The 70,471-nt window shown below is 32.1% G+C and overlaps 10 protein-coding genes across 13 annotated transcripts; 2 read left to right on the top strand and 8 right to left on the bottom strand.

Moving 5' to 3' along the window:
• Positions 1-5,221: 5,221 nt before the first annotated feature.
• LOC125421841 (pentatricopeptide repeat-containing protein At4g16390, chloroplastic) lies at positions 5,222-7,095 on the bottom strand. Its single transcript, XM_060816265.1, has 3 exons — positions 6,963-7,095; positions 6,597-6,687; positions 5,222-6,473 (listed from the first exon to the last, which is right to left on the bottom strand). Exon 3 carries the CDS (start codon positions 6,192-6,194, stop codon positions 5,550-5,552), a length of 645 nt encoding a protein of 214 aa, XP_060672248.1. The 5' UTR covers positions 6,195-6,473; positions 6,597-6,687; positions 6,963-7,095; the 3' UTR covers positions 5,222-5,549.
• A 2,709-nt stretch (positions 7,096-9,804) lies between these two features.
• Positions 9,805-15,268, top strand: LOC107406006 (uncharacterized). Of its 3 annotated transcripts, none has more exons than XM_016013089.4 (11): positions 9,805-9,959; positions 10,354-10,533; positions 10,634-10,689; positions 11,510-11,575; positions 11,696-11,803; positions 11,938-12,004; positions 12,421-12,505; positions 12,878-13,038; positions 13,512-13,613; positions 14,063-14,282; positions 14,813-15,268. In XM_016013089.4, exons 1-11 carry the CDS (start codon positions 9,921-9,923, stop codon positions 14,944-14,946), a joined length of 1,218 nt encoding a protein of 405 aa, XP_015868575.3. In that variant the 5' UTR covers positions 9,805-9,920; the 3' UTR covers positions 14,947-15,268. The 3 variants fall into 3 exon arrangements, with proteins under 3 accessions (XP_015868575.3, XP_015868576.3, XP_048323321.2); XM_016013090.4 differs by having other exon boundaries at positions 9,808-9,959; positions 10,381-10,533; XM_048467364.2 differs by lacking the exon at positions 9,805-9,959 and having other exon boundaries at positions 10,393-10,533; positions 10,634-10,709; positions 11,514-11,575.
• A 443-nt stretch (positions 15,269-15,711) lies between these two features.
• On the bottom strand, positions 15,712-17,739 carry LOC107406008 (uncharacterized). The gene is made up of 5 exons (XM_048467648.2): positions 17,454-17,739; positions 16,721-16,861; positions 16,243-16,482; positions 16,081-16,140; positions 15,712-15,953 (listed from the first exon to the last, which is right to left on the bottom strand). Exons 1-5 carry the CDS (start codon positions 17,562-17,564, stop codon positions 15,849-15,851), a joined length of 657 nt encoding a protein of 218 aa, XP_048323605.1. The 5' UTR covers positions 17,565-17,739; the 3' UTR covers positions 15,712-15,848.
• LOC107406005 (uncharacterized) lies at positions 17,617-19,481 on the bottom strand. The gene is made up of 4 exons (XM_048467649.2): positions 19,309-19,481; positions 18,894-19,081; positions 18,654-18,816; positions 17,617-18,570 (listed from the first exon to the last, which is right to left on the bottom strand). The coding sequence occupies exons 1-4, from the start codon at positions 19,384-19,386 to the stop codon at positions 18,364-18,366; spliced, it is 636 nt and encodes a 211-aa protein (XP_048323606.1). The 5' UTR covers positions 19,387-19,481; the 3' UTR covers positions 17,617-18,363.
• Positions 19,482-25,810: 6,329 nt separating this feature from the next.
• LOC107406007 (glucan endo-1,3-beta-glucosidase 11) lies at positions 25,811-28,587 on the bottom strand. The gene is given in 4 exon segments (XM_016013091.4): positions 25,811-26,604; positions 26,910-27,430; positions 27,433-27,969; positions 28,065-28,587. Coding segments are annotated over 4 exon segments (1,212 nt in total). The 5' UTR covers positions 28,132-28,587; the 3' UTR covers positions 25,811-26,517.
• A 7,803-nt stretch (positions 28,588-36,390) lies between these two features.
• LOC107406009 (VQ motif-containing protein 10) lies at positions 36,391-37,122 on the bottom strand. Its single transcript, XM_016013093.4, has one exon. It carries the CDS (start codon positions 36,870-36,872, stop codon positions 36,516-36,518), a length of 357 nt encoding a protein of 118 aa, XP_015868579.1. The 5' UTR covers positions 36,873-37,122; the 3' UTR covers positions 36,391-36,515.
• A 7,495-nt stretch (positions 37,123-44,617) lies between these two features.
• On the top strand, positions 44,618-52,902 carry LOC107406011 (cullin-4). Its single transcript, XM_016013094.4, has 17 exons — positions 44,618-45,072; positions 47,516-47,631; positions 47,709-48,055; positions 48,340-48,520; positions 48,722-48,844; positions 48,933-49,220; positions 49,885-50,010; positions 50,147-50,248; positions 50,341-50,394; positions 50,843-50,949; positions 51,050-51,110; positions 51,202-51,333; positions 51,467-51,604; positions 51,737-51,817; positions 52,045-52,125; positions 52,219-52,299; positions 52,543-52,902. The coding sequence occupies exons 1-17, from the start codon at positions 44,691-44,693 to the stop codon at positions 52,654-52,656; spliced, it is 2,514 nt and encodes an 837-aa protein (XP_015868580.1). The 5' UTR covers positions 44,618-44,690; the 3' UTR covers positions 52,657-52,902.
• Positions 52,903-53,509: 607 nt separating this feature from the next.
• On the bottom strand, positions 53,510-54,341 carry LOC107405591 (outer envelope membrane protein 7). Its single transcript, XM_016012660.4, has one exon. It carries the CDS (start codon positions 53,990-53,992, stop codon positions 53,714-53,716), a length of 279 nt encoding a protein of 92 aa, XP_015868146.1. The 5' UTR covers positions 53,993-54,341; the 3' UTR covers positions 53,510-53,713.
• A 2,114-nt stretch (positions 54,342-56,455) lies between these two features.
• On the bottom strand, positions 56,456-58,837 carry LOC112489954 (F-box/kelch-repeat protein At1g30090). Its single transcript, XM_048469595.2, has 2 exons — positions 58,581-58,837; positions 56,456-58,424 (listed from the first exon to the last, which is right to left on the bottom strand). Exon 2 carries the CDS (start codon positions 57,915-57,917, stop codon positions 56,700-56,702), a length of 1,218 nt encoding a protein of 405 aa, XP_048325552.2. The 5' UTR covers positions 57,918-58,424; positions 58,581-58,837; the 3' UTR covers positions 56,456-56,699.
• A 4,716-nt stretch (positions 58,838-63,553) lies between these two features.
• On the bottom strand, positions 63,554-68,132 carry LOC112489956 (uncharacterized). 2 transcript variants are annotated; one of them, XM_048469599.2, is made up of 2 exons: positions 67,747-68,132; positions 63,554-67,444 (listed from the first exon to the last, which is right to left on the bottom strand). In XM_048469599.2, exon 2 carries the CDS (start codon positions 64,836-64,838, stop codon positions 63,735-63,737), a length of 1,104 nt encoding a protein of 367 aa, XP_048325556.1. In that variant the 5' UTR covers positions 64,839-67,444; positions 67,747-68,132; the 3' UTR covers positions 63,554-63,734. The 2 variants fall into 2 exon arrangements, with proteins under 2 accessions (XP_048325556.1, XP_048325561.1); XM_048469604.2 differs by having other exon boundaries at positions 63,554-67,449.
• Positions 68,133-70,471: the final 2,339 nt, after the last annotated feature.

Here is a 70,471-nt window from a genome sequence, read left to right on the forward strand (position 1 = left end):
TTTTTTTGTTTTTTTTTTTGGGAATTTTCAAACTAAACGCATGCAAATTTTTCCTTTTTTTTTGTTTTTTTTTTTTGGGAATTTTCAAACTAAAACGCATGCAATTTTTCCTCTTTTTTTTTTTTTTTTGGGGGGGGAATTCTGTGTACGAGGCCTTTAGAGTCGGCCGCCATATGAGTTGCCTAAAAACAGGTAATGGGGTATTTGGTTTCCAAGCTTCCAAGATATAGCTTTTTGACCTATTTTTTCGATGAAATATAGCTTTGACCTTTGTTCCGGCATTTTTCCACATTTTGAATGCCCCTATAAATGAAGAGTACTTTAGCCTCTATTACTGTGTAAATGACAACTGCACTGACTGAAAAGTCCACCTTATCGCTTGTCATTCTCGATTTGAACTCTGACCGGTCCTACTTACTTTGGTTCATCACCAAATTCATTGAAACTACTTTCTCATTATTATTATTTTTTATTCATTTTTTTTAATCCGTGATTCAAATTACACGCAAGCTTGCATTTTTTTTTTTCACAATCTTTAATAATTAATAAAACCCCATAATTAAGAAAACGATAGCCTTTGTTTTCCATGTACTAGAAAATTATTTTTGTTGAGAATTTTATTTTTTTCATATGTGCTAGTATAGTTTTAATATGCATCCTGTACATATATTTATATACACATCCACATGTACGCCGTTCCTTTTTTTTTTTTTTTTTTTTGATGGAATACTGCATATTCCTTAAATGTATCCACTCTTCCAAATAAACTTCTGTTTTAAAAGTTTTTTTTTTTTCATGAAATTATACGTAATATATACATTAGTGAAGAAATTATGGCAAGGAAATAAATGAAAAAATTTGACCCTTGATTTCAAAAAAAATAAAAATTTGTGCTATATATTGATAATTTTGACCCTTAAATGTGTCACCTTCTTTTTTTCTTTTTTTTTTTTTTCATAGATGTATTGTCTGTTACATCATAAAATAATTGTTAAAAATAGTTTTTTTTTTTTTTAAAATGGAAAAATCAAGGTTACTGGTGTAAACTTTCCTAGTAGAAACAGGGTCCAAGATCTTGGGCTGGGTTTAGCCTTTTTGTGTAAATCAAGCTACATAAGTCGTAGATCCAGAATTTATGGGCCAAATTGTCAGCTGAGACACGTATTGGGCCAATAAGACTACTCACAATAAAATCGTTTCACCCTCTTTTGCCCAAAGTTTCTCCGTTCCAATCAGGCACTTTTATGTCTCAATAAAATGGCAAAACAATAATTAAAAAATATATATATATATCACTCTCAAGTTGAATTATAGACTTTTTTATGAGAAGTCTTAATTCAATGTGGTAAACTTGTAGAAGAAATAGCAATTTAATTTGGAATAATTTAAGCTTTTAAAGGAAGTAATAATTCAACTTTATATCAAAATTAACAATTTAAGAGATGTTGAATTCAAAACTTAATAACTCAACCAAAAAAAATAAAAACATATGTAAAAATTCAAGATAAATCCAAAAAGACTTAATTTATATGTGATAAGAGTGTTAGACAAAAATATAAAAAAAATGATAATTCATCTTTTATCGGTTTAAACTTTTAATATAAATGGTAATTCAACTTGAAGGTGTTGATATTATCAACAAAAATTATGTTAGTTTGGAAGTGTTACATCAAAGATTAAGACATGCACCTTCTTTTGTAATGAAGAAGGGTATATATCTCTACAAACCACAACTAAAGATCAATAGAAATTCGATTTTTTGTGAATCCTGTCAATATGGAAAATGTCACATGTGCAGTTTTCCTTTTTATGATGGTCAAGCTAAATGTCCATTTGAATTAAGTCATGAGTCACCCTTATAGAGTGTGCTAACTCCAATCATAAGCATACTATATATGTTAATCATCCTATATTTGTACATTTATATTGAGATCATAGAAACAATGCTGCAGAAAAAGAAGATTTGTTGCAATGTAGTTCCATAGGAACCACCCATTCGCTCACACTGATCGTCACAACCAAAATTAGGGACAGACGTGGAATGAGTTTTGGCAAAATAGGCACTGGTTGGGCAATGGAAGCCAAGGAGAGTTTAGCCATGGAGCCAACTTCAAGACATTGTCATTCTGTGTAGGGAAGAGGGAATGTCACGATGCCCCACTGGGAGTGACTTTGGTTTTGATGGCTTAGGCACGATTGTTCCACTGTTTTGAATGGGCTGCTCTGGCGGGCTTGAGGCTTGCAGATATTGATTCCCATACAGTTTATGAAATGACAATGCCCAAGGCCCACCTCTTCATGGCAATTGCTAGACCACATTTGGGTCGCTATTTGTACTTCTAAATAATATTTTTGCCGAGTGAAAATAAGTGGTTAAAGGTTGATATTTGACGTGGACTTTCAAATAGTGTGCAATAATGAATTGGCATTTCTTATTGAATTCAACCAACAAATGAAGTATTTTTTTTTTTTTTTTAATGTACTCATACACTTGGTCAATTACTGAAAATATATCAAACTTTGATATAGGTGAAAATCCCTTTGCGTTTTTGTCAAACTTTTATATTGGAATATGTAAACCTAAGCACTTTTATCCAAAATATGAAAAAAAAAAAAAAAGATATAAGTAATTAGTATCAACGTTCCAAAAAGAAGTATTGGTAAACCAAAAAAAAAAAAAAAGGAAAAGATAAAAGTAATTGGTACTGACACTCCAAAAAGAAGAGTTGGTAATTATGAATAAACCTAGGGTTGGTAATTATGAATAAACCTAGTAACTTTTTGTGTTTTTGTTAAACTTTGATATTGAAATATGTAAATCCAAGCATTTTTATCCCAAAAAAAAAAAGAGATATATATATATATAAGTAATTAGTACTAACACTCCAAATGGAAATATTGGTAAACCAAAAAATAAAAAAAATAAAAAGATAAAAGTAATTGGTACTCATACACTTGTTCATAATTATACAGCCATAATAGTTAAAAGTAAAAAATAAAAATAAAAAATATTTATATTTACAAATTATAATATTAATTTGATAAATTAAAATATTATATATAAAAAAGTAATATAGAATAATATCAATAAATAAAAAAACATTTAATAAATTTCCTCATTTATATCATGGTTATTCTGGTAAATTAAAATTTTATTTCCTCTGTTCTGAACTTCGTTTGTTCTTCTTCTTGTTTGTTTTTTTTTTTTTTTTGTTTTTTTTTTTTGGGTAGGTGTTGGTGTTCAACTGACAGGAAAGGACATAACAAGAGTTAATCTGGATAAAGAAGAGCGTTTATACTGGCATATTGAGACTTTTTGACAATTTTTCATAAACTTAATATGTTTATTATTTGATTTGCTAGTTTTTCTGTACGATTTATGATGATAAAAACATTTTATGACTTTGCATGTTGTTTTATATGACGGCGACAATTGTTATACATCCATTGTTGATTTCTTCAGAAGCTGCCCCAAACCCAGTTGTTCTTAATTATGATCTATGTCTCACTTGTTGTCAAGAACTAGCCAAACTGGAGAAGATGAAGCAGTAACATCGTGCCAACAACTTGTCCAAAGAGAACATGGTCAGGTGGCTAACAGTGAGGACAATGCCAATGCACAAAGGCAAAGGCATGGTGGGGAAGCCAAGTTGCCCATACTGCTGCTCAATCTTTTCCTGACTGGAGAGCTAATCCATGTCCCCAAAAACGAGTGTGGAGGTTGTGGAACTGCGACCCTGAAACTGAGACCCATTTTTGATTGTCTATGACTGATTTAATTCTCAATTATATCATCTCAATGCTAAATTCAAACAATGAAACAACATACTTCTTTATAATAATTAGCAAATAGTAAGGCTAAGGATATAATTTGAATTATTGCAAAAATAAATTTTATTTGGAATAAATTTTGTTGAAAGCATCTTAGTGAAGTGCTTCCCTTAGGTGCTTGTGGAAAGATTAATCATCAAATAGATTCTAGTATTGTTTAACTAAATACTATAAAAAAGTAATATTTATCTTCTTAATACAAGCGGTTTTATCACATCAACAAAAAATAAATAAATAAATAAAGGCCATTTTAGATATGTTAAAATGATTCCTAAAGTTAAACGGACATTAATATACATCCAGGAAGTGAGGCTTACTAATTTCATGAACCACCTTTTGCTAGTAATGCAATCAAGGTTTTATTTATTTATTTACTTATTTATTTTCATTATTTTTAAGTGCCATAAAACTAAACAAGGAAAAGTCGTTCATAAAACGTACCTTGAACTGAGACCTGACTTGCCCACGTGCATCCACAGTTGCTGGCAAACCGAAAAGACAAGTCCGGTCTTTGGTTACTTTTAGACTCGGATGCGTAAGGCTCACCGTTTTCGTGAAGATGGCCAAACACGTGACTTTAAAGAGCCGGTTTTATGTAACATTTTCAGGATTTTTTGATCCGATACATAGTTTGTCTTCAAAAAGTGTCAAGAATGCTCAATCTCGTTTCTATATATGTGAATTTTGTTTCTTTTGCCGATTATGGATTGTTTGGTCAAATGATCTTTACCTGTTTGTTGAAATGCCTGAACAACAATTATATCAACTTAACATTCGCTTTTTTTTGTTTAGATTTGAGGAACTATGATTGAAATTCTCGCTTTTGGGGAAATTTACAGAAAGATTCGCTCAAATTTCAGGAATCGAACGGAGCATAGGTATTTTTACAAATAATGGCAGTTGAAAGATAAATTTCAGGAATTGAACCCTTGATTAGCAATTACAAATGCATGTCATGTTTCTTCGGCGAGTTGCAGTTGCAGCTTCTCAATCAGGAAGGTTTCTTAGCAGCAATAGCAACCATGACCTAGCAAATGCTTATTTCAAAGCTCGCTCAACAAGGTAATTACTCTTTTAAAAGCTGTTTGTTATTGCTTCTATTCAAAGAGCAACTGTACTTGGAAATAAAATACGTTTTCCTACTTTTCTTTGGGCTATTGCTAAATGCTAAATTTTCATGCGTCATAGCATACAAATACCATAGAACAGAGGGCAATACAATTCTTGTGGCAAAAGAAGCATCGATTTTTTTTTTTTTGGTCATTCTGGTGTTGCGTCACGAAGAAATTGATGTCACTAAAAGTTTGATTTAATTTAGAAACATATTATGGAAAAGTTTAATAGATTAATTTTATTACGCATTCTTAAGAGCAAATCCGGTTTCAGGAAATGGAATCTGTATTTGGTGAATCCCCGTTCTGCAAGCAATGACATTATGGCAGAAGACCACCAATCTTTCTCTCCTAAGGCGAATAAAACTCCACTTGGCCTAACCCATGGTGGATGTTTATCCCAAAGAAAGTGGTAAAAGAACTGCTACGGCTAGTGTGTGTGTGTGTGGATACAAGGGGGCGTTTGGTATGTCGGATAGATCCGGATCGGATAGGATCGGACAGGATAATTAGTGCAGTACTATGTTTGGCATAGTTCCAGACTGAATGATGAATTAATTGTACCATGTTTGGTGCCGAATCGGACTGGATAGGACTATTTTGTGATTATATTTTTAATATATATATATAGCATGCATATGAAAGAAAGGAAGGGCTTCTTTGGAGTATTATGCAACAATATAGACACATGAAAATCATGGTGTTTTTTGGTGTTTTTCTTACATGCCAAACATGAAATTTTCTGACAGTGGACAGTACAAAAATAATGTTGGCCCCTATAGCCTTCATCTCCTCATAGACATTCAAACACCCATCGAAATTCCCTGACTGCCCATGAATTTTAATCAAAGTAGAGAATGTCATCGGATCAATGCGCCATTTCTCTGTTCTAGCACGATCATACAAGCTGAAAGCCATATCAACATTACCAGCACGACCATAAGCATCAATCATTGCCGAGTAGGTAACATCATCTGGATCACATCCAAAAGTGGGCATTTTCTCAAACCACTCAACAGCCTTATCAAGGAAAGATGACATCCTAGCATAGCTAATCATAGTTGAAAAGGTAACATTATCAGGTTTAACACCTCTCTCAAGCATTTCATCAAACAGCTTCTCTGCTCTATCCAAGTCCTTACATTTCCTAAACACCTTCAACGTTACGTTGTAAAGAATTACTTCCCTCTTAGGTTTCAATTTACTTTGAAAGAACTTGAGAGCAAGCAATGCATTTTTAGGATTAACCATATTATTGAGAACAACCACAGCATCTTGTTCTACTATTCTATCACCTAAATCCTCCAAAACATTCGCAACATCATCTTCAGTGGAATTACAAGAATTCAAAGCTTCAGCTAACCTCACTAGTTTGGTATACCTGGCATCGTAAGATTTCCGTCGAAGCTGTGAAGCTCTAGGGCTACTGGGATTGACCCAGATGTAGCTTTTTGATGAAGAACCACGTTTTCCATCTGGGGTTGGAGAATCTGCAACTTCTGGATTCTGAGTCTCTTGCACAACGGGGTCCTGTAATTTCCGAGAAATTAAAAAAATAGAAAGGAATGCATTGTGCCTTCCAAATTTGTTGGGAACCAAATGGAAAAAAAAACAATAATAAAAAAAAAATATATGTGGAGAGAAAGGACTTACGGGGCAATGAAAGGCATGGATTCCATAAGTGAGGGAGGAAGGTGATGAAGAATCGAAGGACTCGCCAGGAAATCTCAAGGATTTGAAGGACCTGTTTGCAAATCCAACAAGTCTGGAGAGGTTGTTCGGTGAGCACATATTATATACGAGCATCAAAGGGCAAAAAAAAACAAAAAAGAAAATAGAAAAGAGAAACTGGTTCCATTTTAATGGAAAATTATACGACGCCCTAATTTTTGCAAATCAAAAATAAAGAAAACACATTAAAAACGAAGAAGAAGATTAAGAAGATGAAGGAGAAGAAGAAGAAGGAGGAGGAGGAGAAGAAGGAAAACGAACGGACTGAAGAAGAAAAACAGTACTCACCGAGGTTTCAACTCGGAGCGATGCGAACGGTCGGGCGAGAATGGTCTGGCGAAAGACACCAGTAAGAAACACCGGAGAGAGAAACCACAACCTTCAGTGAGCTTTGGATAAAAAGCTGACCCAGGGGGGAAGACAGGTCAGTTTAATCCTCTTCGAAGGGGATTATTTCACTGTAGCGGTTAAATTATCCGCTTCGCCATTTGTTGCTACCAAACATCTGATTGGGATACAATCCTGTACTATCCGATGAAACAAACAGGCTCCAAGTGTCTAAAAAGTAGTCGAACATTACTTAAACCCCAATGAATAATTGGTAACAAATAATGCGCATTTTAATTACCACTCCTTTTTTACATCTTAGTCCAATTTAAAAGTCGGTTTTCCTAGTCTTATAACATGTTACTTAAAAGTGTTATTCTTCAATTCAAGAATTGAATTAAGAGAATCAATAAGTCTTTAGAAAACCGTAACTAGTCCTCTTACCAATAGCATTTCTATAATTATAAATCCTAATATTCCATCGTAATTAAAAATCTAAATATAAATGTAGAGAGCAATACTGCGATAGATCTGAATTTATAGTTTATTGTAGAACGAAAATTTCAGGTCTCTTATATATATATATATATATATATATATCCTAGATTCAAAATTCAAATATATAATTGATATATGGAATACAAAAAGCCTTAAATAATTAAGAAATAGAAAAACGTCCTTGCATTCTTGTCCAAAGTAGTTGGCTTTTGTCAATTATAATTTTCTAAGTATGTTCTATCTATTGTATATTATAAAATGTTTTATTTTAATGCCCTTGTGTGGGGATATTAAAATTTCATTATTAAAGAAATAAACAATTGATGCTTTGCACGTGCTTTAATTACTATAGAATTCATGATCGATATCCTTGAATATTGATTGCCTAACCTCTTTACCAATGTTTAGTTGTATGAGCCTTGGAATTAAATTTATGTTATAAACAAAATGAATGGAGTGCTCCTTTCATTTTTTTTTTTTAACAAAAATTATATAATACTTTTATAGAATAATAGGAATGCTTATATAACCCATCCATTAAAATAAAAGGAATAAGCATAACACAGAGACTTTAGAGCTTGATTGCTAAACTTATGTTTAAAACATGGTACAAGGAATAGATGGAAAGAGATGCATATATATATATATATATATAGAGGAGGGATGAGGCTAATGTGCGGACTGCATCAAAGTCGACATATTTTAAAAAAAAAACATCGGTTTTGCTATTACGTACGCAAAGCAAAATCGATTTTTTTTTTTTTTAAACATCGTTTCGATTTTTGTATGGATCTACATAAGAACGGACTGCACCATATAACTATCTTATATATGAGTATTTAAAAATCAAGTTGATCATTTATTAAACCACAGTGATCAATGGAAACAAATAAAATGTTACCAATGTACATTTTAGTTATTACTCTTTTACCTCTAAGTCCAATTTAAAAGTCAATTACATGCTTCTAAAAAGCTTTATATAATAATAATAATAATAATAATAATAATTTTTAGAGTATATAGCCCAATTCTGATTCATCCCTCTTAAATTTCAGCCTTTAAAAGCATTAATGTTGGCTTTTAGTTCAATATGCTGCTTCAATACTTGTTGCATGTTATGTTGAAGCGTCCATGCTAATGCATGTTATGGTATCGGATTGTGTTGGGATAATAATAGTATAGAATAGAAAAACTAACATCCTTGTTTTGTTATAAAATATAATGACGAAATAATTTGTGAAATAATTTGTAACTATAAGTAGTAATATGACATAGTATATAGAATTACTATTTGAGATAGAATAAAGGTTATTATTAAAAAAATAAAAAATGAAAAATAAGAAACGACTATATATGGTCGTCGTTCGGTTATTGATTCCCACCAAAAAAAAAAAAAAAAAGATTTATTTTAAATTGATTCAATTTTGTCTTTATTAGTATATTTTAGTATGAATAATCCGTCAACATTTTCACAGAAAATATGATACAAATTTATTAAAAATATATTAAGCTCATTTATATTAGAGTAAAATAATAATTATTTCTCGTGTCTTTGTGTTTTTTTAATTTCAAATAGATATCCCTTAAAATTGTAAAATAATCATTCCCATGAAATAGATATTATCATAGATAACATACCAAATATCCATATAAGTTATAACTAATCTTTAGCTATAACTATTCTTTTCCTTTTTTCTTTTTTCTTTTTTCCGTCTATTTTGCGTACTCTCTGATCTACGTTCAACTGAAAAAAAAAAAAAAAAAAAACCTAGTTATCTTTTCGCGTTTTAACTAAATTTATATTTAATTACCAAAAAACAACTAAATTTGAAAAATAAAAACACTACATATTTATCATAATAAGGAAATCTTTGTTGTACAAGGCGACACATGGTCCAAGAAAATAGTAATTAGCTGCTGCGGCTACAATTTTCGACATCCATGCATGCACACCTCGGGTTAGATCAACGGACACGAGCCATCCGTTTTCTGATAATCGAGTAATACAGGCTCTGGTAACATCACACCACGTGGACGGATAATAATGGGGCAGTCAGTCACCGCTCTGTAAACAAATCCGGTTGCCCTTTATCTGATTGTTCGGCTGTGAGAGTGACAGCTCGAACAGGAAAAAAAAAATCAATTTTGATTAAGACCTTTCGAAAAACAGCCCACCCACCCAATAATTTCTGTTTTTTCATTTTTAGAAATATTTTCTATAGCTTTTGCATACACATTTTCCGCACGTGATGAGCTTCTTCCACTTGTGTCTTCGCTGTAAAACAGTAACGGCGTCGGAGAGATAAAGAGAGAGTGACAGTGAGAGAGAGAGAGATATATATATATATAGAGAGAGAGAGAGAGAGAGAGAGAATTCCATAAATCTCTCTGTTTTTATCTCTCTTGAGTTTCATCGAAGCAATGGCCGACGAACCTTTGGTCACTCGCTGGTCCTTTCAGGTATTCGCCATTTCTATTTTCCTTTCTGTATCTTTAAGAGATATTCGGAGCTTTCGTTCAAATAGACTTGAAGAAGAACTAAGAGCTTGGCGTTGTTGAACTTGAAACGCGACTTTGAACTTAGTCAATGAAAATTTGAAATTGAGTGTGTTGTGGAGTCTAGGTTTTTGTTTGCTTTTGATCCTTTCCTTCCTGTTTCTCAGTTGCCAAACAGACGGTTTATTTTTAGTTTTTCTTTTTTCTTTTTTGTCACTGTCAAGTGAATTTCTTTTAGTGGATCGGGTTTTCATTTTTGGTTATCAGTGTCATGCAATTAAGAATCTTAAATAAGACTGAGTTTGACTCGAGAACAGTGGATTTATTTAAGCTATTATTTTGTGCGTTTTATCTCTAGGATTTTAAAATATTTTATGATGCAAAGTTTGGTAGAAAGAAAACACCGGAATCGCGAAACGGCCATTCCAGTACTGATCCAGCAGTCGTGAATAATGGAAGTTCTTCGGGTGTGACATCAAATGGAAGCGCTCATGTGAACACATCTGACTTGGCCATCTACGAGCAGTTCCGTAGCCAGGTACTATTGCATTTGATTCATGATGTCGTCCGTTGATGATGATATATATAGCTTCTTAATAGCCTTACTTGTTCTTCTTCTTCTTCTTGTGTAATTTCAGGGGAGGAGTTCGATTCACTCCAATGGAGGTTTATCTGACCGTATGGATGACAAACCGTACGATTACTTCGTTCGCTGTATTGCTTTCTTGACCTAGTGCCAAAAATGTACCGTAGATGATGAAATACTTGTTGTTTTGTGCTCTGGCCATGGAAAATTTGCCTTTTACTCACGATTCTTTTTATGATATGGAAATCGATTGTATATGATTCGTTAGGATTTTCAATTGACTAACCAAGCTGCAATCTAAACTAAGTTTTAGTTTTGGTGCTGGTACCATTTTAGAAAGGTTCTTGACATTGATTATATGGTCAATCATAGTATTCTGGGTTGGACTATGATATTTTGATGATGAAAGGTTAAAATATTGATGGAGAGTAACTTCTTTTTTTGGGCCTTTTGAAAACTGTATTGATGAGACCTGACCAGGACTTACTCAATACCTGTGACTTCATTTCTTTCTTCTACTTCAGATCGTCAACATGTTTACACCGTTCTCTATATCAAGTACATCTCCTCAAATTGAATACTTCATGTTCAGAGAAATTCTGTGTAGATTGACATATTTCAAATTATCTCTTTTTCTTGTTCATTTTCATATCTCTAGATAGGCAGGCCCTAGCATAGGGAAAAATGATCTGCTGAAGCCATTGCATAGGAGTAACTGTTGTAATTGATAACTTGAATGATTTTCCTGTTAATATATGTTGATTAATTTTATTGTAGGTTTAGTAGAGGAGTTTCTAATGCTGACCATTGAATTTAATAAACTTCTGAAACCAACTGTAAACTGATTACTTAATATTATAATGCATTATTGTTTATGAAGATGATTATTTGAGAACATTCTCATCAGTTTTTTAACCTTTATTTACAGGCAGAAATCTCTGCTTCCTGCTTTTGAATCAGCAGAAATGCGTGCTTTAGCAGAGAGTTTAAGTAGGTAATTACTATCACAGTGGACTTCCATACCATTATTGTATAACTGTGGCTTATGTTGGTTAAGGTTGTTAATATTTGAGTTTGGTCCTTTGTGTCACCATAACTGTTACATCCTGTTTAGGGACATAGTTCGTGGGAGTCAGGATGTAAAGTGGGAAAGCATCAAGGGTCTAGAGAATGCCAAACGATTGCTTAAAGAAGCCGTGGTCATGCCAATAAAATATCCCACGTAAGCTTTTTCATATCAATCTTGTAGCCATTTTGAATACTAAAATTTAGTACTACCATATGAGAAATTTTTGTATGGTAAAACTCTGAAATTATATCATTCTGCTGTATGCCTGATTTTTCCTTGTCTTCTAGGTATTTTACTGGCCTTTTATCACCATGGAAGGGTATTCTCCTTTTTGGCCCTCCTGGGACAGGAAAGGTATTTAAAATTTTCTTGTCTTAATAGCTATCATAGCTTCACCAAATTTTCTGTGCTTTGGTGGCTTCCACTACACATTGTTATTCATGTTGCTTTTGTACCTCTACTTCTTCTCTGCTGCGTGAAGTTAAATTATTCCCTGTTTTTTTTTTTTTTCTTCATCTGGGATGAGGGTTATAAGTCCTTAACCCTGCTTTTGCTCTTGTGTAATCTCACTTTATTAATCTTCATCAGATACCAATACCTCTTTATGGGTTCTTTTTGTACAGTCAAAATCTACTTGTTTTTATACAGATTATTTCACAGAAAATATTAATTATTGGCATTTCTATTATATATGGCAAGTATTCCATACAATTTTTATTTTTTCACTTGCTATGTTCGAGAGCAAATGAATTAACATTTTGATCTTGCAGACAATGCTTGCAAAGGCTGTTGCAACAGAGTGCAATACCACATTTTTCAATATTTCAGCATCATCTATTGTCAGTAAATGGCGTGGTATGTTATCGTGGTGCAACTTTTCCATGGTCACATCTTATTTATTTATTTATTTATTATTATTATTATTTTTTTGGTTGAACACAGTTTCTTGTTTTTGTTGTAGATCATTGTTTATTTGCATCAAAACATATGGTTGAGCTTTTTTCACCCTTATTGTTTTCCTAAGTTACGCGCAACGCTGTTAGGGAGATTTCAAACCATCTAAGATCAAATGTTAGGACAACAGCTTAACGGATAGTAATTCTGTATTGCTAAGAGATAAACAGACTGTAGTTTACTCTGGTTGATATATAAGCTTAAAAAACCATTCTATGTACCTTTTCTGATGTGAATATTCCTTCAGTTATACAAGTTGGTATAAAATTGCAGGTGACTCAGAGAAGCTGGTAAAGGTTCTATTTGAGCTTGCTAGGCACCATGCACCATCAACTATATTTATTGATGAAATTGATGCCATCATTAGCCAACGTGGTGAAGCACGCAGTGAACATGAAGCGAGTAGGCGTTTGAAGACTGAGCTACTCATACAGGTGCTGTTTACTTATTGTTGGTTTACTTGCTCGTTAAATACATCAAAGCATTATTTGAATTGTATACATAATGTATTCATCAAGTTAATATATCATAAAGTATATGACTCGTTCAACTTTCAGTAATATTAATATTATAATTCACAGCATGGTAACTAGGAAAGCCCTATTGTCTCTCCATAACAAAGCTTCGGAGTTGTAGGTTGCAAGAATTGGAACTTCTGTGTAATTATTTTGTAATGAGGCTTTTGTATCCTGTGGCATCTCCCATGCCAATTCACTCTCGTAAGTGATATGTGTTTTATAATTCTCTTCATGATTGATATTATCAGCTGCTGTAATAATGAATGCTTCAGTTGGTCCTGATTGTAAATTATTTTAAATCTTCAAGAAAATCTCTGTGTTTGATGCATCTATTCTATGCAACATCAATTGTACTTTTACAAATATTGATCACTAGGGTTAGATTGCAGATGGATGGATTAACAAGGACAGATGAACTTGTTTTTGTTTTGGCGGCAACAAACCTTCCATGGGAATTAGATGCAGCCATGCTCCGGCGTCTTGAGAAGCGAGTATCCTTTTGATAAATAATTATTTGCTTAGTAATACATGCTAATGAAAAAACTAGGCTAGTACTGTTGCTACAGTAACATTTAATATTATAAGCCTGATTATAAGTAAGCAATTTGAAACTTTTTTATTGCCTTTTCTAATAAGAAAGACTAGAATGGTATTGAAATCTCAACTATTCCTTTATTTTACTCTACTCTGTATACATGTAACACGTTCTGGAAATTTTAAGAATATGCTTTTTTTGGGGATTTGCTTGCACTTATCATGCAAGTTTAGCTGTCACTTGAATGACAAAAAATCATTTTCCATCGTAACGAATCTTGCAGTGGGTTAGTTCCACTGCAGCTGAATTATTTAGGTTTCTTAGTCTGATTTTGGCCTCTTAAACGATTGGTGAGTGCATCTTATATTACCAATTTAGTTCTTCCATTGACCCTGAATGGAAAAGATCCTAGTGCCTCTGCCGGAACCCGAAGCGAGAAGAGCCATGTTTGAGGAACTCCTGTCACAGCCTGGTAATGAGAATCTCCCATATGATTTGTTGGTAGAAAGAACAGAAGGTTACTCAGGTTCAGATATCCGGTTATTGTGCAAAGAGGCTGCCATGCAGCCTTTGAGACGCTTGATGACATTACTTGAAGAGAGACAGGATGTGGTGCCTGAGGATGGTACGTTAATTAAGTTTTTTCTAGGAGCCTGTTGATTGAGGTAGAAGTTATACTCTGTACATTTGCTTTACACTATGTTTGAAGGTTAGAATCTACCAAGGAAAACAAAAGATAGGCGATTCATGTTTTCATGAACTTCTAAAATATTTCTATGTTTCTCTTTTTTCTTTTTGTAAAATATTTTTCATTTCTTCATAACCTTCTATTGGCCAAAGGATGAAAACTAAAATCATTTATGAAATATTAACACATGAAGTGTCACTAGGGTAGCTTTGTTAGATTTAAAGCTGAAATGCTGAAGTCTCATTAGAAGATGAAATGCTTCCTGAACTTATTCTTGCATAGGCTAGAAATGTAAGGCTTGGAATATGTATTGGTATTTCACGCAAGTACTTGCTTTTCTCAATATTATATGAGGACACTGCTTAGGATGATCATTCCTGTTTTAGTTGCAATTTTTTTCCTTCCAAGTTAGTCGCCATAAACTATTTCTACCACCCTGATTTGGAGTACTCATTTTTGGTTTGCAGAACTGCCCAAGGTCGGACCAATCAGTCATGAAGATGTAGAGAATGCACTTAAGAACACAAGGCCATCTGCACATCTCCAAGCTCACCGCTATGAGAAGTTCAATGCTGACTATGGTAGTCAAATACTCCAATGAAGGCACTCATTAGTATTTTTTGACAATTATATCTATTTTTTTCTGCTATTATTAGCAATACGATATTATTCATTGTTTGACCACCAAGAGTTTTTGAGGTATGTTATGTGAGGCAATCGTAAAAGTTAGTATTTTGCCCCACAGTAGTGATTTTTTATTTCTTAGTTTTGGGTAAAGGGGCGATGGCTGAAATATGTTATAGGATAACACTTTCTCCCTACAAAATGCTTTCAGCTTCTATTCTTGTAGAATAATAGCACGATTGCTGAGAATTAATGTTGTTGATGCTGAACAAATTAAAATGCAGGGCCATTATGTTTCACATTCTATGTTACACTGGGTTGTGATGTTTCTCATGTTACCATTGAACGAGCAGCGAAAACCGCTGTTCTTCCATGTTTATGATTTCTCATATCTACCTAATAACTAATTTACAATATTTTATTAAATTATCAATTCACTCCCAAATAAATAATTTGAATATCTATTGAAAAGTACATATTTGTATTTTACGTTACCAAATTATTATTTTTATTATTATGCTGTCGAATACATTACTTAAAAATGTTAGTATGACAAACATTTTGGCAACCTAAATTGAAACGATCTAGCGGCATAACTAATAGTTCAGCAATACCAGACTGATTTTCTTTCCACGTTACCAAGTAGACATTAAACTTCAACCAAATCAAGTTTACAAATGGAAATTGGGGTTGGGGAATACAACGAAAAGATTTCACAATACGATCAAAAAAGCACCCAAAATACAAGCTCAACAAAAATTCTCTTAAACACATTATGTTCCAAATTAGTTTGCTAAGCATAAACAATGCAACATTGTCGAAACAAGATCATCTGGAAAAAGATTACATTTCGGGAGTAAAAAAGAATTCAATTTCCCTCTAGTTAAACCCCTTCAATGGATCAGCGGTCTTGCCAGATCTCGCATCACTCCATGCTTTTGCAATTGTTCGCTTCATTTCATCATCCCCTTCCTCGTACATATTCTGCAGGTTATATAGTAAAGAATGTATTAGCAACGAAGATACCAAATATATAATCTATACATGCATCCGTAATGCTGACTAATATAGGAAGGCTGGTGCTATTAAACTCAAAGCAAGATAGCCTCACCTTCATCAAATCCATGATGCCTGCCATTGGATCTCGTTCCTTATCCAGGTTTGGCTTCAGCTGTAAAGATCAGATGGTCATACATAAGCTGGTTGCACAAGCATGTGAAAACTTAAAACCTACATGGTCTCTTCTAAAACCCGGAAAAAAAAAAAAAAATACCTTGTCTTCTTTATATTGCAAGTCCAACCAGTTCCCCTTTGAAGCTTTAATCAATGTGATTACAACCCTGTTGGGCTTAACTAGCACCTTGCACTTCTCTGGGAGAATTTCCTTGTTAAGTTTTGGAATAGCACATCGGAAGTTTTTCCCTTGAACATCATGGAATTTGACATCAACAGACATAGGTTTGAACTCGGTTTCCATTTTCTCCTGATCAACTCCCTCCAGAGAGATGTATATCTTCATGATAGAAAGGGGGGTAGAAAAATTAAAACAAAAATTATTATATGATATCCATACAGAAAAACCCAAAAGACATTATATCAACACAAGAGGAGCACAATTTTGCATATTATATCTGCTAATGCTTACTACTAATAAACTACTAAAAAGAAATTTCATCCCATTTTTATCTGAATTCAGATGTTTCCCATAAGGTGGCAACAAATCAATGGAAACAATAATTCTAATTTCTAACCTTGACTTTATCATTATCCTGCTCCCAGCTGAAAGATCCAAGCGTAACATAACTGACCGCTGGGGTAGAGGCCACTTTAACTGCAGCCGGAATGGGGGTTGGAGCTTGTGAGGTAGGCTCATTAACAGGTGCTTTCGACAACTGTTCATACGAATCAGAAGATATCACCAAAATTATTGAAACCAAAACCAGCATATACAAGAAACGCATAATCATCCATGGTTAATCATGTTGGGCGTCTCTCTCTCTCTCTCTCTCTCTCTCTCTCTCTATCTATATATATATATATATATATTATAAAGCAGAGTCATATTTCATCTTCTTTTTCTTTTTCTATTTTTTTTAAGTGAAATTAAAAATATAATCTTCTTAAAGATAATTATAAGCGTAATAAAATGCAAAATTCAGCATTGTTCTTCTTCACCCTCGGATCATATTAAGAAATTAACAAATAATCGGTATCCTAGGATTTTTTTCCCACATATAAAAAGAGACGTTTCGTATTTCATCAAACATATATAGGGTTAAAGTAGATTTTCACTTCAGAAAATCACTCATTTTTTACACTGACTAATTGTCTAAAACAGAATCTCTTATGCAAATCAATACATATATATATATATATATATATATATATATATATATATATATATATAGAGGAATACGGACGAATATAGAAAAAGAAGGAGACCAAAAAAAAAAAAAAAAAAAAAAAAAAAAAAAAAAAAAAAACCTTTTCCAAATTGAGAATTTCAGAGGAGATGAGATTGAGGATGCGGGGCCTCTTGGCGATGCTATGCAGGTGGCGGAGCTCCTCCAAATCAAGTGCCAGGTCCTCAGCCATTTTCTTCTCTTCGCTGCTATAAATCCTTTTGCCTTCCTTCGAATGTGATTACTGATTGATTTGTTTCTTATTATTGCGTCTGAAGTCTTGAGGAACAAGTCGAAAAAACCCGCAGCTTTTCTATGCGGTTTTATATATCAGAGGGGTAGAAAGTTGCAGATGCAGTAGGATCATCAAAGACTGTGGAAAATGCTGGAACAACACTTATCAGTTTGGCCAAACGAAACAGGGGTAATCGGGGAATATTATTAATTTATTAGGGTTTTTCTTGAAAAGAAAGTTCTGGAGACTTATAGGAGAACGTACGTGGCAGACTGTTTCGGTTTTATCCGCCCCAATAAGGCAAAGTGGCTGATCCCCTTCTCTTTTTTGGACCAAGGGAAAAACTGGTTGATACTAAAAATACCAAAATATTTTTAAGTAAATTACATAAACAACAAAATATCCTTTTAATTTATTTATTTTTTCTAAAATATCATTTTAAGTTCTACCTTTTTTTTTTTCTTTTTTTTTTGGGGTAAAGTATCCATTAAGTTCTGTTTATTCCTTCTTTTTGTATTTTTAAATCTTTTTTATAAAATCAAATGAGGTCAACTTACAGTTAATTGTCCAAAATATTTTAGGAATGGGTTATTTTATAAATTTATTTGACAAAAACAATACAAATGAAATTTTAGTTTATATAGCTAAAAAAAAAAAAAAAAAAAAATCACCAATCAGCATTTTGGTTATTGACAATTCAAAGAATTTATTGGTATTTGCAACGCTATTTCATCATTGAAATTTGATAAAAGAAAATTTATTTACTTTTTGGATGATTGTGTATAGCTAGAAAGGTTTGAAGCTCCATTTGCAACTGTGCTCTCATTTGGTAATTGAAAGCCAAATTCCTATCCAATTCCTCTTTCGCTGCTAACAATTGTGACTTCCTCATCTCAGCCGCACCAATCTCTGAATCGCTCCACCTTCCATGGTCACCTTGAAATTTCTCGAAGCTTTCTTGCACCTGAAAAATTAATTAACAACAACCATTTGAGAAATGTTTCACAATTCTTCCACAGCCTCCTCCTTCAATCTTCAATCACTAACCTCATTCATGGCTTTCCTCAATTGTTGGACTCCATTCCTACATTCTGAAGCAAACCTCTCAGCTTTTTGCTTGAACTCCCTCATTTCTAAGCTCTTCGATTCGTAAAATTTGTCCTTCTCTTTCTCCAACTCCTCCAGCTCCTCTGCTTCGATTTTCAAAACCCTAACAATTCCAAACACCAAATCGCAATCCATTTCCAGAGACAATTGAAGTGAGCTATATATATGGAACAAACTTACCTCAGCTGCCGTGAATCGGTTTCGTATTTCGAATCCAGCCTATCGATCTCGGAGTTGAGGCGTGAGATTTTGAAACTTTGGGACGCAATCTTTTGATCGAGAACCGAACATCTCTGTTCCATGGATCTGATGTTTGCGAGCTTTGACGACAACACCATGGACTTGCTCGCTTGCAGCTCTTTCTCTGCCTGGTTAATTTTTATTTTTTTTTCCAAATATTGCGACACTTAGATCGATCGTTAAAAGTACCAAATCAAAAGACACAAAGCTATGATTCAACAGGCGAAAAGCGAAACGATTAATCTGTTTCATTTTTTCTTTTTTTCGAATTTTCTCGATGACCAAACAAGAGGAAGGTGTTAAGAGATTAGGCTTTTTTTCTTTGCTTTTTGGGGGGGGAGTAAAAAGTTAGGACCTGGAGGAGAGAAAGACGTTGGTTGCGAGTATGCTCCATGGCTTCAAGTCTTTCTCTAAAAGCGGCTGAAAGCGCCATTGCCGATGCCAGAGAAGTTGCAGAGAGAGCTCACTAGTTCTGCTTCTATAGACAACAGAGTGGGAGACTCGCGAATTTTGAATTTACGTGTCTCCTTCCCGCTATAACTGCCACATTGTTATTAATGATAAATGAAAATAAAATAAAATAACTTATTTGAAAAATTTGCAATCAGACGAAAAACTTAATAATTTAATCTAAAAGATATTTTTTTATGTGGAAGATGTAAATCAGTAAAAAGAAAAAATGAGTTACATCAAGACATAATTAGAAAAAAATAATAATAATAACATTTTATTGAATTATTCTATTTTTAGCCCTATTTTGCTTTGAAGTTTCATAACAACTCATGCCGTTTATTGCCTTTATTTATTTTTGGATTGATCCCTGTTAACTATTATACTTTTGCCACTTTACAACTTAAATTTTAAAAGGTGTCACATTACTTCTTGTACTATTGTTTTTTTTTTTTCTATTTTCTTTTTTTATCATTTTAGTTCATTTCTTCAACTTTTTTCAAATAAGGCAAAATTAGTCCATAAATATTAATTAAAAATAAAAAAATAAAATTGTTTTTCAACAGAATTATATTAGTTGTATATAAATAAATTCAAAAAAAATTGTTTATCGAAATAGCATAATTAAATTAAAGTGACAAAAAAATTCGAAAAGCAATTTAATATTTTTTAAAGTTTAGATAGTAAAACAAAAGATATAATAATTTAAGATACAAAGCCTATATAGCACTCTATTTTTCGGTTGAGTGCGTCAATTCTAGAAATTGAAAATGCAGAATCACTTTGAAATTTGAGACATAATAGGGAATTCGGTAATACAGTTAAACCTATAAGATAATAGTACAAATATACAATAAAGTTACGTTTTATTCTACCTCTCTAAATTTAGTTAGTAAAATCCATGTAAAAAAGGATTTTTTTTTTTAAAGTTATGAAATATTTGTAATTGAATTCTTATTATCAAAATTAGTTTGATAATTATGATTACGTTTTATTTCTTGGAATTTATTATTTGCTCGTATTTTGTAAGATAAAAATAAGGCAGTACTTTCTAATAGTTTAAGACGCATAAATCTTATCATGTGAGGTTAATTTAGGCTTAGTTTGTGATTGTTGTAAATTATGAAAGAATTAGTAAAAAAGATATTTTAAAGCTAATTTTTTTTCATAATTTAATTAGTATATGGTAAACTATTATTTTAAAATTGTTAAAAGTTACAAAATTATTTTTTAAGTATTTAGTAAAAAATCTACTTAACGATTTTAATTATATATAGTAATTACAATGTATATGAATAATTATTTTCTATGATTACTATGTATAAATGTAAAAAGGAATATTATTAATAGTAGAAGAATATAACAGTAATTTAAAATTTAAAATTCTGAATATGCTAAAAGAGAAATTTTAAAAGCTATCTGATTACTTTTCATATTATAACTTTTAAAATGGATAAATTATTAAAGAATTTAAATTTTATAAATTTATCAAATACTACATTTAATGAAAATTTATCTTATAAGCCAAAAGTGGGTAAAAACAACTCAAACTCACAGTTGATATAAATTTCTGGTTGGAAAACATAGTTTTGTGTATTGTGTATAGTTTTACTTTTTGTCATTATTTATAACAATTACCATTTTATTTAGCAAATTTTAATTAAAGGTATTTAATTCTAAATTTTTTTATTAAAATTTTAAAAGCAAACTCTTTAATAATAATAATTTAAATTACCATCTACAAATATCATATATATATATATATATATATATATATATTCTCATCATAAAAAAAATTAGCATTATTTTAGTGTAATTACTTGAGTGGTATTCAATTATGATGCCAAGTTGATGGGATTCTTGCATTTCTTATAAATTAAAAGAATCCAAATACAATATTACCGTTTTCTTAAAATATGGACACTCACTTGATATAAAAGCTTCATACTTGAGTTCATGCTACAATTGACTTGTCAATTTTTCTGGTGAATGATTCGTAATGAACGAAAAACTAATAATAGTATATAGCACTAACATTATGCCACATGATACCCAAAAAAATTATAACTATGAATCTTTTTTTTTTTTTTGGTTAAAAATTATAAATATGAATCAGTGTCTCTAAAATTGTAAAAGTATTAGAGCTTACTTAGGAAGACTTGGTTTTCAAAGAAAAAAAAAAAGAAAAAAACTAAAGAAGTTTGAACGATAAATTTAAGAAGATTTTTTTTTTTTTTTTTTTTTTTTTTTTTGTGGGAAGAAAACTTAAGAAGACTGGTAATCAGGAAATATAACAAATCAAAAAAAAAAAGAAAAAGAAAACAAAAAGTAGGTAGTTAATATAAAATAATAATTGTTCTGATAAAAAACAAAAAAATTAAAAATATTATCCTTTCCAAAAGAATGTAATGTGTTTATGCACTTTTTGACTTGGGAAACCAAGTGAGAGCCACTAGAGCAATCGACCCCTTCGATTCAGGTCTAAAGACACTTTTTTCACCCACTCTCTACAAAAAAACTTCCAAAAGACAAAAGAGGATGCCTCTTTATAAAAGCATTTCGAGGAAGTATACCAATTAAAGATACCATTATTAAATAACAAAAGCCTAATCACGATCCCATCTTATCATATATTATTCTATCCGTACTACAATTAACAAATCATTGAAATCAGAATTCTCGATTATACTTTGGTTGAGAAAAAAAAAAAAAATATATATATATATATATATATATCTTTGGTGTATAAATTCCGGCACTTTTTGATGTTGAACTGATTAGTTTCTAATATGGGCTTTGGTATTGGCCCATTGTCTCAACATGCTTTTAGATTCAAAAAATAATAATAAAAAAATGGATGTAATTAGTAATTTTTATTTTTTTTTGATAAAGATGTAATTAGTAATTATTGTGTATTATTATTGGTAACCTTTTTCAGAAAAAATAAAATTATTATTGATAGCCCGATGATGCAATCTGTCATTGCTAAGGTCACATATTCGGTTCAAAAAATTACATAAATAAATATTATTTCTAAAGAAAATAAATAAATAAATTGTACTTTTTTTTTTCTTTTTTAGTTTGAATAAATAAATTGTAGTTATACACCTCAAAGAACTGCCGCATCATATGTGGAAATAGAATTATCAACTTCGAAATTATTTTAGAAAACAATCATGAATGAATCCACTTGGGCTTTTAAGATGGAAATTCAACGACAAATATTCGAACGCTTGGCCGGTTAAGCTTAATATGCAAAAAAGAAGTGCCATATATTCTCTGTCACATCATTGTGCCGACAAAATCATGTTTATGTATAATGGTGTATGGTGATTCATATATAGTCCATGCCAGCATCCGACCCTATGGACTTCTCTTGGCATGCTATGATTTTGAATCCTTTATTATCATCTACAAACTCCAAAAGTTTGCTTAAAAGCTGTATCCCAAAAAAAGAAAAATAAAACGAAAAGAAAAGAAAAAAGTTCTCTTAATTGATAGCACAAATCATCAAAGTTGGAGCGTTGGACTGGTTATCGCTTATTACAAATGGGATAATCATAATAATAACAATTATCGTTGGTTTTGGTGTAAAAGTTTTTGATTGTAAAGTTTTTCTGCAATAGAATTTATGTTAAAAAAATTTATTAGAAAACTAATAAGTATTTAGTTGTTAATTTAAAAAAATATTTATGATAATTCATTTAATGTTTATTTAATATTTTGTAAAATTTTTTTATAAGTTTAAGATAGAATCTTTTTAGCAGAAATAAAAAATTTTGACTTTTTCATTTTTTTTTAAAATATCTTTTTTGAATCAATAATTATTTATCGATTTGTAGCTAAATTCTCATTTTTTACAAATAAAAAAGTTCATGATAATCAATAAGTACTGTTTATTGAAAAAGTAAACCATATCAAACAATGATTCACGACTGACTTTTCCAACCTAAGATAATTAACTTAATGAATTTGGTGAAATTATCATAATTGAATCTAGATTTTGGAGGAAATTAGAACTACATACATCATCCATATGTAATTAAAAAGCCAATAGTAAATCATATAGAAAATAATTTAGTCCCAAAAAATTAATCATATAAAAAATAATGGAACAGAAAAGAACAAAAATGTGCACGTGGAAGAAAATTGACAAAACACCTATGATATAGAAAATATTCATCAAGCATTGGAATTAATGCTTCAAATCAAGATCTCAATAATGTCCCTCATAATTTAGTGGCGTGAATTAAGCCACCAGCTACAGAATGGTACTTATGCTTTCTTTGACATTAATGGTCAAATTTAACTTAACAATATTATTGGCGAGCACGAATTAAACAAATTTTCAGCCAAACTGTCACACATACATACATACATATATATATATATATATATGCATGTGTGCATGTACAATCTTGTTATATAATGCATAAACCTGTTTGTGGGTGTTGGCAATTTTTTAATACCACGAGACTGTCGATGATTCGTATGAAAAAAAAAAAAAAATAGTCTCTTGGCATTGAAAAATCATCAATGTCTGTTAAAAAAAAATATAAATAAGACGAAAACTCATATTCCATAAATTTAATAAGTGGTATTTTAACATGGTATAAGAGTCAAAAATCTAACAAGTTTTGAGTTCAAAATTCAACAACTCAATTTAAAATAAATAAATAAATGAAAAACACATATAAAGATTCAGAAAGAAAGTTCAAAAGAGGCGAGCCTACATTTGAAGAGAGTGTTAAATAAAAATATAAATAAAATGAAAGTCCATTTTCTATAAACTTAATCTTATAGTAAGAATCTTTGCGTTTTTTAACAAATTTGTTTATATGTATATATATAAATTAAGAATTTTTTATCATAATATATATTGAATATAATCTCCTCTGGATATCTTGATATTCTAATATATATATATATATATATATATACACATATATCCCAAATTAGCAATTTGAACAAATAGCAAAAACTAGATGTGGGCAAAATCCAATATAACCCGTTCAATCCGTCCAATTCAATCCATTTTTAACAATTTAGATTGGATTTTTATATCAATTGGATTGGATTTGATTTAAAATATTATAAATTATATAAATTGAAAATATAAATCCAATTCAATCCAAATAATATATTATATAATTAAAAAATTAATTATTTTTTTTTCATTTTTATATATTAATTTTTAATATATATATTTTTTACATCCCCAATCCCAAATCCAATTGTAAGTTGTAACTCTAATTTGGAAGTGAGATGATGACATTAATACTTGTTGCTTGATAAGTGCATGATGTGTATTATTTGCTACATTTTCTTTTTTATTTTCCATTATAGACTATGTTGTATTATTCTAATTGTATTTTATGTTTGGATAATTATAATTTAATATTTATATTTTGTATTTGGAAAATTTTTTATTTGTATTATATATTTATAAATTAGTAAGTTTCAAACCGACTAATCAATTCAAACTAAATCGATTATAAATGGTTTGGTTTGGATTTAACGTTTCAATAATTTAATTTAAATTCTATATTAGATAAACCGATAAATATGATTAAATTATATTTCGGTCTAAAACCGAATCAACCCAATCCATGTCCACCCCTAGCAAAAACAGTTTGGATGAATGACATGTTAGCTGCTGTTAAGGAAGCCAGCAAGTTCACGAGGGATCCCAATATTTGACATTCTCTTTCATGGATTTCTATTTTTCACTCTCAATTCTCAAACAAAAACATAAATAGACATGTAGAAGCAAATGTACATGCTCATTTACGTGTAATGGGACCCTAACTTACATGATATGCATCCCCACTTGACGTGTCATTAGCCCAAAAAGCCAACAAAACAGCCGACCAACAATACAATTTTCTACAGAAAACTATACAGTCGTTGTTTATCTGACGCAGGAAAAAGAAAAGCTGTATGGCTCTTTCAAAGAAAAACACAATTCGATCAGCGCAAGAATCTCTTTACTTTTTAATTTCTTTGGTATATTTTTAAGGACGACCCAAATGGAGAAAAAATTCTGAGTGGGGGTCTCATAAAATTGTTGGTCTGCATGTGCACCACGTTGGCTGATGTAGGATGGGTAGACCATATATAGCCTCCCTTATCAGGGTTTTAAACCAAAAGGCTGACCTTACACCGTTTTTATACGTAGAAGAAAAAAAACATAGAAATAAATAAAAAATAAAAGTTAATAAAAGCTCCTTTGTATAAAGGGACGGCAATGACCATTTGCTGACGGTTATTAGGCCAGAGGAATAAAGTTTGGCCGCCCATTGTCCGCTTCAAGATAATAAAAAGAACCAAACAAATAGCTTATGAACCTTTCTTTTCATGAACTTAAAGTTTTATTTTTCAAGATTTAAAAGAGAGAAACAAAGCAATTAAGGTAAGAAAATTTATATATATATATATAGATTTAGGAATAGTCATGGATTCCACGTCCCAAAAGGAGGGATCTTTTCCTTACAACCAACCAGATGAGTCAAATTGGCTAATATACTATGGGGTACACGAATGAAATATTTTTTTCTGACAACATATTTCGTCGCAATTTAATTGCATTCTAAAAACTTACAATATTTCGTTACAATTAATCACTAAATAATTAAATTGAGAAATATTTTCATTCTCTACAACATATAAGTTTCACTAGTAGTCAAATAATGGACTTTTTCTCTTTTCTTTAATAATAATATAAATAAGCTGTCTCTTTTTTTCGTCCGACGGAGATCAGGAGGTCGAGGTTCTAGCAGTGTGGATGATACAATTGTGGGGTATAACCAGCTGATGAGGTCCATCATCTATGTCTGGCCTACTTGAAGTACTTGGTTTTGTTTGGAGAATTAGAAGTAAGCTCTCATTTTCATATCCATCAATGATGAAATAATTTTGGACAGAGAGTGTTGGAATTGTCTTGGAAATTGGATATCATGATCAGGTGCCTTTGTTTTTTTGGGAAGTGGGTCTCCCTTTTTTTGGGTCCTGAAATACAAAAAGACCCAAAAAGGAAAAAAAACACACCACCTCCAAAGTAAATTTTTTTTCCTTACCAAAAGGGTAATATATTTACATAAACTTCCATTTTTTCTCAAAATGGCCTTCTCATAAAAACTTGGAAGGTCAGCAAATATACAAACATCCAGTACACCAAGCTTTGATTTTCCATCTTTGCAGCCTGTTTCACATATAAATTCCATATTAAGCAGAAAAAAAATGGAATAAAACAAAACAAATCAGATATAGCTGTCCATCAAAATCACCCAGGAATTACAGAAAACAAAAATAAAACAGAACCCAAAAAATAAAAAAATAAAAATTGTTCTTTAAGTATGAACAGATTGCTCATTTCATTGCCACCATTATATACATAATTTGCCTTAGGCCTATTTACACTTTCCTCTGTATAAAAAGAAATGTTTTTTAATTATAAAAAAGATTGGCATATGCACAAAATTAGGAACCTATTGTTTTAACTTTTACCTTGGTAGCAGAGGAAGTAAAAGAAATAGAAGCCGATGAGGTTGATGAAGAAGAAGAAGAAGAAGAAGCACTAGTAGTTGACAAAGCAGACAGTCCCACATTGTAAGCCATAGTTCCATCAGGTTGAAACAGACCGTAATTCCTCTCGGAAGTCGGTCCGGGTTTCAAATCCTCATTGAACAGAGCAAACAGATAGACTTCCAACCTCATCCTTGGTCTCAATGGTGTCCCTTCACCTCCCAATTGCCTTCTCAACAAATTCCTATTGTAAACAGCCGCATTCGCCACCGTCGCACCGACCTCGTTCTCGTCGCCTTTCGAAGGCCAACCGGTCTCGGAAACCTTAACTTCTACGCCATTGAAACCCATCTTGGCAATAGCAAAGACCACTGCATCAACCTGAGCATACAACATGTTGTCGTAGTGTAATTTTGTGTAAGGATCAACCATTCCTGAATTGGGATTGAAAAGGACATAGTCCAAAGAGATTCTCTGAGGGTCGTCCTTGTAAGCGAAATATGATAGGCATTAATCCAAAAAGGTGCTTTTGTGCTTGACAAGAATTGTAACAGTTGGTACATGACACCAGAGACCTCTGTTTTGAAGCTACCAGCTGATGGAGGATATGACTCTTGAAGAACTGCTAGAGAACTTGCGGTTGAGACTTTGATGTATGCGTCAAGGCCAAGCTGAACCAGAGCTCCATGAATGCTGACCATCGCAGGGACAAGATTGGCTATGAGCGTGGTGGTTTCGTCGTCGGTGAATACTTCGTTTCCGACGGCGATTCCGGTGATCTTCGTGGCCGGAAAGTATGGTTTGATGTGGGTCGTGACCCATTGAAGGGCAAGCTGAGGGCTCATCAATTGGGCTAGCATTTCGTTCTCTACGGTGACGATGAGTTCGATGTTAGAGTTTGCAAATGCTGTCAAGACTTGAGGATTGGTGTCGTAAATTCTTGCTTTTGTGAGCTTCAGGGCGCTTAAGAGATCAAGGACTTTATCAGGTGGTGGCAAATTATTAGCAACTTGACCGTAGTTGATTCCAAAGGACGAAATTCCTGGGAGAGAAAAAAGAAAAACAAAAACCATACTGTAACAATAATAATGTGATATCGTAAAAGAGATAATATCAAAAAAAAAGCAGAGAGGTTACCTGAGAAACAGAGAGAAAGAAGAAGAAGAATAAGAATCATGACAATTCTGCTGAAAAGTACTGCCATCTTGAAAGAGATTTGCAGAGAGTTTGTGAATAAATTCCAAATTGGGAAACCAAGTGGGGAGTTTGAAGAAATAAAATTGGGAGCAGAGAGAGAGAGAGATATAGGGGGAGAGTCAATGAATTCCTTTCTTTTCTTGTATGAAATTTTGGTATGGGTGGGAGAGGTTAGAGAGGAGGGGGTTTTAGCTTGCCTTGGCAATGTTGTCTTTTGGGGTCTTACCCCTTAACTGGTTTTAAAAGAGTGTTTGGCTTTTCCCTTTACCTTTCCCACAAATAGCTTCTTCTTTAGGGAGGGCTGGTCTGTTTCCAACCCACGCCAATTCCCCCACTAGACCTCATATGACTAAAATGGCCCGGCCACTTTCTTCAAACAAAAGTAAAGGCAGATCCAATTAAGTTTGGTCAAATATTTAGGGCAAGAATAATATGGAGATCCTAAAATTTTGTAATGGGGTTAAATTTTATAGCTCTAGTTTTTATTATAATGGGATTCTACTTTGATTAAATAATCAACCTAAATTATTAGATTGCCTTGCTTCTAGGACACCCTTATGAGGTTTAATTTTGAGATAGATAGTTTATTTTCAACCTTATATATATATATATATATATATATTAAAGTAATAACGTTGGACCATAAATCTTCTTCATGATTACTCAATCAAAATTTTGTTACTCTCTTTTTCTTCTTAATTTGTAGGATTTGGAAAGGGGGAAAAAAATAAACAAAAAAGAAAAGAGAGATAAGTCTTCTGAGAGGCAAACAAAAAAGGAAAAAAAAAAAAAAGTGATTTAGTTAAAGGTAGTTTGCCATCTTTGAATTGTACAACAGATCCACGTTATACAGGTATATTCTCAAAGGGAATTAATAGCAAGATGCATTGTGAATCATCATATCAGGAATGGAACATGATCAAGATCTTCTATTCTGTATCTTTAGCAAGAAAACAGAGAGTGGAGAAGAAATAAATAAAACACAATTATTTGCATAATTATGAATAATAAAAACAGAGCACCGATTCTTGCAAAAAAAAAAATAATAATAAATAAATAAAAGAAGAAAAAAGCAAGATTAATTTAAATAAATAGTGTTAGATTTACCCACTAAATCTAATAATTAAGTCTTTAGAATGAAGCAAATGATTAATTAAATGTTTGTTTGAATATAATACTCTCTTTGGGACGGTCTGAGGATAGCTTTGAGGTCAGTTGTGCGTTGCTGCTTCAGCCAAGGTTAAAAAAAGACTAGGAGAAGGAATCTGAGCCTGTTGTAGCTTACTTTGCATTTCGTTGGGCCAGTTTGTACCCTAATTTGCTGTGAAATATTTTTAATGGCAAAACGAATTGCAAAAAAGTAAGAATATGTATATGTACACTTTTAAGATTTTAGGAAGATATAAAAAGACCTTATATATATATATGCATGCATATATATATATATATGACCTTATATATATAATGCATATATATATATATATATATATGTAAAAGCTTATATTTTAAAAAGGAGTATAACTTGGGTAAAAGTTCCTTCAAGATTTTAGGCTATGCGAATTCATTTGGGGTTTTGTTTAAAACAAATAAAATGTACATTTTACTACAGTACTATGCATATTAGTATTTACTATTTGGTGTTTGATTGTTAATGACTTCCAATGGAAATTTTTTGATTTTTCCCTTAATTTTGTTGATTTATCCTATAAATTTCATGAATGATGCACACCAAGGAAATTCTTTCACATTTTTTCAGCCTTGCAAAAATTGAATAAGTCAGGCCCTTTCTGAAAGTGCAATGTCATATTTCCACCAATAATGACACAAACCAATAAAATGTTAGAGTATACCATTTTTTTTTCCCCCTATAAGACTATACCATTGTTTATTATAGTTCTACCGCATATATATTTAATAAAATAATAAAATTATACTTTTTCTTACAAAAAAAATTATACTTATTTATATACAGTATAGGATACATCCTTTATTAAAAACAAGAAAAAAGATTATCCAAACAAAAGAAAAATTAACTTATGAAGGACATGATTACATTCTCAGCAATAATAGGGACATGAATCAAACAGGAGAATTGTTAAAGATAAATGATCATATTAGAATTGATTATTGTCATATTAGAATGGTTTAATTATTATGGACGAAAAAGTAGGTGAAAAGGCATATATTTTAGGACTTTTGTCTCTTAGAAAATAATGATTAAATTCATACTTTTTAAGATAAATAAAAAGCAAAAATAAGGGATGTGGCTGTACAAAATCGGAATATATATGAGTTAAACAGAGGAGGAGAAAAAGAAAAAGAAAAGAAAAGATACGTCCATGAGGGAACTTAAACAATTAATAATTAAAAAAAAAAAAAGTTGTAACATGAATACCGACCTCATTTTATAAAATATGGTAGAACGAAAAGTACTTAAAGTAAAAATAATCAACAACAACAACACACAATTAAACAATAAAACAAAAGAATGATGGAATTAATTAATGTAATTTGGCTCAAAATCTTGGAGGTATCTAACCCCCTAGTTAACATTCCCCACAAAAAAATAAAAAAGAAAACAGAAAAAAGTGGAAAATGAGTCATGAAGTTTAATTAAGTAGAATATAGCTGTAAGGGTACTTTTTATGCAAAGGAAAAACAATGTGTGTGTGTGTGTATATATATATATATAAGTTTTTTTTTTGTATTAATTCGTTGGGGAAAAAAAAAAATTCAAAGATAAACAAACGTCATTTTGTAAAAGAGACACCCCATAACAAAGTTTGACAATGTTTGGTACGGAAGTGGATAAGGTATTGGATTCAATACGTTGGAATGATAAGACCCCAAGTGTCATTATCTTAAACATTTTTACGCTCTCCTTCCTTTCTAATTTTCCTTGCCTATCTATGTATGCAAAACAAATCACAACACAAACTTGTTTTTGTATACGCAGAAACAACGCTTTTTCTATCTACCGACACACCCTTTCTAATACAGTCAAATATAGTGTGTTTAAACTTTTTTATTATCACACATGCACAAATTGGTACATAGTATGTATATATATATATATATATATGTGTGTGTGTGTGTGTGTGTGTATATGTATATATCTATGTTTCGCCGCAAAGGAAGATGAAGGAAAAGTAAAAACTCCCCGTAATTGATCTATATCGGATACTATTTTCAATGCTTGAATGGTATATGTGTCAAGTTTCCTAGTAGAGTAAGCTTCAAACTTAAATTCATCATCTACACATCTTCCATGCATGAACCTGGACGATGGGTGAAAATGAAGGAAGATTCTAGGCAGCCGACACTAGTGACTATCTATGTGTGTTGATATAAGGTATAGTTCTCAGACATTAAAACGTGATGTTACACCTAAAAATTAGGTGGCTAGCCTACTAATTAGAAATGTCCATTTCTCATTCACATGTTTATGATAAATATTATATATATATAATGAAATTTTATGGTACCGATATTTTTATTTTTTTATTATATTAAGTCTGCAAAAGTGATGATTTTTAAACAAATTATCATCTTTATATGTAGTATTGATGATAATAATTTTTAAAAATCATCATCTTTGTATATATTATTAATAATAATTTTTTTATAAAACATCGTTTTTAACAATTTTTCTCGATTAAAAAATATAAACGTCTACACTATAAAATGATTATACATATATATTTTAATTTTTTTTATATTTTAAATGAGATAAATTCAAATTAATCACAAGTTTTGTTTGTGTGCGAAAAAATTGGCTTTATCACGCTTTTTTTTTTTATATTTTAAATGAGATAAATTCAAATTAATCACAAGTTTTGTTTGTGTGTGAAAAAATTGGTTTTATCACGGAACGTATTTTGAGCTAAGCTTGGATAGCACTATATTACAAATAATACACATTGGATACCACTTTACTTTCTTCTTCGTATATTAAATTATTAATCAATTCCACATCGCACTGTCGTAATTATGCATGACCCAAATTCAAAAAAACAAAAATTAGGCTTTGACCCGTCTGTTTATATAAATATATATATATTATTAACATGTTTATGTTTTTGGACAATTGAAAAGTCAAGTGTATGAGGGTTTTTAGGTTTTGTTTTTGACCAAATGAGCAGATAAGTCAATTTCAATAAAACCGCCAGTACAGGAGATTTTCTATGCGAACCTACACTTCCAGGTGTGCACCTCAACTTAAAAAAATAAATAAAAAAATAAAAAAATAAAAAAATAAAACTATTTATTATTATTAGAATTATTAACATAACAATTATAAATTAATATATTTTCATTATGTATTGATTTTTTTATTTTAATATCCTAATTTTGAAAGATATTCATTTTGGACATTTATTTAAATTATCACATAATATATAAATTTTAATAATGAATAACAAATAGCATTTTTTACAAAAATAAGAATAAGAATAAGAATTCTAGTGCATGCTAGGCTAACTACTCCTTGATTTCTGTTTGCTACGTTTTGATCTTAAATCCTATTAGGTATAGTTTTTGCTTTTGATTTTACTTTTTAGAAGTATTTCCTGAAAAGCTGATCTTTAGTTACTTTGCTTAAATATTTTTCTAGATGTTCAAAACAGTTATTTAATATTGTCCAAATACTCTCATAAGCTGGTTTGGTATTTTGATTTGTAGAATTTTACAATTTATATTTTTTAATTATCAAAAGTAATGATTTAAACTCTTAATTTTTCATTTTGTTACAATTAGGCCAAAAAAATTAGTAATAATTTCATCCATAAACTTGTCGCATGGTTTGTGAGGAAAGATATTAGAATGATCATCAATAAAAATAAAGCAACTATGACGATGAACTAACTACCAATTTGTTTGGTAAAGTTGGGAATTAAATTAATTTGTAGAAAATCAAAAATTTAAAAGCTTGAATTGATATTTTTCAAACTTGAGAATCTAAATCGTAAAATGCTAAAAGTTAAAGAGTACTAAATTGTAATTATAACTATTATATATGATATGATATGTTGAGAAATATATATATATATATATATATATATATTATATATAAGATGTGAACATGTTGAAAAATAACATGTAAAATATAGGTTAACAAAATGATAAAGTTGAAGAGTACTAAATTGTAATTGTAACTATTATATATAATACGATATGTTGAGAAATACGTTTTTTTTGGATATAAGATGTGAACATGTTGAGAATAGCATGTCAAATATAGGTTAACAACAAATTGCTGAAGTCAGCTGACAATCAGATCGACATTGACAAAGTAGTCAGCAGCTAGGTTGATGAATCTGAAGGGGGCCCGATAACTCTATCCGCTGTGTCTGTGCTTTTGTGGATGGTGCATGGAGTTTGAATCTGATAGGCAAAGAAAGACAAGTTGCGCGGTGAAGTTTTATTTCTTTAATCAGCTCTATCTATCCATCTATCTAAATCTAAACCTAAACAAACTGGCACCAACCCGGCCATGCATGTGACCTCACTGCAGGTAAGAGAAGATAAAAAGAAAAGCCTTACATCTCAGAGTCCCTTTATTGATTTAAAGGACTCCTTTTCGTCATTTCAATACCTTTCATTTGCAATTTAGTTATATTAAATAGCGAGAGGTAAATAATAAAATAAGATTTTTTTTACAACCTTTTGTTAGTAGGTCAATGCCATCTCTTTTTCTGTGTGTGTTCATCCAAGGGGATTTGCATGTGTATGTGGGAGAAAAATCCAAAAGAAGTTTACATAAAGAACATGCTTTTTTAAAGGGGGGGGAAAAAAATGGTGTGGTGTGGGAAAAGTTAGCATTCATGGAAGAAAAAAGAGAACTGAAAGTAATGAGCAAGGTACAGAGCATGAGTTTCGTAATTTAACATTCCACATGTATATGTTTGATCAAAGACTCGCCTCTTTCCAAGGATTCTACTACTCCTGTTGAGGGGTTTGGATTTCTAAGGGAGAGAGCGAACATTGAATTTTCCATATTAGGAAAATTAATTTGATATTTATACTGTAGTTTTATTAACTTGTAAGAAAAGTAGGACAGAGAACGCTAAGTTACGAAACACTTTGGAATAAAAGCTTATCATGATAAGATAAGCCAATTGATGAAAATTAAAAAGCAAGATTGGGTATTGGTTATATGGCATTGTGATAAATTTTTAATTTATTGATATGATAGAACATGCACCCTCAATGTTAATGGCTTCTACTTTTTAAGTATGGTTCCCAACCATGCATTCTTGCCTGCCTATTTTTGGCTATTGCTTGCCCTCATTTTGATTAATTATGTGAGAGGGACATAAGGAAATTAATCTTATCAATCATTCATCAATAATCCTGTTAGTTTCTGAAAGTAGGTAAGCTCAAGCAAGAAAATATAATTGAAGAAATGTCAAATAAATTATAAGTGAAAAAATTAAGGGAAAAAAAGAAGAAGAAAAAAAACTACTTCTTACAAAATTTAGGTGTCAACCTAAAAATGACACCTAAAAAACATTAACAGACGTCAAAAAAAAAAGAAAAACAGAAAAACAGAAAGACAGATTATTAATGAGAAGTTGTTTTTATGACTTCTCCCCTGATCTCCTCTATGAGAAAAAAAACAAATTGATAGTAACTCAAATATTTAAAATACATCAAAACTAGCTAGAAGGAGCTGCATACAATAATTGTTATGTAATTTCTTCTTCGTCTTCTTCATTTTTACTTTTTTATTTTTTTTCAATCTAAAGGTATGAGTTAAAAAGGAACATGAAATTTCTTCAGGACCCTTTTTCAAATAAAAAATATATATGAAACTTTACTAATTTGTGTTTTTAGTATTTTCTCATGCATTTCGGGTGCATAAAGTTTGTTAGGGGCGTATGAATTATGGACCCATCATGTAAAAGCAGAATTTATTATCAACCCACTATATGCATTATGGACCGAATCATGCAAAAGCCCAAATTGATTGTCCACCCAGTTCAACCATTTTTCTTTTATCCAATCCAAATATGACATATTCAAAAAAAAAAAAAAAAAATCCAAATATGACTGGCACGCATTTGCGAAATTCGACCTTTATTATTATTATTTTTTTCAGAGAAACAGATTAAGCAGTTTTTCATTTATTATTTTTTTGGACATATAAGAAATTAAGCAGAGTCGACTCAAAATTTTTAGTCATCTTGACTTGGTAAAACCCAGGACATATATATATATATATATATATATACTATTACAATGGGCTAACCACGAGAGATACCAACATGAGTACTGTTGATTTTTTCAGAGATCCCTTGACACACACCAAAAAAAATAAAAATAAAAATATAGATAATACACATATAAATGGATTATCTATTTAAGTTTTTAAAAACTAATGATAATTCAATTTACTATTAGAACCCAAGTTGATCTATTAAGATTATTTACTAAAATTCATCATAACTTCGCAACTATAGCAATAAATAAGTTTCAATTTGAACATACAATTGTATGTTTAAAATATCTCCAATGATAAATATAAATATTTGAATATGTGATATAAAAATTGACATCAACTAAATCAAAATAGCATAAATATTCAATCAATTTAAAATTGTTCTTCAATGATAATATGTAAAAGATATTTATACTTATTAATTAATTACATATATTTTATTTAGTTTTCTTTCTTTTTTGAAAAATTTAACTTTTGTTAAAGAAATTTTACTTTTAAAAAAATTTTACAGTGTCTATAGACCCTTTAAATATAGACAGTTACATTAACAATATATATATATATATTTTTTTGCCATATCAATTTAATAAAATATATCTATTTATTTTTTATGATGTGGCAAAAATATCTAACAATAAATAGAGTTATTGAAGACGCGTTTAGACCGATAAATCATTAAAATAAAACAAGCAAGATTTTCATCTTCATTATATAGGGATTAGTTCATGTGGGTGAAATTTATAAGACTTTGGACGAATAGTACTAGTAATCAAGTTAAGAAAACTGTGTTATATTTACATATATGCCAATTCCACTTCCCAGAAGGCATGAAAATGAGAAATTAATATCCAACACATGACATTTTATCCACATTGTACTATGTAGTATATCGTGTCTTCTCTACCGCCACTCGAACTCAACCAATATTTATGGCCAAACCCTAAAACTAGTATCTGTCGCCGACATCAACATTATTGCTATATAGCTCTAAAATGAATTGAATTAAAACGGGAAAAAAAAATCATAACCAAATTTATCAGAATGTAATGAATAAATAAATAAATATATATATATATAAAATAAAAACTAACGCATATGAAGATGATAATAATATACACACAGAATTCACTCAGAGCGCTGAGAAAAGAAATAATAAATGGGAAATTAATTAATTAACTTTTTTGAGCTTCCGAAAACCAATACTGCAAGTCCTCCATAGAAGGTATCTCCAGCATCATTCTATCCAAATCCTTAAAAGACATTCCTTTGGACAACAAAGAAATATTATTACCATGATCACTACCCCTATCACTAACACCGCCGTTAACGATGTCGCTGATCTGATGAACAGCAGCAGACCTCTTTCTCTTCGCAGCATCACCGGTGAATGAGCGCTTATTTATCCATGCAACACACGAATCTTTGCCTGTGAGGCTCTGAACCACGGATTTGAAGCTCATTGGATCGGTTTGGATGTACTGGGTATCAATCAGCACCACCTTCACTGCCTCAGGGTTTGAGCTTGCCATTTGTAATGAATTAATCAAAAAAAAAGAAAAAAAAATAATAACAAAATCTTTTCCTTTTTTTTTTTTAGTTTCTGAGGGTTGTGCTTCTTAATGAGGTAAAGAAGTGAGTAGTAGTGTTTTTATTTTTGATATTGGAGGAAGAAAAAGGATATTTATATATAATTATATGGAGAGGGAGAGAGAAAGAGAGAGAGACGAGGTAGTCATATGAAGTTAATTGACAGTTAAAGGAGGGTCGGGGATGATTCGGTTGACTGCTGAAAAAGCCATATGCAGTCCGTAAGGACCGAAGACTGCGTCAATAAAGAACGCAGCCTATGAAAATATATTGCATATATGTATATGAATTGCCAAAAAGTCTTTATCCGTCCTATTCCAATTCACGTGATAGCTAAAAGCAAAACTCAATTAAAATGGAGTTGGCATTTTCCCCCCTTAATCCAAAGAGAATGGAAGAAGAGAGTTTCCTTAATTAACAATCTTTAAAATCTTCCAGAAGAATTGAAAATTATATGCAAACCATAAATTTAAGCCTGTTTCTTGTATCATATGCGCGTAGAAATTCGATATGTCCAATGAGTACTTGATGTAGAATGTTAATTCATGTTAAGAAAAGAACCAGATTCCATCAAAATTTTCATTAACACATCAAATCCACTTGTTGGTCACATTAGCATCTCATCCTTTGAATCATTTCAAAATCTAGAATTTAAATCTTAGAAAACAAGTAATGCATTTAAAAAAATATATATATTAATGCATTTTTAAATCCATTTTAAGTTATCCAGCTACTAATAAAAAGAATTTCATATCATGGCCAAGTGAGACTAGTTTAATTGTAAGTTATTCACATTTTTGTCTAGAATGTTATAGGTATGAAACACTAAAATAGAAGGAAAATATTATAAATAATTAAGAAGAAAAAAAAAACCATCATGTTGAAAATCTCATGTGAACTTGATCATATATAAATGTACTATGTTATAGTACTTACATGGTTAATGTTTATCTGTATAATTAAAGCCTTCACAATGAATATATTCAAATTCAAATTAAAAAACTTATTGGAATTTAGACGTGTGCAATTATTATTACTTCTCGTATAAGCACTTCTATTTCAAAGAAAATCAAATATTCCCTTGTTAGAGATAATTCTTGGTGTATACGTAAATGATATTGATCGGTTCCTAGAAATTTAAATGAAGAAATTCGGCATTTCACTTTTCAAATAGCAACAGTGACAGTTTCTCAAAATAAATGAATATTTATATAAAAAAAAATGAACAAGAATCTTCTACCACAAGGGAAACGTTGACCCCCCAGAAGAAATCCAACATGCTAGGAAGATTCAAGAATTCTCGGTGTGTATGAGATGTATATACCAAGTAAACAAACGTCGTATATAGGGTAAACTCATGAACTGATTGAAGTTATAAATGCGAAAGATGGTTTTCTCGTAGAAATATTGAAAAAGCAAACAGCTTGGTTGAACTTTCACTTGGTTGACCTGTTAACTGTGACCTGGTTGTCAAAAACAAAGAAATACAAAGTCATTGTTGCCTAGTCTTCTATATTATATATATATATATATACATATATGAAAAATGTCATGTAGCCTAGTTCCTTGACTCCGTGGGGGTCAAATATGAAGCTGCCATGCAGTTTTCTTGCCTATTATCTTGTGGCATGAGATCCAAGTGGCCCCACCTACACGTCTTTATTTCTTTGGAACCTGCTGATGAAGATTTATGTAAATATATATAAATAAAGAATACAAAAGCAAGTAAATTAATTAACAGCGACAGATTAGGGCCTAATGGGAGCATGGCCTCCCCATCCCCTTAAATTTTGAAAAAATAATATAATATCAAATTAAATTGTAGATATTCAAAAAGTGATTATACATGTAGCGTATTCAAATAAATTAGTTTTCCTTCTCCAAAAAAAATAATTAAGTAATTAATTAATTTTCAAATATAAGCTCTAACTTTTCAATATATATATAAATATATATATATATATATATATATATCTATATTAGAGCATTTACGATAATGTCTCTCATCTCAGTATCTCAAATTCATAATCTTACAACTCGATATTTCAAATTCATAATTTCCTAATTATAGGTATGCATAACTGAACCAATACTATTTGAAAACTTATAATATTTTAAAATATAAAAAAAAAAACCTAGTAATATATATATATATATATATATATATATATATATTATCAAAAAATATCTTAATGCATATTTTATAGGTACTATATATGCAAGTTAGCGGTTAGATAAATTTTTCTCCGTCTCTTTATGTCCTTTTATTTTTTATTGGTGCGCTGATGGGATAGATAACCACAGGATACATACGTAATATATAGGAAGTATTAATATTGACTAAATATATATATTTTGGCATGTGATAGAAATCCAAAGAGAGGATAATTAAGGTGAGAGAAACCTACTTGGATTGTTGTTCATGGTTAGTCTTAGCACATAATATTTCTATGTTCACAAACTAATTCTGGAAATTTCCTTTAACTTTCACTTTTCATGCTTGGTAGATTTGCATCCACACCTGATCATCTTTTTGTATGCCTCACACAAGCTAGAGGTGGTATTTCCTTGTACTTCACCCATTTCTGGAATTATTCATAGAAGCTTTATCTGTATAGTGGATGAAACTACGACTACAATTTTTGTCCTATTGTTTGAAATTTCTAGGACGTGTTTGACAAATGACAAGTTAATAAAAATCTTATTATTTTGGAAAAATGACAAGTTTTTAATGTGTTTGAATAATTATTTGAAAATAAAATATGTAAACATAAGGAATTTGATTATCAAATTAAAAGAAAGTACGTGGAAAAGTTGAGAGAGATGTAGTTTTGAAAGGACTAATGCTACAAGAACCAACTAGTCTATTAACTTATTTAAGTATATATATATATAAATATATATATTATTATTATTATTTGATTGATTAACATATTAAATAATGTACATGGATAAGTCAATTTTAAAAAAAATACATATAATTAAATATTAACCAATTATATAATAACATGTATATACTTGATAAATAATTTGAAAAACTAGTTGGTAGCAATAACATTACTTTTTTAAGAGTCCCCGATAAATTTAATTATGTGTTTTTTTAAAAAATATAAATTTATCTTTAATTTATAATACAATCTTTATTAATTACTTTTAAATCATAACATTTTTATTTATAACTGAATATTATATGGAAAACTAACTCAAATTGAATTTTGTAAATTAGTTTTCCTTCATAGCTTTGGATTACAAAGTGTCAAATTTTTTAGAAAACTAATTCATAAAATTTAGTTTCATGATTAGTTTTTTGAAAATTAATTTTAAATTAAGTAATTAAATTAAGTTTGTGGATATTGACACCTCTTTACATAAATACTTTCTCTAAATTTGAGAATATATGTCCTGGGCTTACACTTTAATTTCCCATCTACAAATAATTACCAAACATACTAAAAGTTACTACTTTTTCAAAAAAAATTACATTCCCATCAATTTTACTATTAATAATCCTAAAGTTATCGAAATATTTACTAAATTTATTTTTGGTAAATAATAAAACAACATTTAATTTTTGTTTTTTAGTTCATTCTTTTATTTTAAAAATTTATTTTTCATACTTAAATTATATTAATATGCTAGTTTATAATATTTTAACACGTATTATTTACAAAATATTTTAATATGTGTAGTATTATTGTTTCATTGTTTACAAAATAAGACATAAAAATTTGATTTGCCTTAGAGTTTGTCCCTTAATTACACGATAAAACTTTATTTAAGGTGACATTAGTCAGTTTGATATTATTAATTCAATTTTAAAGTAAAAACAAAATGATCTTTCTATTTTTTATTTATTTTTAGAGTAAAGGATCCAGTTAATTCACCTCTAAGCTTCATGTTATCGAGCCAAATACATTTAAGACAATAGATATTTACCTAAACTAAAAGTATTTTAGGAATTCTTAATTCAGATAGACTTGTTCCATGGGTCATAAGCTTTTTAGAACCAAATATTATTTTGGAGCAAGTATAATTTGATACCTTTCAATTTCAATATTTTGAAATTTAGAAATTTAGACCTTTAGTTTTAAAATCTACTACATTGTGTCTTCTATGTTTTATTTGTGCACATTGATTCAAATGACATGATATAGAAAATGGATTTAAATTGATGTTGGTGGTTTAGTATGATATATTAAATTGCGTCTATTAACATGAAAAAAAATTGAATGTAATAACTAAAATTGTAGGTTAAGATTAGATCCATTGCATCGATATTCCCCAAATCAAAACCAGTGATGGAAATATCGGTATCGATAAAAATATCGAAGGTATAATTTTATGGAAATATCGATAGAAATGTCGATATCGATGGAAATATCGATAAAATTAAAAAAAACTGTAAATATTTAATTTACAATATATATTTTTATATATATGATAATTAATATAATATAATAATATAAAAAATATATTAATTAAAATATAATAAAAATAAAATAATTTATAAATATTAAAAATTATTATAAATAAAGAAAATACAATATTTATTATACATCTAATAAATATTTTAAACCGTATTATATACATATCTAATTATAAATTATTAGTTACACTGTTATGATGATTCACATAATTGAAAACTTCACTTATGCCCTATTAGATTAAAAAGCTAATTATATTTTGATATCCTTTTTTAGTTGTGTAATTTAGATACTCAATTTATAACTTCATCATATTAAGCTTTATAATTTTAATTTTGGTATTAATTGAATCTTTTATAATTGTAATAGTTATAATTTTTAATTTCTAATATAATAATGGAGTATGAGTTATCATCAAATTTAATTAGATGTTCTATACCTTATTAAATTATAGGAATCATCTTGATCATAATTTTTTTTTTATTAATATTGAAAACTTTTATGATAATAACTAAATCAATATGCATTAAATTAAATTAATAATGTGCACTAAATTAAAAATATAAAATATTCATTATAATGTATTTTAAAATTGAAAATTTAAATAATAACATTTTGATATTAAAATATGCAAAGCAAACCATTTTGGCATTTCTTCAGCTTGCACCGTCTGTCACCCACTCATCCATCCTCTCTCTCTCTCTCTCTCTCTCTCTCTATGGTTCCTTTGTTTTCTGTTTGTGAGTCACACCAGCGGCATTTCTTCAGCTTGTCACCGTCGGTCACCCATTCATCCTCTTTTTTTTTTTTTTTCCTCTCTCTCTCTCTCGATGGTTCCTTTGTTTTTTGCTGGCATTTTCTAAACCCGTAAGTTTTAGAAGCCTCTTCTTCTAAAACCCATTTAAAAGCCACAAAATCATAATCAAAAATCCAAAAAAACGAAGGACAGAGGCTCTGATGTCGGCGACATTTTTTCCCCCTGCTGTTGGTGTCAAAGCTCGTCGACATTCGATATTGTCGCCGACATTTCCCTAAAGTCGGCGACTTTTTCTTCCCTGATCAAAACTAGTTGTTTTAACGTGGTACGTTTTAAAAATAAGGGCCTTAATTACAAAATTCAAAATTAAACTGCAATTAACCCATTTATATTTTCCTCATGAGCATACTCTTTGTTACTTTTATTTATTTATTTATTTTTATATAATGATTTATCGATTCGAACCACCATTTTATTATCTGATATTTGTATTAATGATAAAGCTGCTTTGAGACATGAATTTGTATAACAAATAATATTGGGTAATATCCCCAAAAAAATAAAATAAAAGTATATGAGTTTATTGGCTAAAATCTAATTGATCCTACATTCCCACTTGGAAAAACTCTGCGCAAGAGGTCTGCTGGAGCCTGAAATGAAACCTAGTTGGGCCTCCTTCTGACAATCCAATGCCTAATCTATTGGGCTTAACACAAGGCCCGAAACTATAGATTTTTTTTTTTGTTTATGTGAGTATGTATCTGTTTAACTGAAAAAAAAATAACAATTAACCAATTTTTATGTTTAGGTAACAATTTCCTAATATATATTTGTTTATTTTGGTTATTTATTTTATTTTTTATTGTTTAATACATTTATTAGATAGCCAATGAGAGGCACTACTACTATGCCTGGATTGTACAGTAGGGATAAATTTAACGAATAAAAAAAAACTAAAAAAATATTTATAATTATTTAGATAATTATTAAGGAAAAAAAATAATTAATGCAGTTTATATTTTTATAAAAATATATTAAATATAAAATATATTTATCAATTAGCTTTTAATTAATAAGGATAATATTATAATGTTATTATAACGTTCAAACGTTTCATTAAATTCTTTTTCTTTCTTTCTACTTTCTATTAAATTCGAGTAAACAGTTAGATAGTTAAAATAATCAATAATCTGTTTCTTCATTTTTCTTCTTTATCCTTTTCTTTCCTCTCATTTTAATAATCCAAAAAAAAAAAAATTTAAAATTTTTCCTTTTCTTTCCTCCACATTCCCTCTATCCAAGCATAGTGTAAAAGTTGAATATTTTGGGATGCTTTAAAACCCTAAAAATTGAATTTGAAATGTTTGATAAACCCATACAATTTAGATTCTCCAATAATTACTCTTTTCAAATGATGAAAAATAGCTAAGGGTAAGCTTTTCAAATACTTTTTAACACAATTTGAATTTTATAATTAAAACTACTACTGTAATTTTCAATTAACAACAAGATTTCCTTTTATCCTTATGTAGTTTTATAATTATAATTTTTTATAAAAAAAGTGGTCAATTCAGTTTCATTTGAATATGAGTTTATATGTATATATTTTGTTGAAAGTTATATATATTTAGTTTAATGGAAAAAAGTTTATAATAAAATTTTTTGTAATAATCAATTACCAATTTTAAAATAACAGTTTATCAAATTGACATAAACAATTCAATTGCATCAGCAAAGATTTTATTGATTTTTGATATAAAAAAAAAAACAATAACCCCAAATTAAGCCTAAGCCTGGGGTTTAAGTTATTACTTTGTCTATGTAAATTGTAAATCTTTTACATTAAAAAACTTTCTCCACGAATATGCATATTTTGTCCGAAATGAAACTCCATATTTTTTTGAAATATTATTTAGTGGTGAGGAACAATTCCTTATTTATTTATTTATTTATTTTTTTTGTGGGTAATACGGTGAGGAACAATTGTTTAATAGAGCTTCTTTCACAAGTGTGTTCAAATCAATCAAATCGTTTTCATAGGGCTTAGGAAAAAGAAAAATTCATTCTTACAGATTTCAAAATATTTATAAATACAATTTACGAATATTTAAAAAAGAAGCTATATATATTCTATGCCTACTAAGATATATTGAAATCACATGCAATAAAAAAAAAAAAAATTAAGTGTCCCAAAAGGAACAACCATAGCAAGGACCAACATTTCTAAAATTAAATTATGGTTACAAACTAATGCTTGCTTATAATGTTTTATTTATTAAAAATATTAATTAAAATAAGAAAAAGAAAAAAAAATGTAAATTGCAAATTAGTACACAAATTGTGAACAAGATTAATTATTAACACATAAAATACTAGTTTAAAAAAGTAAGAAAAATAATAAATAATATAACAAAATAGGGAAAAAAAAAAAGAAAAAAAGAAAGCGTTCTCTATCTCTCTCTCTCTCTCTCTCTCTCTCTCCTCTCTATATCTATTGAGTTCTCAAGTCGACAAATTTTTTTCTTTTTTTTTTTTTTCTCTTGCTGGCTCTCACTTACAATGCCCTGTTGATTAGTTTCATGTCTCACCTCACCAAACGCTCAGCCAGCAACATCACCAACACCCCCTCCGCTGCCACCACCAGCTCTTCCTCCTCCTCCTCCTCCTCCTCCGCCGCCGCCTCTGCCTCGTCCTTCGCTGGCCCTCTCATGAAGAAGGCCAAGTCTCAGGCCGTGGCCTGCTCTCTCGACCCCAATAAGAATGGTCTTCACACCCAGGACTTCAATTCCCCTGATAACGACGTCGTTTTCGACCCCTCTTCCATGGCTATCGACGAAGATCTCAAGCCCGATGACCCCTCCTCCGCTCTCCACTCCGGCCGCGCTGTTGCCGCCAATTTGTCGCGCAAGAAGGCTACCCCTCCTCAGCCCGCGAAGAAGCTCGTTATAAAGCTTGTTAAAGGTTTGATTCCGGATCACACTCTGTCTTGTTTGGGTTTTTGGTTTAGGTATTGGGTATCAGGAAATGAATATCAATTAAAATATACAAAAGGATTAACTAAGATCTTTTCCTTCATTTTATTTTTTTGGGGTTTTGCGGAATTTGGAAGGTTTTGTGTGGGTAGGTTTGAGTTTTTATGATCCAAAATTTCATGGGGTTTCTCTTTTTGAGTGTGTAAACTTAGGTATTGGGTTTTCCTTGTTTTGATGTTTATCTGTTGGGGCTTTCAGTTTTGGCTGTGATTTTAGGTTGAATGGAGACAATTTGTTTAGTTAATTCCTTTTTGATTCTGGTTATATGCAATTTATAGGCGTGGGAATTAGAATCTCAGTTCTCTGGATCTGCATATTGATCCAACATTTTTCTTGCTTAGGGAGCTCAGTTGCTATTGAGCTAGCATTGGTATTTGAGTGCCTTGTGGTTCCTTTGCATCTTTAATGCTTCTAGTAAGAATACCTCTTTGGTTTTTGGATTTGAGGTCCAATTTTCACCTCATCTAGGGTTACCTAAGCTGACTGATATTGGTGAGAATACTCTGGTCAGTAATCAGAGTAGGAAAAGTCTGCTTATGGCAATTCAAAATGGAGGATGCAATGGTGTGTCATCCGCTCAGCAGTTAGGAGATGTGCAAAGTCAGATTTGGACTTATGACGTTAGATTGAGGTTACTATATATGGGTTATGTTCAAAATAATGTTCTTTATGCTTCTATTTTCGAATGCTAGATTGACACTGTAAAATACTCTTTAAGTTTCATCATTCTTTATGCTTCTTTTTGAATGGGAAATTTTCCTAGCATTGTTTTACTGTTTTTAATTTCCTCATGCAGTAAAAAAGGTGATATTGTATGATATAAACCTAGTGATAACACCGCCATTGGGTCTTTGGCATAGATGGTGCAAGAAATGGGTTTCGTTTTAGGTTCAAAAATTTTCCTCAAGTTGAAACGCTACTTCCAAGTTCCAAGACTACTTTTGGTAGCTTTTATGTGTTTTTGTGTATTGCGGGCAGTAGTATATCTGCATCCATACGTTAATGAGCTGCAAGCATATAGGTTTCTTGGGGTTTAGTTCTAATTCATTATCTAAATGCTTACTTGTTAGAGGCATACATCCTCCCATATTCCAGTGTTGTGTTCTTTATATTTATTGAACTTTAAGGCTTTGTTTGGTACAAAAGACAGACTTTAGTGCTGTAATATTTTTGATCACTGGTTAGGTGCAAATTAGACTGAGCTATAATTTGTAGGGAACAGGTTACACTACAAAATGTATCTATTGTATACCATTCATATTTATCTCACAAAATAAAATCAGATTAAATAGATTTAGTTTATTTGAAGAAAAATTTAAGAAATACAGTCGATTCAATTGCGTAAATTCTATATATATGCATAATAATTTTAATACAAATAATACAATGTCTTGTAATTATGCATTACTTGAAATTAGTCAGTTATAGGATGAGTGAGTTAATTCTGTAACAATTAAACTAGTAGAATTTGCATATGCCGTACATATGGACATAAAAAATTTATTTGTTCATACTTGTCTACCAACCTGAGTAATATGATCCAATTCTGATTCATTTAAAAATTAATAAAAGTGTAACAATTTCAAATAGCATGTGTGTCAAATTTTTATAAGTACTTTAATTTTGTTGTGTTACTTTTAATGCCCATAATTTTAGCATATATTTTCAATATCTATATATTCTTTTTTTTTTTTTTTTTCCTCCATATATTGTGATACATATATAATGTTTGAAAAATGATTAGAATTTATAAAAACACTAAGACCACCTAAAGAATGCTTTAAGAATGCTCAAATCTTTGTTCCATAATATAAGACTGGAAATTAAAACATGGGTGGGCTTGTTTCCTGAAGTCTTGGAATATTTACAAATATAGAATTTCTTATCCAGATTATTTTTTGTCACCTAATAGTGGATTGGGATAATGTTAGTTGAGGCACACAGTTGTCCACCATTTCAAACGTGGTCTAACATTAATTATTCGTAAGCAATAATGTTATAGTTGTTGTTTAAACCCCTATCTAAGTTCTTTGATAGGTAGAATGGCAGTTCTAATATACCATTGAATTTCTCATGTATTCTTGTCCATTCATTCTATGAGACAGTCTCATTTGCCATATGTTTGTTTGGATTGATAAAGTTTGAGATCTGCTTTAACCTTTTTTTTTTTTTTTTTTTTTTCACCTTGTGAGTCTTACCATTAGTTTTATTATATTACGTGTCCCTATAAATAATTAGTGTCAGCTATTAAAGTCTTATTAATAAATAGCAATGGAGTTTGGAATTTTAAAGAATAAAATGTTTATCTCACTCTATGTTGAGAAGGCTAACTGATAGTTTTCAATTCATCTTCACTTTTTGTCTTCATAAAGCAAAACCAACATTGCCCACGAATTTTGAAGAGGAAACATGGGCAAAATTGAAGTCAGCTATTTGCGCTATATTTTTGAAGCAGCCCAATTCTTGCGACTTGGAGAAGCTTTACCAGGTAGAACCTACCAGATTTGTCCTTGTGTGGAATAAGACTTAAATGTTACTGACAGAAAATCAATTATTTTATCTCAGGCTGTTAATGATCTTTGCCTGCACAAGATGGGGGGAAATCTTTATCAACGGATTGAAAAAGAGTGTGAAACACACATAGCTGCAGCACTGCATTCTTTGGTTGGCCAAAGCCCAGATTTGGTGGTTTTTCTATCTCTTGTTGAGAGATGCTGGCAGGATCTCTGTGCCCAGATGTTGATGATTCGTGGTATAGCTTTATATCTAGATAGAACATATGTGAAACAAACACCAAATGTGCGTTCATTGTGGGATATGGGCTTGCAGCTTTTCCGAAAACATCTTTCTTTGTCTCCAGAAGTAGAGCACAAAACTGTTACAGGCCTGTTAAGAATGATTGAGAAAGAAAGGTGCATCATATGCTCTCAAATTTAATCTATTGTAGTGTTTAGGGGGTTGATAATGTGTTTTGTCACTTCTCTGTGATATCTTTCTATGATCTACAAAAGATGTGTCAATTATTACGTTCTTACCTGCATGATGTTCTTGGGATTTCTTCGATTTACAATTCAACCAATGTTTAGTGATTCTTGAGGTCATTTGCTAACACAACTCAATTCAATTTTGGCATGCTTGCTTATTAATTGTTCGACTTATCTTTTAAACTAGTAGTTTGCAATGTTATGTTTTACAGATTAGGTGAAGCTGTGGATAGAGCTCTCCTTAACCATCTTCTAAAGATGTTTACTGCTCTAGGAATTTACGCAGAAAGCTTTGAGAAGCCATTTCTCGAATGCACTTCTGAATTTTATGCTGCTGAAGGCATGAATTACATGCAGCAGTCTGATGTTCCAGATTACTTGAAGCATGTTGAGGTGCCTATTGTTTTTTTTCCTTGTTTTGTATCTATAAATGATATCATTGTTAATATTTTCTTTGATAGACATTTTGATTGATGGCTAGTTCCAATTACTTGGCATTTATAATTGTCTACAAAAGTTGATGTGGGATGTCTTTTTAATTCCATATTTGGTGATTTTTGTTTAACTTGAAGAGTGGTGGGTAACATGTTACAGACAAGATTGCATGAAGAACATGAGAGATGTTTACTTTATCTGGATGCAAGTACAAGAAAGCCATTAATAGCAACTGCAGAAAAGCAGCTTCTTGAACGCCATATATCCGCCATCCTTGACAAGGTTTTTGTTTGGATGTTAATTGCCGTATCTCACCTCAATTTTTCTCCTTTTGGATTTGAATCATTTTGGTTTCACTGGTTTATTCCAGGGTTTCATGATGCTGGTGGATGGACATCGTATTGAGGACCTGCAGAGGATTTATAATTTATTTTGCAGAGTAAATGCTCTTGAGTCATTAAGGCAAGCCCTAAGCTCGTATATTCGTAGGACAGGGCAGGCCATTGTCATGGATGAAGAAAAAGATAAAGATATGGTTGCCTCACTTTTAGAATTTAAGGCTTCTTTGGACACAATATGGGAAGAAAGCTTTTTCAAGAATGAAGCATTTTGCAATACCATAAAGGATGCATTTGAGCACCTTATCAATCTTCGTCAGGTGACATTGTCTTCTTATCCGATTGTTTTTTCCTTTATTTCTGGTTTCTTTACTTTAGTAATGAAATGAGATATGAAGGCATAATACATTAAGTGGATAGGAAATGCATTTATGTAGAGAACAGACTACGGGCTAGAAAATTTGAGTGTCTAGACGGGAATATAATAGTTAAATGTCAGTCTTTCTATGGTGTGTCTGCAAGTTTTAAACTTGTGGATACCGAAATGCCTTGCTGTGGTAAATATTTCGTTAATAAAGATTGAACTAACAACTCAAAAGAAAATACTTTGCAATTGATATAGCAAATTATTCTGAAGGTTGTTTGTATGATTTTGTTAAGGTGTCATGGGTGTTTTGTGTGGGCCTTAGTAGGGTATGTTAAGAAACAAGTGCAAATTAATTATAATATGTCATGGGTGTATTACATGGATCCATTTAACTAGTTTTCTCACTTGTATTTTAACACCCACCCAGTACCTTAGGCATCTTCATACATGGTGGCCTATTTAGTTTAGAGAGGCTAGGTTATTGTTATTAACCTGGCTAGCATTTTCTCATCCTCTTTCTCCTTTCTTTATCTCAGTGATAGTTTTTATTACTCACATGCCCGCTTCTTGTATTAATACATCTATCTCATAGCTTGACGTTGTTTTCCGGATACCAGAACCGACCTGCAGAACTGATTGCAAAGTTTTTAGATGAGAAGCTTCGTGCTGGGAACAAAGGTACTTCTGAAGAGGAATTGGAGGGTACACTTGATAAAGTATTAGTTTTATTCAGGTTTATACAGGTAATTTGATGAGCTATTGACATTATATGCAAGTTGATTGTTGGATTAGCTACAGAGCTTATTACTTACATGCTGATGTTTGTCTAAAAAAATACATGCTGATAAGCACTACTTGTTCTTTTCCTTTGGAATTAAGGGTAAAGATGTGTTTGAAGCATTTTACAAGAAGGATCTTGCTAAAAGGTTACTTTTGGGAAAGAGTGCTTCTATTGATGCGGAAAAGTCTATGATCTCCAAGGTTAAGAATGGATTTATTTTCTTATTTAAACTATATATTATATAGCATTTTGATATATTGATTGTTAACACGTGATCATTTCACTGGTACAGCTGAAGACTGAATGTGGCAGTCAATTTACAAACAAACTTGAAGGGATGTTCAAGGTTTGCTTGTTTCTCAATCTGTATGTTCAAAAATAGGGATTTAGTTATGTTAATCAAGCTGTTTTAAAACTGCTGGCTGCTTTTTATGGTAGTTATTTTAGAAATTTAAAAATTATTTTTGTAAATATGGAGAGAGATAAAAGTTGCCAAAAGAGGTATAATCCATTTATAGATTTTATTTGAATCACATTTCCATATACAATTGACGCCAAGAATTGGGAGAGTGGTTTTTGCCCACTCAAGTAGTGCCAAAATTGAAGATTAAATGCTCCAGGGTTTTTCTTCTTCTGTATTGAAATTTAATCTCCATATTTAAAGTTTGTAGAACGTGTATATACATGACAGGCTTCTTCGCCTGTTTTGACTGAACCAGTTCCTATACATATTTGAATTATGCTTGTTGTGACACTAACAGGTTTTTTTGCACTGTCTTTTTCACATTCTTTAGGACATTGAATTATCAAAAGAGATAAATGAGTCCTTCAAACAATCTTCCCAGGCAAGAACAAAACTCCCTTCAGGGATTGAGATGAGTGTTCATGTCCTAACAACAGGGTAGGTTAAATTCTTGTTGATTATGTTTAGTTATATTCATGTTGTTCTTTCACTCCATGTTCTGGAGAAGTTTAATTGGTGTTTCCATGGCTGGCTGCAGGTATTGGCCAACATATCCCCCTATGGATGTTAGACTTCCTCATGAACTGAATGTGTACCAGGTTAGATAAATACCAGAGTATGGATTCTTTCCGTCATGGGGAATGTGAATGTTCCTTTATATAACTGCCTGAGTTCTGTTTCATGCAATAGGACATTTTTAAGGAGTTCTACTTAAGCAAATACAGTGGGAGACGTTTAATGTGGCAAAATTCATTAGGTCATTGTGTGTTGAAAGCAGAGTTTCCTAAAGGCAAAAAGGAGCTTGCAGTTTCCCTGTTTCAGGTTGGTCTATGTTAGGCTAAAATGCTTTACTTCTGTCTTTGGGGTTACCTTTTTACTCTATCTTCTGTATTTCAAGTCTGTCTGGCAACTAGTTAATCGTAATAATATGGTTGGCTTGTACCTGTTCTGCTAGACTGTTGTTTTGATGCTGTTTAATGATGCTGAGAAGCTAAGCTTTCAAGATATTAAAGACTCCACTGCCATTGAGGATAAGGAACTTAGACGAACTTTACAATCCCTTGCATGCGGAAAAGTCCGTGTCCTGCAAAAGGTAGGTTCCTGGATGCTAGTTACATTGCTGAGTTTATACTTGAAAATCCTGCTCGAACCAGACAAATTTGGAAAAGATAGGAGTTCTTGTTAATTTTTATGACTTTCTTCCTGTTTAATATTTGTGCTACAGTTGCCCAAAGGAAGAGATGTGGAGGATGATGATTCATTTATCTTCAATGATGGATTTACTGCTCCTCTCTACCGTATAAAGGTATAATGTTTTGAATGTATAGTAGTATGATGGGGTTCAGGTAGTGCTGAAGCTTTCACTAGGCCGGGGGGAACTTTTGGAGTGTGCGTTATAGTCACTTTTGGTTTTGCCTCATAATTACCACCCTGAAGTGTAGTAGTACATAGAAAATTTTAATGGATTTGAATCTGTTTTGGTTGCTATTTGTAACGTGGAGCTTGAAGCTAAGATTCTTTTGATGTATACAGGTTAATGCTATCCAGATGAAGGAAACAGTAGAGGAGAACACAAGCACCACTGAAAGAGTATTCCAAGACCGTCAATATCAGGTTAACCTTTGTAATTTTCATGCTTTTCCAAGATTTTAAAAATGCTCCTTGACATTTTAAGTGATTAATTCGCACTGCTTTGCTATACTGCAGGTGGATGCTGCTATTGTTCGGATTATGAAGACCAGGAAAGTGCTAAGTCACACGCTCCTGATCACTGAACTCTTCCAACAGGTAAATGGTGCTTCAATCTGTTTATCAACAATAACGAAACAGATATCGGCTGTCATGGACCTGCCCATCAAAATTTTGTTCAAATAATGAAATGAAATTCTATTCTGCTACGAAGAACAAAGTTTATAGATGAGTTGGGGGCTGCACAAACTAGATTATCAAGTTAAACGGGTTTAGTTAGATAAGATGAATGGGAGGGTATCGAGGAAAATAATGTGTGTGTTTTTTCTTTCCGGTATGCAGCTCAAATTTCCGATAAAGCCAGCGGATTTGAAGAAAAGGATCGAAAGCCTGATCGACAGGGAGTACCTAGAGCGGGACAAGAACAACCCCCAAATTTACAACTACCTGGCATAGTTCGATATTTCCTCAATTGGGAATTTCTCCTCTCCTTTGTAGAAAGACACAGGAGGTTTTTCTGTCTTCAGAAGGAGGCAGGATTTTCCATCCCTTTGTCTTGATTATTGTACAGTAACTTGTAGTTCTCATTTTTGTTGAGTTCTAAACTGATTGTAAAGCATGCTTTATTTTCTGTTTTTTGAAATTCATATTTACCAGTAAGGACATAATGCCTCAGATAATTTTAAAATTTTTTTTCTTTCCCTTTTTTGCTTTTTGCGATAGGGTGGTTAAAGACGAGGAAAAGAAATAAAACCCCATTAATATATATATTTATATATATATATATATATATATATTGAGGAAGCAGATAGACGTCGCCTTCCTTGTTCTTCTAATCACTTAAAAGCTAAAGTTGGTCCACAACATGGCATGTTGCTACGTTGATTTGAACCAATAATCATGATAAATATGGAATTTGGATCTGCCAATAAATGTAAAAATTATTTAATTTCAGGAAGTGAAATGCAATTTTAGCATTGAACTATTGATAAATTTATGTTTTAAATTTTATTTAATGGTAAATGTTTTTTTTTTTTGGGGGTCAAACAAAAAGGATGCCAGGTTCTCCCGAGGCATCAGGCCGTAGAATTTAGTTGCTTTTCTTTCTTTTATATGTTATTAAAATTAAAGCACTACCAAAACGCAAAAGTTGGTCTGGTTTTTTAGTATTTCATTTTTTTATTTTTTATTTTTCCTGGTCATTTCCCAGTGTTCTTCATCAACAAAAAATTATTCGATCAATACAATTTTCGATCATTCACACAAAAACAACATAAAAATAAATAAATAAAGGAATTCACAAAAAACAAAAAAAATAAAATAAAATAAAATAAACAAAGAAAAAAATAAACACCACAAAATGTTGTAACAACCATTACATGGCATTTGGATTTTGGGTAAAAACCAAAGAAATTTATGGCCGGAGAAAAAAAAAAAAAAAAAAAAGAAAGAAAAAAGAAAAGAAATACAGGGATATGTGGAGTATCAATAACATGATGATGATGATGAAGGATCAGACGGCCTTGATGACATCATGAGAAGTAGAAGAAGAAACAAGAGGAGGGTTAGGATGATTATGGGTGGGTTCGTGGAGATCCGGGGAAGGATTAGGATTAGGGTAGAGAGGAGCGCGAATAGTGGTGGGAGCATCATCGGGATCATAATCGGGATTGAGGGAGTGATCGATGGCTTCACGACCTTTCTCAAGGCAAGGCTTGCACGCGATCTCGATGGTGATCCACCCCACCACCACCCCCGCTATCGCTATCACTGCCGCCGTAATTGCCCCCATTTTCTTTTTTAACTCTTCCTCTTCTGTTTTCCTCCACAGAAACAGAATGCTTCTGACTGAGTGTGGCTGCCTACCTACCTGCTATGGTGGGTGAGGCTTTTGGATTCTCTGTTCAACTGCGGTTGCTTGCTGGTCCCTGGTCCATGTGCATGCACTTATGGGCTTTCCAGGCAATTGGGAGGGGTTTTAGATTGGGCCACAAAATGTTTTCTTTTGAAGCCCATTTTTCGTTTTTAGAGTTTATGTTGAATCGAGCCCTTTTTTTTATTTCAAATTTTTTTATTTCAAAACAAATTTTAATTATTAAAGCATATGTATTTAAATTAATAAATTATCATAATTTTCATAGATTACCCTAATACCCTATTGTCTTTTGAATAAAAATCAAAAAACAAAAAATTTAATCTTTGTTGGGGGACCTCATAGAGAGCATTAATTCAGTTCATCCTTATCCTTCCTTTGTTTGTCAAAACCTCACCGCAGCTAGGATAAGTGCTAAGTTCAACATAATGTATGATTAGCCTGCTTTTTATCATAGTTGTATAAAGAGAATTTGAAGGCACAGAGAAGTGAAAAAAAAAAAAAAAAAAAAAAATGGACCCTTTCACAAACAGACAAACAGTCCGATTGCTTTACCAATTGCTCTTTTTCAATAAACACCAATTTTGGTAGCATTATGACAATACCGTCTCTAAAACGAGCGGTCTGAAGAATTTCATGAAAGATGCTTAACTCAGTATTCCTAAACCAAGCATTTAATCACATAGTTTACGCTAGGGGTGGGCATGGATTGGGTTGGTTCGGTTTTGGACCGAAATACAACCCAATCCATACATATCGATTTTTTTAATTTACAATCCAAACCAAACCATTGAAGTATTAAATCCAAACCAAACCAAACCATTTATGATCAGTTTGGTTTGGATTGGTTGATCGGTTTGAAACTTACTAACTTATAAATATATAATACAAATAAAAAAATTTTCAAATATAAAATATAAATAATAAATTATAATTATCCAAACATAAAATACAATTAGAATAATACAACATAGTCTACAATGGAAAATAAAGAAGAAAATGTTGCAAATGATATACATCATGCACTTATTAAATAGCTAACATTAATGTCATCATCTCATTCCTATAAAATCAAATTAAAATTGTTAGAACAAATAATGTAAAATAATACATTCGTCAAAATTTATTCACTCAAGAATCAATGCATAATTCCTTTTTTTTTAACTTTAAAACTTTGGTAAATCATAAGTCAATCAACGTTGACAGGTTCACTAATTTTAGTTGATTCTGTAAGCTCTACAAAGATCAAAACAATAAAATTAGCAATAAATTATATTTAAACGTTTATATATATATATATATATATATAAATAACAATTGGATACAATATATGTAGATATATATATGATGGGGATGTAAAAAAAATATATATATTATGGTGATGGTGATGGACTGGTGGTGGGCGGCAACAAAGGTAAATGTTTAGTTTAGCGTTACAACTAACAATTTGATTTAGGATTTGAGATATGGGGATGTAAAAGAAAAAAAAAAAATATATATATATATATATACATATATTAAAAATCAATATATAAAAATGGAAAAAAAATTTAAAAACTAATATATAAAAATGAAAAAAAATATTCTAAAATTAATATATAAAAATAAAAAAAATAAAAAATATATAATTTTTTAGTTATATAATATATTATTTGGATTGGATTGGATTGGATTGAATTTATATTTCCAATCCATAACCAATCCAATCCATACAATTTATAATATTTTGAACCCAATCCAATCCAATTGATGTAAAAATCCAATCCAAACCGTTAAAAATGGATTGGATTGGACGGATTGAACGGGTTGGATTGGATTTTGCCCACCCCTAGTTTACGCATAGGCTAAGTTATGGATGGTCTACAGGATTGGAAGGCCTGGGGAGCTAAGTATAATTTACACAAAAGAAATGCAAATGAACCTGAAGGACTTCTATGGGTTCTGCAATTCTGCAAGATGAGAAGGAGCACCATGATCAAGCTATACTGCTCAATTCATACGCTTCTGCGTAAAGGCAAACTAGTAAACCTTTCCATACGAGCTAGGATTCTCAACGAGGTTGATTAATAAGTTGAAGTTAATTAACATGGGTTTGTGTACTTATCATGTATATACATATACAAGCTTCTGCGTAAAGGCAAACTAGTAAACCTTTCCATACGAGCGAGGATTCTCAATGAGGTTGATTAATAAGTTGGAAGTTAATTAACATGGGTTTGTGTACTTATCATGTATATACATATATACAAGTTTAAAATCCAAACTCCATCTTCAAAAATCTGCAGAATTGATTCACATTATTCCGAAAAAGCACTTCAATAGTAGACCACTTATGGCTAAACTAATTTTCTTCTGTTAACAATGATACAAGCAACCAACATCTGGGGAAGAAATAAGAGTTTTCAAATTAGTATAAATTTTATAACAACAGAACATACCATTCATTGAGCAGTTGGGTAGCAATTCAAGAACATAACAGAAGTTGAATGATCATAGATTCAACACATTCCAAAAACCACTGAGACCCTTTTCACACATCAGCACTCTACATCTTTGACCACCGTATATAAAATTATGAATTATTTAAGAACGTACAGAACAACAAGATCAGAGGAAAATGAAATATCTAAGCAAACAGAACCTGAGAGCTTGAGGGTGTCAAATCAGAAAAACAATTTGGTGCATCAATCACATGCCACTGAACACCAAAGCTTCCCTTCTTATCGGAAATGCCTTTCTGGTTAAGCCTAGAGATGTAACCCACTGCAACATGAAGGTTTCGCCCCACAACATAGATCTTGCAATCACAGGCATTTACAGCAAAGGGTTTGCATATCTGCTCTGGTAAAGGAGGTCCAGCTATTGGTTCCCAAGAATCTGTATCTGTGTCATAAACCTTAAGCTTCATCCTTTCGAGCTCTGAGACCACAAACAAGTGACCATAAACAACTACACTCGAACCTGTCCAGCCCTCTCTCAGTCCAACTGACATGCTCTCCCAATGATCAGTTTTTGGGTCATAAACCTGACCCCTAGGAGAGACGTAGAAAGGCCACAACCAGCCTTCTGTGACAAGAAGCTTTCCATTAAGAACTGCTGCATCATAAGAGGCCATATTTGTTCCCATGCTCGCAATGGGATGCCAACTCCCTTTAACAGGGTCCAAAACCTCAGCCAAGTCCAGCTCAAAAAGATCTGTGCTGTTTCCTCCAGCCACATAAATCATTCCATCAATCACCCCACTTGCAAAAAAGGACCTAGCAGTGATCATCTTATTCATCACAATCCAACGGTTTTTCTGCATTTCATACTTTAGCACCAAGTCTAGAGGGCAATCTACATCCGAGACCATACCCCCACAAACAAACAGAGTGCCATCATGAGGAATCGAAACACATCTGAATCCATGGGGACAAACCTTGTCTTTGCAAGGCATGGAAGGGATGGTGTGCCAAGAGAAGTGGGTGAGATCAAGAACCTGCCACTGAATCTTTCCGGTGCACTTGTGGAAGGCAAAAACAAAGAGCCAAGGATCCTTGAAGCCTAACTCTCTTCTTCTAGTAAAAAAACGCTCTTTACTACCAAGAATTAGATGCCATCGCTTGCAAACCGCTCTAGAAGCCGAGTGGCTCTGGACTGGAAGCCGAAGGAGACAGTTAAGTGCAACATCATCAGGAAGGCCTGGAATAAGGGGTTCTCCCCTTAAAGACATTTCCAACTCTGATAGAGGATCCAATAGAGAAGATTGAATTACGGCTAATCTAAACTTTGGAGATAATGTCATTTGTGAATCTCCTAGCTTGTGTACAGGAGCCTGTTGAGAGGATAATCGAACACGCTGCATCTTTCCCTCTAGTGATTATCAATGTATCTATAACCTTTTTAATAAACCACGAGGTCCTTCTTCTCTATCCTATGTCAGGATATTATTTTATGACAACAGCTAAAAGAACCAAATCCCAATCCAGAGCAACGAATTTATTCCTAATTCTCAATGTATCGGTCGTTCACAGATTTAGTGCAAAGAAAGGAATCACAAAATACAAAATTTCACCTAAATAAAGCACCAATTCCCTCTCCACAATGTCTTCACAATTAACAATTAACATCCGTCAAATTGCACACACAAAACCCACCTAGAAGATCCAAATTCAAACTTACAGAAATCGAAATCTTTGTTCTCTTTACTAACCCACTTTCTTATCAGCACTGTAGCCTATCAAGATATCAGCTTTAGATAGAATCTAAAAGCTATTAAAAATTCGTTCCCGAATTGAGAGAAAGCATACCTCAGAAGCAGCCGCAAAATTAAGATGTTTCTCCTTTTACAAGTGAAAGTAGCAATACCCAGCTGATAAATCAGATAAAGAGATGGAATTTCAATGGCCTGGGCAACAAGAGAGCGTCCACAAAAAGACTGAAAACCCAGAGCACATACTGTGCTACACAACCAGAAACTACAACAAGGAACAGAGAAAGAAAACAACAACAACAGTAACTCACTCACAGGCAAGAAAAGTGTTGCGAAAACTGTATCAAAGACGGAGACTTTGTTGAAGATTAAGAGCTCTGGTATTTTCTGCAAACAAAGAATGGATGATCCATCAAACTATTCTTCTTCTTCTTGTCGAAAGGAAGATTTATTCTATTATGTGGCAAACATGGTTCCATTGATTGAAGATGAATGCAGAGAGCCACGCGCCAGAAGAGCGACTTATATCGTAAGTGAGACAGAGAGTCAGAGCAAGACAAGTCAGAAGTCAAAGGATGAGCGAGTTTTGTAGACGCGCATATAGCTAAGAGCATTGCATTCTTCTTTCTTTGTCTACGTGGAAGAAGATTGAAAAGGAGGACTAAAGTAAAAAAAAAGCTCAAAGCGAAACCGCCAAACGCGTGATTTAGCCTTTATCGTTAATCAGTGGATAATTAACGACGCTTTGGGAAAATACACCACACTCTTTCCCACAACCTGAAGAACCAGCTGCCACATCATGCCACACGTCACTCTCAACAGTAAATCCGGTTATTATTTTTTTTTTTTTTGGCTTTTTAGATATTTTCTTATGCGATTTTTTTAATTAAAAAACTGTTTTTATCATAATTCAGATATTTATATATTAGGTCGGTGTTTTTGTTGTCTATTAATAGCAAAAAGTCTTTTTTTTTTTTTTGGCCCTTTTTATAATATGGGAGATGAAGTAATTCGAATTTGAATTTTTATCTCATATCGCTAGTTATCTATACAATTTCATTAAAAATATAAAATACACTTATATATGTCCTGCAGTTCACTTTCTAAATAATGTCATATTGTATATGGGGTAGTAGAGCTACGCCTTTTCAAAAATATAACCTTTTTTGTATATCTAGTATAACATATTCTTGAAGGATTCGTGCTTACTTATGCACGCATCTTAAACTTTCTATCCTTTAACCCAAGAATAAAAATGGGTACGTAAAAAGAGCAAAACAGTGGGTTTTTTTTTTTTCTTTTCTTTTCTTTTCTTTTCTTTTCTTTCTTTCTTTATTTACATATTCTCTCGGTCTTTTTTTTTTTCAAAAGAAGATGAGTCCAAATTCCAAACACTTGAAAAAGAAACGGAAAGATGGATTTGGAGTAGTGGAAGAGCGTCTAACAAGTAACATCCATATTTGGAATAAAGGAAAGGTTTGGAGTGGATAGATTATAAGGCACACAATTTGGACACAAAAATATAATTTGTTAGCAAACAAAACCCAAATTCCCATGGGAATCCGAATATGGTAAAACACCTACTACCTCCTATGTCTATGTATATATTATTCTCGCAATCCTTTTCTTCCTTTCTACTTATTACACACACTTTGGTCCAATTCCAACCCACCTAAAAGACACATCCTATCTCCTTTCCTTTAGCCATTGTCACATGAAAATCCTACCAATTTTGCGTAATTTCATCTGTTGCTTCCGAGTCATGTCATTTTCCATCTGTAAGAATGGCCCAGATCAATCGTTTTCCATCTGTAAGAATGGCCCAGATCAATCTGTAATGCTTCACGAATCATTAATCTTTTTTTTTTTTTTTTTTTCTCATCGAATTGAATTATGTATGTATACGAATTAATGGCCTGTAAAAATTCACAAATTTCATTATTATTATCATCTTATTATTATTTTTTTTAATCTTTATGAGCAATTTCAAAATTTGATTTTGATGGCTATAATATATATTTATTTTGTGATGAAAGAAAAGACTTTAAATTTTGATAAAATTAATGAAAGCAGATACTCAGGCAAAAATTTTGCATCCAAACGTGTGGGGTGAACAAGACGTAACTAGAAAAACCATGAATACCAATGCTAGCAGATAATGGTGATGGAGTTTGAGAATCTTATACAAAGACTGGCATCGACGTAAACAAAGTCCTGCGGACAATAAATGGCAAAAACTCATCTTCAAGGCATCTTCTGTGTGTTGCTTTTGGAGGCTGTGGATGGGTTTCGTTTTCCATCCCAATCCTCCTCTCAGGTTTTCACCCTCTACATCGCATATATTGCAATGCATGTGGAAAAAGTACAATACCATGTTTTAATTTCTATTTTTTTTTTTTTTTAAGGATTTAGGTGATCATGTGTTCTTAGTCCATTAAGCCAAATAATGGTTTTGGGATCACTATCACACTTTAATCTTATCAGTAATAAAGAGGTACCTACCATCTGGACATTTTACCATCGTAAGTCGAATGCCTTGAAATCATATACATCTTTCATGAATTATACAACATAGGGTAATATTAAAATTGTTTTGAAATTCAGCAAGAAACCATGGTAGCTTTAAGATGATAAATTACAAAACAATCCTATTTAGTTCAAACTTTATTAGCCTAAATTGCACAAAGAAACAAAAGTAAGGGAAAAAAAAAAAAAGAAAAAAAGAAAAAAGGTCAACTAAAATTTAGATCACAAGTCCACATGTAACGTATACAGCAAAGATTAACACGTGCAAAAGTAATATTTAGAAGTTGTTGGTCTCTGGTCAACTATTAACCTGCCAAGTTGGTGATCCAAACTAAAAGTTCTATAACAAAATGATTCCCTCAAATCCCTCCTTTCCAATCCTTCATTGGGATTGCCTATTTCACTACTCACCGGGATACAAGGTTTTGGATACCTCTTACTAATAACTACTTAAAAAAATTTTCACTGAGTGAATTTCTTGATCTACAACATGACTAGACTTACCAGGTTCTCAATCCCCACCATTTTCCTTGGTTGGTAAGAATTTTTTGGGGACAGTTCACTGATAGAACCCATCACCTGACCCTAGAAATTAAATGATTTTTGGGCAAGCTCGTACATACCTTTGATTAACCGGGATGGATTGCCTAAAATTTCATTAGGTCACTTTAAATCTATCAAGAACTTGGTCCTTGCCATCTTTGGGACTGGAGCGCCCTCCATTTATCAACATGAATAGAGCTTCCGTCAAATCTAGTCAGCTAACTACAAAACAACCTTCAGCAAAACTTCTAACACCTCTAGCAGAAGCTTGGAAAAGAAATTTTGCCATAAAAGTGCAAGGGCGGATCTCATTCCTATTGCCTACTGATACTTATAGTAGTCTTGATGAGTATAGCACAATCTGTTTGAGTTCTTTTAGGTATCTGAATTGTACTGATAGAGCGCCATTGTTTTCACCATTTCACACTATTTCATTCTATCCTAATCTTCTCAACATATCAGTGAATGAGAGATTGATTCATGTGGATTTCTGCACGAACAAAAGAACTGTAAAAAATAAGTTTCCGAACTAGTTCGGGCAAGATTACTAACATAAGAGTTAGGTTGGCCACCAGTATCCCTAATCATTTTTGGCATAAAGCAAGGAAAACCCATATATTCGAAGCTTATCACATAGATTCTCGATCAGCATATTTTTAACAATTCCATATTATAAATGAAACTACACTTTACCTAGTTGAATTTGCATCTCAAAATGGCAAAGAATTTATGAATCTCTCTGTACTGCATTCTGTAGAACACCAGGTGCCTTAGTGGCAAACATCAAACAATTAATGCAGCAAATGATACACCAAAGATAATAGCAGTACATCAAGCGAGTAATACTGCAAATAATACAAGCACAGTGCAAAATTTTGGCAACGCAAAATATATGAAAACCACTGATTTCATTATGTTATGTAACCACTATATCCCCCCAGAAGAACAGGACAGTTTAATAAATGATATGTTTACGTATTTATAGATTAGCACACCTGCCCTTCCCTTCCCAACCTAAAGGAAAAAAGAAAAGAGAATTTTAAGGTTGAAAGGCTCAATGTCCATCAATTCAGTATTCAACTCAGGAGACACACATTGCTGCATCCCAAAGAAGGTCATCTTGATATAATATGCTTTTGGCCTAAATTAAGTGAAGTTAAAGTCTCCATTAAGATGGTTGAATCAACGTACTCCTAAAATTCAAGAGACTGCAATCATTTTGACAATAGTGAAACAGATACATATCAAGAATAGTGCATTAAATTATTGACTAAACATATGTTAAGATACAAGTTGCAGTTAAGATGAAAATATCTATTCCAAAGCATATGAGATGAAAACCATCAATTGTGCTGAAGTCATGCAGCTTGGATCTTTCCACCGGAGGAATTATTAACTCTAAGTGAACATCATAATTCAGTACAGAAGCAGTTACAAATCTCAGATTAGCATCACCTGAACCCCTGTACATACTGGAAATAAAGTCCATTCATTGTTCAACTATAGTCTTACATATATCCATATATTTCTAAAATATAAAAACAAAACCTCCTTATTGCCATCAATGAATTATGGAAAAACAACAAGAGAATAACAAACATATGTTAGATGCACAAACATTAGGATTTTGATACTCTAATATCTAGCAAAAAGCTTTTGTTGCTTCTCATCAATTGGTTCCCACTCGTTAAGCACCATATACTGAAAATGAAAGGTACGAATAAGCCATGCTATTGTAGTGTGTTGCTAGGCAAACTCTTTAAGACAGGTTGCTGTTAGATCTATAAGGTTCAATTTAAATCAATAAACAAAAAATTAAATGGGTGTACTCATTTAATGAAAAGGGCACAACTGCAAAAGCTAAGGAACCATAAATGGACTAATATAATGCTTTTCTTGAGCATTGAAACCACAAATATAACAAAAGCTGACATGTGATAAATCTTGATGCTAAATTATTATGTTGAACAACCATTTTTGCAAGATCTTAAGCTCGTTGGATGTGGTCAAAAAACATATAGCAGGCTTGTATTGTCTACAAAAACCACCTCTTGCATCATTAAAAATGTTGAAGAACCATTTACTAAGAAGGATGATATGAAATATGGTCAACTGCCATATTTGGAAAATTTTCAAATCGTATATTAAATGACTTCTAAAAAATAGAAATTCCTAGTAATAACATAACTCAGAAGATAATTATAGAACACTGCTTAAAATGGGAACACAAATTAAGGGTGCATAGATACTTCAAGCGTCTTACAGGGATTAAACGAAAAATGCATTGAAAAGGAAAGAAAACAAAAGAGGGGTGGTGGTTGGGGAGAGCATTTCTTTAGCTTATATCCACTTCTAAGCATTTGCTACTAGAAACATAATTATAAGGAAGAAGATACAAAACTAAAGATGTAGAGATAGATCCAGATCAGTTTGGCATCCTTCTTTTGCATCATTAGACATTCCAAAACCAGAATGGAAGTTCTCCATATCTTTCAAAAGAAGAAGTTCTTTCTGCTGAGGCTTCTCTGTATTCATAGTCAAGTTGCAGCTGATCTTAGGTCGTTTTGGTATGGTCATCATCTGAGCAAAGGAGTACCTCTTACCTTCAGGAGTTAAGATGCTACCTTTGTTATACTGCTCAAAATCATCATGGCCTGAACATAGATTTTGACAGGCAGGTAATGAAACCATACCAGTAGATTCCTTAAAGTCAGGCAACTGATATGAGCCAAGAGATGGATCAGGAACAGCTATAGCATAGGCAGGATATGGAAGGCTAGTAGGATTGAGAGGCTGAAAGTTTGGCAAGATATTTCCAGAGAATGGCATACCATCCCTAAAAGATCGAAATTGGTCAGTGTTAAACTGACAAACTCCACTGTAGCCCAGAGTGAACAAAGGATCTGGAGGGAAACTAGAAGGAGCAGGGGTACATCGTGTAGTAGATGTGGCAGAGGATAAGAAGTTGTGATTATGGATTTCAGAACTGCCACTGCCAGATGAAAAGTTTGCAGATAATTGAGACTGAGAGCTGGTGTTTCCAGCATTGTTCTCTGGAAACTTGCTTACATCCACCCAGCCATTTTCATTTGTGCAGAAACTCTTGCAGGATTCCAGAGGAGGTGTTGCTCTCCAGAAAATTGCGTTTGTACTTTTCCCAGACACTTCAGAGGAATTTACAGGCTGAGTTTTCATTAGACAATTTGGAAGAGCGACAGTGGTATTCAAGCAATTACTGGAATTACCAGAATAATTCAAGCTCCGCCTTAGATTGATCTCATCTTGATGAGCCCTTAGATGGCCACCTAGAGCCTGATGATTAGTGAACACTTTCGGGCAATACGAGCAGGAATGTCTGCGCGCCTGCTTCCTAACATTTGCTCTATTGGAGGTCAAAAGAAAATTCATTGTTGCAGTGAAAGGAAAGTGACCCTGAATGTGGTTTCTGTCTAGCGAGTTCAAGACCAAAATAGTGATGAAGAATTCACTCCTCCTTTCCTCCATTTATATCCATTCTAGGGGCGGATACAATTCATACTGGTTGAGACTAATTAATGCAAACGACAATTCTAATAAAAGTCATTTAAGAAAAGAAAACATAGAAGGCATAAATGGGGAAAAAAAGGGGAAAAATAAAGTTGCCAGAAAAAAGCACCATGCAATAAAAGCTTTTACAATCCTATCTAGAACGATCTTCATTGAGGATAGGCATTAACATTTAGACAAAGCATGAACACCTTGCAAAACAAATGTCATACTATTGTTATCACCGCTCCTGAAACTCCAGAGCCATGAAACAACCTGTCACATACTCTTTGCATCTGTTAAGGGGTAAATTTGGAAGAAGGAAATTGCTAGAAAACATAGAATGAAATGAGGCACACTGAAGGATTCATACTGATATTCACTACTTCTAAAACACGTGCTTACATCATCGCTCCACAATCGCATCTCAATGAGATCAAAAGAGAAACTCATTGTAAGCATTAAAAGTTGAGATCATTGAAGAGAAATGTAAGTTACGTCACACATATCAATCTGACAAGGTTTAATTAAGAAATCAATAGACCCTGAAAGCTGCAATAGATGAAAGGGCATCAACTGTCTTATAAGAGCAGAAGATTATTAAAACATTTACTTGCACTTGCCATATCTGACAAGCATCTCTTACTCATGTAAAGTTTGGAGAGAGACAATTCAATTAAAATCTCACATTCACGTGTATTTGTATAGGTTGGTGTTTTAAAGTAAAACCAATACAACCATTTTGACAACAAAATAACTAAACCCCAGTTTTCAACTCTACTGAACATCAGGACAAAAAATAAATCATCCACTACTTAAATGTGCAAAAAATGAAAATTACAATTAATCTACCAAGAATATATATGTATAAATATATATTCACAGGGTAAATTACAGAAACACCAAAATCTTTTATACATCTTTTTTAGCTTCAATATTTTAAAAGGAAACGCTTAAGTGAATTTGAGCATAACACATGATTTCTAAGGGAACTTTGTACATATTATATGTGATATCCTGAGTTCTACATCAAGTTTGCATCGGGGAGATCATGGAGAGTTCGCTAGAGCCTATAAACCCAAAGGTTGACTTTTAGCTAGTACTTTTGGCCAAGAATCTAAGTTGTTCTAAATGTATCAAAGTCGACTCAACCTTTTTTTTCCAAATATGGTTCACAGAAATCAACCTAACTCATGGTGGATAAATGTGGGTAAATTCCTTGCATGTGGCCAAATATGTACTGTGGATCAGATGACTCACCCAACAAGGACACCAAAGTCTACAGAAAGGGAGATAACACTCCTAAAACCCACATACCAGGTTTAACTCCAGTTATCATTTTTGAATAAGACTAAGGGGTGTCACATGACATCATATGGAATGAAAATTTACTTGAATTCTACTCTTCTGGATCTTTTTTGTAATATTTCTATTTATTTTCTTAAAAATGAATAGCTTCCTCGCCGGATTCACATATAATGGTTATTTTAAAATATATTCCATGATTATGTGAAGACATCATTTTTACCTAGGCTGGCCCATTACAAAATGGGGATAGGATTTGTTCCATCTGGATTAGTTTGAATTCATCATTTCAATCGTTTTTTTCCTCTCTTTTTTTTTTTTTTTTTTTTTTTTTTTTTTTGGTTAAAAAAAAGATGTGAATATTTGAATCTATACATCAGTGTGTATAAATGTATAAACAAGTACAGGGCTATGCAAAACTGAAGATCACAAGTAATGCTTGTAATGAGAATGATAAAAACAGATTAAACTAGTAAAGTCTGTTGTCAAAGGAACCAATTAAAGAAGCAAATAGCACTACACTAATCTATATCTTTAATATTCTCTGCTGGCTAAAATTTATGTTTGTTAAGGACAAATGATAATCTTTTAGCCTTAATTTCTATTTATGTAATTGCTTTTTAAAGAGCAAGCTCTACAATTTGCAGTTGTCAGTACGGTCATTTAATTGAGAATGCATTGAAAAGGAGTTGCCTTCTAGATTTATGCTTCAAGTTGGATCTACCAATACATAATTCCACAAACAATGATCAACATGTTAACTATAAAAGGAAAATAAAGAGAAGTCAACTGTTGATAGTATGTTTTTGAAATGACTGAAATCAAACCTTACCAAAACAAGTGACCAGTACCCTGTAGGTACCAGAACACAATTAAAGAATCTCAAGTTTCACATGTTTTTAGTTCGAGGATATTGTTATTCACTAGCTAAACCAATATAGGGTTAAAGACAATTTGTCCGTTATCCAGACCGATCATGCAATTGCTATGTACAGATATGCACACCTCAAGTTAATATGTGCCAATTTAGGAGTGCTTCAGAAATGTTTAAATCCATGCCACTTTAAACAGAGTAAAAGCGCTTCTTACAAGTATAGTAGAGTATGTTTAATGGATCCTTCTTTATATGAAAATGGGAGTAGTATAATCGCTTACTACCAATGGGTCTTTGCCTTCATAGTTGAAACTGGAAACAGATTTTGCCTTGCATTTCAGCAGTTAGAGTTTACCTTGTATTTCCAAATTTTTGCACCCATATCCTCTGTGTTTCTGAGTTTGATCTTCTCTATGCCAATACACAAAAAAAAAAAAAAAAAAAAAAGAAAAAAAAAAAAGAAAAAAGAAAAAGAAACGGATATAAAATCTACAACCAGTAAGGAGCAAGAGGTTGTTAAAGGAACTTTTAGAATAAGATTAGTTAGTATAAAAAGAAGGCAAACTTTGTGGTTATTAAAAGGGAAAAATAAATAAATAAATAAATAAATAATGCTAAATTCACAAACACAGACTGCCTTAAGTCAGTATTGATTCTCTCTTTGTATATCTAATAATAATGCCGGCAACGAGAAATTGAATAACTTACTCAATCACCGAAGCGCCTTCAAAGCTCTTCATCTTCTTCTTCTGCTTGAGCGATCCTGTTTGCTTTTCATTTTTCTTCTTCGGCTCTGAATTTTGATGCCCGCCAAACAAACCGACAACTTTCTACTTCTTCATCCCCCCTATTTTGGATCATTTGGGCCTCTATAATCGGTTTCCTTTTCATTTTCTTTTTCTCTGGGTTCGAATTGGGCCATGCTTGGATTTTCTGGCTGTGTGTCCACAACCATTTGAGTTTTTATTGTTTTCTAAGAAATATATGAGGTTCAATACTAAATAATAACAATAATAATAATAATAATAATATTTTTATTTCATCAAATAATAAATAAAAGAAAGGGGTCTTGGCAGATTTGGCTGTGTCCCTTACCAGTTTTTTTTTAAAAAAAATTTTCTATTATGCAGGATGATGCTTGTAGTGGTTGAGTATTTTGTTAATGAAATGTCTTCTTTTTCTTTCCCAAAAAAATGTTTTTTTTTTTTTTTTTAAATTACGTTTTTTGGGGACTTTTGACAGATTTGATATAGGCCCATTGCTCGAGCTGGCCGTCTCAATGATTGGGCTCCTTTATGGTAACATTTTATTGGCTCAATTTTTTGAAGCCCAGCTGAGATCTCTACTGCAATAATGCTGAAGTCGACAATCCTATCACCCTTTTTTATTTTATTTTATTTTTATGTGTTCCTTTTTACAATTTTTTTTTTTTTGGGTAAAATTGTTCCTTTTTACATTGTTTTGTTTTGGAAGATACTTCTTCCAATGAAGAGATTCCATTAAAGTAGCATATACTATGCTTATAAGATTCCCAATTCTGACATTTGACCTATATGTGGTGGTCTAGATGTTTTATCTTTTTCCATTTTTGGTAATATTAACTGCATTTAGCACAAAAGAGAGGGAACCAAAGATAGATCCAACGGTTACCCTAAGGTACAAGCCTCAATTTCCTCTAAAAGCATTTGGGCCAAAATATTGTCAGGACAATTACATAAAGAAATATTAGAGCAAAAAAGAGGTTTGTTTTCCTTGATGGCTATCTTGATTGCTAAGTTAGCACACTTGTTAGTGTTTCTTGGTGTCCACATCACCTTCCAGTTGTTAACCTTCAGCTTCTCTTTGATAAGAGATCGATACCAGCTTCCAAGTTTCCCATTGACAAGGTTCGGAAGTGTCTAAAAGCTGATTAACCACCCCCTGTGCATCATAGCGCTAGTCCACATCCATCCAACTAAATTCCTCTGCCAGAGTTAGAGCCTAGAGTATGGCTTTGAGTTTGGCAAGGTTAGCTCCCATAGGCTTCTTGGGCTTAGTTGCTAGCAGAAGGACCTTTCCTTTGTCGTTTCTCACTATCAAAGCTATCGCTATTTTGTTTGAGTTGCAGGCTGCATCAGTATTTATGCAGATTCTACCTTTTGGTGGGGAGTCCATTTTTCAACTTTATGCGCAGAGGAACAAGTGGTCTGTTTCAACAAAACTGTGGTGTGTTCTTCAACTAACGACTCCCACCTTGTCATGGCTTGGGTTATGGAGCTCTTATTCTCAAATAATCTATCATTATGAAGCTCCCAAATAATAGAAAGAAAGGAAGCAAGCAGAAGGGAAGTGTAGTCCTTACCTCCTAACTTTGACCATAATTGGGGGGAGGGATTAACGCACCACCTTACCAAGTCTTAGGCGTTACTGGTTTCCACCGCATCCAGTTTCAGCCCCCATTTGCTATAGAAAGCCACGACTCGTGAGGTTGGACATTCCAGGAAAAGGTGGGTGGGGGTCTTGCTGGAGTTGCCACATAAAGGGTAGAGAGGGTTTCCTGTTCCGGTTCTCTGGTGAATGAGGGCCTTTAAGGGTAGCACTTCTGAGGCCAACTTTCAGAGGAAAAGTTTTAATCTCTCGTGCAAGTTTTTCGCCCATAGCTCCGTCCAAAAGATGTTTCTGGTCTCCTCATTTGAGGTCAGAATTTTATGGCCGCTTTTCACCGAAAAAATTCCATGGTAGGTCATGGGGGCTTACCTTTTTAATGGCCTATACTGTTTCTAAGTCGCATAGCTCGTGTAAATGAGGTGCGTTCCAGTGCAAGGATGTGGGGTCTAAAAGCTCCGCCACTCTTCTAACTTAGGCTCCATCTCCTCTGTCTTGGACTTTGGGAGTTTTGTCACTGATTTCAGGGACCCAAGGGTCTTCCCAGGGGTCTACAGTCTAGCCATTGCCGATGTTGAAGCAAGATCCCTTCTTGATGATTTCTCTTGAACTTAGGATACTCCTCCAAACAAGGAAATCTCTGGCTTTGTACCTGCAACCAAAAAGGTTTTGTTACGTAAATAATTGGCTCTGATGAGCCGTATCCACATGTTGTCCTCTCCTTTGGCTAATTTCCACCCGAATTTGTCCAAGAGAGCTAAATTGATGTTCCTGAACTTTTTGAATCCTAGGCCCCTTTAAGTCTCAGGCTTGCATAAACTTCCCCAATCCTTTAGAGTTAAGAAATGGTTCTTTTGTGGTTTAGCCTCCCACCAAAACCTTCTAATCGTAGCATCCAACTCCCTGCACATGTTTGTTGGGACCTTGAAAGTTGACATTGTGTAACCGTAAGTGTCAGGACCCGTCCAGAATTCCTTCCCCGGAACCCTAGACAGCCCTGATCCCAGGGAAACCCTACCGGACCCTCCAACGGAAAATCCGACAGCGCCTCCCCTAAGGGATTTACTTA

Source organism: Ziziphus jujuba, chromosome 1, assembly GCF_031755915.1.
Source record: "Ziziphus jujuba cultivar Dongzao chromosome 1, ASM3175591v1".
Taxonomy (NCBI): Eukaryota; Viridiplantae; Streptophyta; class Magnoliopsida; order Rosales; family Rhamnaceae; genus Ziziphus; species Ziziphus jujuba.

Excerpts from the sequence above, each read along its gene's own strand:
- LOC107406009 (XM_016013093.4), bottom strand. The coding sequence starts at position 36,872 with ATGGCAAGCTCAAACCCTGAGGCAGTGAAGGTGGTGCTGATTGATACC.
- LOC107406008 (XM_048467648.2), bottom strand. The coding sequence starts at position 17,564 with ATGGCTGAGGACCTGGCACTTGATTTGGAGGAGCTCCGCCACCTGCAT. Across the intron at positions 16,483-16,720 it reads AGGATAATGATAAAGTCAAG|ATATACATCTCTCTGGAGGG; the intron begins GTTAGAAATTAG and ends TCTATCATGAAG. Across the intron at positions 15,954-16,080 it reads GCATCATGGATTTGATGAAG|AATATGTACGAGGAAGGGGA; the intron begins GTGAGGCTATCT and ends TATAACCTGCAG.
- LOC107406005 (XM_048467649.2), bottom strand. The coding sequence starts at position 19,386 with ATGGCGCTTTCAGCCGCTTTTAGAGAAAGACTTGAAGCCATGGAGCAT. Across the intron at positions 18,817-18,893 it reads ACCGATTCACGGCAGCTGAG|GGTTTTGAAAATCGAAGCAG; the intron begins GTAAGTTTGTTC and ends TGGAATTGTTAG. Across the intron at positions 18,571-18,653 it reads TGAGGAAAGCCATGAATGAG|GTGCAAGAAAGCTTCGAGAA; the intron begins GTTAGTGATTGA and ends TTAATTTTTCAG.
- LOC112489956 (XM_048469599.2), bottom strand. The coding sequence starts at position 64,838 with ATGGAGGAAAGGAGGAGTGAATTCTTCATCACTATTTTGGTCTTGAAC.
- LOC112489954 (XM_048469595.2), bottom strand. The coding sequence starts at position 57,917 with ATGCAGCGTGTTCGATTATCCTCTCAACAGGCTCCTGTACACAAGCTA.
- LOC125421841 (XM_060816265.1), bottom strand. The coding sequence starts at position 6,194 with ATGGTTAATCCTAAAAATGCATTGCTTGCTCTCAAGTTCTTTCAAAGT.
- LOC107406006 (XM_016013089.4), top strand. The coding sequence starts at position 9,921 with ATGGCCGACGAACCTTTGGTCACTCGCTGGTCCTTTCAG. Across the intron at positions 11,804-11,937 it reads ATGCCAATAAAATATCCCAC|GTATTTTACTGGCCTTTTAT; the intron begins GTAAGCTTTTTC and ends CTTGTCTTCTAG. Across the intron at positions 13,039-13,511 it reads AGACTGAGCTACTCATACAG|ATGGATGGATTAACAAGGAC; the intron begins GTGCTGTTTACT and ends GTTAGATTGCAG.
- LOC107406011 (XM_016013094.4), top strand. The coding sequence starts at position 44,691 with ATGTCTCACCTCACCAAACGCTCAGCCAGCAACATCACCAACACCCCC. Across the intron at positions 45,073-47,515 it reads CGTTATAAAGCTTGTTAAAG|CAAAACCAACATTGCCCACG; the intron begins GTTTGATTCCGG and ends GTCTTCATAAAG. Across the intron at positions 50,395-50,842 it reads AACTTGAAGGGATGTTCAAG|GACATTGAATTATCAAAAGA; the intron begins GTTTGCTTGTTT and ends CACATTCTTTAG.
- LOC107405591 (XM_016012660.4), bottom strand. The coding sequence starts at position 53,992 with ATGGGGGCAATTACGGCGGCAGTGATAGCGATAGCGGGGGTGGTGGTG.